Source organism: Phalacrocorax carbo, chromosome 14 (genome assembly GCF_963921805.1).
Source record: "Phalacrocorax carbo chromosome 14, bPhaCar2.1, whole genome shotgun sequence".
Classification (NCBI taxonomy): Eukaryota; Metazoa; Chordata; class Aves; order Suliformes; family Phalacrocoracidae; genus Phalacrocorax; species Phalacrocorax carbo.
In genome coordinates, this window is record NC_087526.1 from 15929359 (window position 1) to 16001447 (window position 72089).

Here is a 72089-nt window from a genome sequence, read left to right on the forward strand (position 1 = left end):
CTTTATTGAGCATATCCTGCCGTTCCTTGCTGCCCTTAGGGTGACACTACAATGCCAGGATGCCTTAATGCTACAGCAGTTTTTACAGTTACCTCCTTTTCTTTGGTGGTTTAAGAAAAATAAATCTATAGAAAGGCCATAAACCCTGAGTTATCCAGGAAGCTCTAGATAAATCAAGGGATTTACCAGGGTTAGCTCCACTCAGCTTGCAGTGAAATTCGTTGCAATGAGAAAAGCCAGAACTGCCAGCCAATGCACAGCACTTCAGCAGCGGCTTTCAAACCAGGCTGAAGTGGAGAATGGTCTCGCCAGCTACATGCCTGAAGTGAGTAAAGTATTAAGTAAATTATTATTTAAGTGGATGTTTTGGTTTTGTTCATAATTATTTTTACTGTTTTTCTAAATTAAAACAAAATATTTTAGGAAGATGCAGCTCCAGCGAGAACTGCAGGTGTGATATTGATTTGTTTAGCAAGCTAAAATGAAAATACAGGGGCCTGAGAAATCTATGGCTTAAACACTCTGCTTATATGTTTGCATAAATAGATAAACATCATCTACTTTAAAAATAATAGCACTGGTCAGCTGAAACATGAAGGGTAATGACTACTCACCAGTTTCCGTGAAATAAAAAATTAATATATTAAGATAGGTGAATGAATATATTAAGAAAGGAGACAACAAGTTTTAATTAAACGAAAATATTAATTTCTGCAACTCTGCTTTATGGGCAAGATAGTGTTTTCTTTGTGCTTTTCAAACTACTAGTTTGCCTTTAGGAACTGGACAGTTAAGACTTATAAATATCTTTTCATATGAAACACACTTTTAGTGCTTTCAGAGTTTTGTCTCGTACTGGCCTCAAATTCTTTATATTATAGGGGAAAACGACATAATTTCTTTGCTGTGGAGAGTGAAATCTTGTTTTCAGTTTCAGGAGTGACTTCATTGAATATTAGATCATTTTTTCAAGTGGTTTCCAAAATTTTTTTCTGCCCTCTTCCAGTATCAGCAACTCCTATTTATAAACATTATGCATCATATATGTTCAGATTTATACAGGATGTTCTTATTATGTGCTTAAACTTCTGAAATATGTAAACACTCTGATGGTATTAACAAGGATCAGATGTCTGTTGCCTTTCTCATACAGAAAATAAGAAGGTGGGAGTTCTGAATATTTGAAGACTTTAATGAATAGGTCATTAAATGTGATGCTTGATTTCCTGTGCACCCAGTTTTGTGGCTCTCACACAAGTGCTAAAGAAGTTTTACACTTTAAGATTAATTCTAGCAAGTTTCCAAGAACGCTCACTCTATTTGTTGAAGGCGGATGGCAAGCTCAGATAACTTTTCGTAGGGCAATTAGATCAACAATCTTCACTTCCAGTAGCTATAAGCATTAAATGGTAGAGAAGAAAAAAGAAAAAAAAAGAAGGAAAATTTACTGTAAGGCCGGTTTTGTGAGGGATTTTTGTTCCTCCCTCTCAAGCTCCCTTGCAACAAGAAATGTACTGATTTATCTGAAAACATACAGTAGCGCTACTGAGAACTGTCTGATACAAAATGTTGTTGCAACAGACAGAAATGTAGGAACACTAATTGAATATTATGGGGTATTTAAACTCCTTTTCTGTGTTTAGTTAGCAAATAGATGTAGTAGAACAATTACAATTCACTTAGGAGGTTGCAAGATACCAACAGCAGAGTCTGTTTTAATGCTTAGATGGGTCCCTCAAAGCACAGTAAATCACTAAGGTGTGAAAAATATTATGACTGTAACATGAATAAACAAAGCTGTGAAAGTAGAATGTAAATTAGATATTTAATCTAAATACTATTTTTCCTTTCATGGATTGGTCCTGACTATCATTACAGCTTGTACTTTAAAATACAAAGAATATAAGAATTCAATGTAAAATATTGAAGCATTTCTCAAACCTCACTTTAGATATATAGAATATATATATTAGTGCATATATTTGACATTTTGTGGCATAGCAATGCACCAAGTATTACTTTTGCAGCGATCAGAAATACAGCAGGTACTTCACAGAGTAATGAAAATCCCTTCCCTAAAAACATTTATAATGTAAAGGTTTAAAAACCTATCACAGACGTGATCAGAGCTGAAACAGATGCGACAGGGAGCGTAGCTAAAAAATATTACTGTCAGTAATTAACGTACATCTGCCACCTTTAAGTTTATGTCACTATTGCCTCTTTCTTCCCTGCATTATTCCTAACGCTCCTCTCTACCTGTTTTGCTCTTGCTGTCTTTATTCTTCAGGCAAGTGAAGAAACTTTTACCTAAGGACACATCCTCTAAAGTTTTATCACATATTTTTAGGAAAGCAGGAGCAAGCCAGGAAAGTTTATAACACAAATTTGAAATATTTAGCCTTCGGTTAAACCCCTTTCTGATTAAGTATGAAAGAAAAAAAGGTTAGGATTAACTGTTCATGGGTGTTGTCATTATTAAAGAAACATCACAAAAGGTGGTATGGATTAATTTTTTAAGTTTTCGAGTCAATACTTTGCCTAGTGTTGCTTCAGTCCAAAAGTTTTGACATTTTCAATATTCCTATGGTCAATATAGTCTCTATATTTCTGTTCTCCGAGAAATAGAGCATTTAAATTGCAAAGCAAAATCGTATTTCATATTCGCCACAATGTTTTGAAAATTAGGGCAACAGGTAAAGAAATAAGGTCAAATCTGGCTGAAAGACTTTAGATCATCATAAGAATGAAAGACAAGACAAGCTATAAATTTCCTAGCAATGAAGGAATGAGATAAGCTGTAGTAATATTAACAAGAGCATATCAACAGGGTGGGGTGGGGTCGGTGGGTTTTTATGTTGCATAAACACAGCAGTACTAACCTGTAGCCGTGTGTGGATTTTACTCCTTCTGACTGCTTCCAGTGAAATAGCATTCTTTGATTTCTCAGATTTGACAGTAAACTGTTAAAAACGAGACCTCTCAAACCTAAAGATCAGATATTCTTCTGAACTGATGTAGTATTATTTTACCAAAATGTAGTGCAACAGTTCACAGTATTTTACTCAAAAACATAAATCAGATCAATTTCACTTGCATCATTCACATCACTTCTCCAAACACAAAGGTTTCTCTGAATGTTGTCCAAATGTGCCCGTCTTCATTACTTACTGCAGAAAAATCTCTGCTTTTATAGCAGTGCAACTCCACAGAGCCGGCAGCAAGAGATGCACCACTGAAATAACAGTCTTAAACCGCCTTCCACTGATTTTTGCACAGCCAGGTGTGCATGAAGCGGTACTTCAGATTTCTGTTACCTCTATTCCCATACAAAAGCAAGAACTAGATCATGTATAAACTGTTTAACTAAGTGATCTGCTTTCTGGAGGGGTCAGGACCTCATATTTAAGAGAACGAGAAACCTCACTGAGAGGTGATAGCCCTTCTGTAAAGGAACTCTTTCATGGCAGATTGTATTGTTCAAACCTCATCATATCATGATGTTTCAGACACTTCATTGCTCTATTTTAAATTATTTTTATCCATTTTGTCATGTATGGATAAGAATTTATTTGTCTGTAATAACCTGTTCGCTTTTTAAAATATTAGGTATATAAGCTGCAAATTTCCACTCCGATGTTCTTTCTATTAAAATATTTTTGTTAGTTGCCAGTTATTTCATAGTTGCATTCCCAGATCTCACCATATCTGAAAAATAGAAAGGTTTCTAATCTGCAAATGTCTGATTAGACGTATAATTGACTTAATTCAGGAAGCTCATAAGAGTCTCAAAGTATGGTAATGTGGAAATTTGATTTTGCTCAGAGATTTCCCATCCTTACACTGTATTGCTGCCCAAAGACACGTGTTATTTCTCCTCTTAGAAGTGAGCAGCATGTTCCTGTGAATTCTGTAACTGTCCCTTCGGATTGTCCTTCCAGCAAAGATCACCTGCTGGCATTAACACGTCACAGAAGGAGAGAACCTTCTTCTAAAACCAGTGACAGTCTTGTAAATAACAACTTCTATTTAAGCCGGGCTTCTAACTTTCTTGTTCATGTATTAGGAAAAACATCTTAAGCCAACTTGCAAAGGTGCTCAGAATAGCAAGGGTTTCCCAAAAAAAGCATTTGCAACTGAGGAAAAAAAATAAATTAGCGTTACTTTCTTGTGACGTATAAATGCGGCAAAACAAGGATGGATCAGGCTGCTTTCTCTCATACAAAGAGCACTCCAAAATCAGAGACGCTGCTGAGAGGAGTCTGGTCTCGTATACCCATGAAAGACATCAAATCCTACTATAAAGTAGCATAATGCGGTTAAAAAGTATGATCTGTAACTACCCACAGACTATTCAATGGACTTTGCAGGCAATGGATGCGCACTGATCCTTGTCTGAATGGCCAACAGACCACATGCGTAGCCAGATCCTTATGGGAACAGGAGAAAAACTCCTTCTGTTGTCTCATCCCACTCCTAACGCAACTAATAACACCTGCAGAAAGATGTGCACGTGAGGAGGGTCCCAGGTACAGGTAGGAGGTAGGCATGAAAAAGTCAGGGTGTCACACACCGGTATGTGTTGGGAATAACAAATAGTGATGAAGGGTACGGTGAGGAAGCTAGAAGAAATTATGAGGAGATGGAGAGGATGACAAAATGAGGGGAACTGACAGAGCAAAAAATAAGGTGGATAAAGGAAAGACAGAAAATAGAGCCTCAAAACATGTTGAAGAGAAGAAAGGGAAACAGTGGGATAGAAAAAGAAGTGTGGAAAATCAAATGTCATAGAAGAATATGTTCATGAGACACTACAAAAGAATAGGAAGAAAAGCCAAGATGTGCCAACTATGGAAAGAAGGAAGGAAGGAATACGGGGGAAAAAGGAAAGGCAAAATAAATATGTTTATTGTTTTGTAAACTTACAATAGAAAATATAATGAGCCAAGCAGGGAGAAAATTGACTGAGATCAAACAGGGAAGAGAAAGACACATGAATGCACACACACCCCCAAATTTTACACAAGGCTACAATGGCTGGTACTGTGAATGCAAACCAGCCTGCATCATGTCTGACAACCTAAATAATTCTCCAGAGTTACAGCGGAGTTTCATTTCAAAGCAGCACAGAACAAATCCCTGGGATTTCTTTCTTTTTTAAATAAGAAAATTAATTATATCCCATAAATGTCTATGATACAACAAGATATAAATTTGGTGCCTCGGGCCTGGAACAGAAGCTAAGAGCAGAATTTGGCCCTAATTCAGATAACCGCAGTGTCTGAAACATAGATTTTCCTTTATGGGAAATTTTGACTAAGTAATTTTTATTTCGAATGGAAAAAAAAAAGAAAAAATCAGAATATTCTGAACTTGAACTTTTGAAATTGAATAAAAACAGCATTTCCAAAGAAAAGAAGTTGCTGATGCTGTAAATTCCCCTGCAGGTTTCAGCACATAAAGTTTTGTAATTGAAATTCTTTCAATTGGAAATTTGGTTGCTGTTAAAGTTTCTCATGTAATAAATGACAATTTTCATGACTGAGAACATTCCGACCCTCTAAAACTCAACCAGTTCTACCCATAAGTGTGCCGCTTATATTCATCACCCAACAAAAGTGAAGCAACACCAGCAGAGAACAATGAGGAAAAAACATCTGTCCTTTCAAAAGCCTCAGAAATATTTTTATGTTCATGTAAGCCTGCCTTCCTCCTGCTGTTCTAGGTTTCTTCTCAGAGCTACCCTGAGACGTACTCAGAGCACCACACGTTTTTTCTCATCGTGTTTGTCTCCATCTGGTCCCTCAAACGTGCTTCTCAAGCACATTCAGGTAATTCAGAGAAGACACATGTGGTTTTGCCCACATTTCTGGTTGCTGGACACATCTTTCCTTCATGTGGAATTCTGTTGGTGGGTAATCCCTGAGCGCTCCGGGATCCACGCTAACGCTCTGGGCACGTTTTGGAACAGCAGAGGCTAAGCACTGTCCATTTCCTTTAGCAGGAACAGAAATTCCCAGGTGTTCTGCGATATAATTTGGCTTGTGCCTTAACACCAAACACCAGAGTTTCTGAAAACCTTTTGGTCTTTGCTATATTTGTCTGTAACAACAGCTGAGCAATGTTCAAACGGGCTCTAGTTATCTAAATTGTCACAAAATTTAGGTAAGGTTATCTAAAGACATTTCAAATCAAACGGGGAGACTAACTTTCAGTTAGATATTCAAAGGATTACAAGCAAAGTAGCCTATGTCCCAATCTTCCACGGTACAAGTCATGTCATTAGATGGATCCTTAACAAAGAGCTAATTATCTGCATAACATCTGGCTGAGTCCATGTCCGTCTCTGCTGGCTTGCAAAGCACAGAGGTTTGGCCACAAAAGGCTGGTTTCACATTAAAAACGTAGTTCCCGATAACATCTTTTCACTATTACTGCCATACTACAGCAGCACATATCTTAGTAAAGAATACTGAAAGTGTGTTACAGATGTGTGGCTTAGTTACCTCTTTTATTGTGCAATGATTTAAATATTAAATTCTTAATTACTACTTCTTTGAAGGCACTTCAAAATTTTCATTTGACAGTATCAGGGCAGAGAATGGAAAACCACATTTCTTCAGATTTTGTTGCAAAAAGAGACATCTTGGATGCAGAAACTCTTCTTTGATTTATAAAGTTATTCAGTTTGAAGCAAAAAGATGTTAACAGCCCTTTTTCACCCTGGTGAGGTTTAATTTGAATGCTGAAAGTCTACATTAGTTCTATCAGTTTACTGCAGTAGTTATCCCCCTTAGCACTGTATTTGCATAGCGATATTATATTGTTATACGTGTCTTCCGTGAAAAGCTGATTTTTGGTCAAATTTATTATCCAACTCCAATCACCTCCATGTAAATCTGGAATCGTTGCATTATGACTTAAGTTAAACTACTTTAGACTTCTGTCTTTGCAAAAATATGACCCTGAATCAGGAAAGCATACAAGCCCACGGATGAATACCTTCACTCACCGTAACAGATTACCTACGCACTCAACGCACAGAGTTGTGTCCTTTTTGTCCCCTCGGAGTCTCACTGTTCAAACTTATCTCAAATCATAGTTTCAGTCACACAGCCATGGTCTATCCATTGTTCTGTTTCACTAGGGAAGAGGAGAACTGAAGCTGGTACAAAAATACAGAAATGGAGGAAATAATTTTTGATGGGGGAAAGAAAAAAATAAAAATGTCCTACTTACAGAATATGCATACAACAGTGCTGGCAACAGGAGTTTCCTAGGAAATCAGTCATGACAGGTACTCAAGACAATCACAAGAGCACGGTATTTTAAACCAACCAAATAAATGGCTGCAGTCAGTGAGGAGCTGGGATAATTTACTAGAAAGAAACAATCTGTAGTGTCTTAATTCCCTCTCAAAAGAAATCTGTGATTAAATAAATGGAAAATGAAAGACCTTACATGCTAGGCAGCACTCCAAAAAAATGCAACTTCACAATCTGTTAGTGCCTTAAATCAGAAGTAATAAAAAAGTTTTTAAACTTTTAATATTTACATTTTTTTCCAATACATGGGTTGTGAGGAGTAGTTTCAACTCCAAAGCAGCAATTCCCATTTTGCAAATGTTTCAAGTCCTGTAAAGTCAGCTCAGATTACTTTAGTATCATCTTTCTCACCTAAACTACCACATTTTGGGAGGCCTACCGAGGAAAAAAATAAAAAGACATCCGAAAAGAGGGAGGGTTTTCTTCCAACCCAGGAGCAGTCCTGACGAGATCCTGAAGGAACACTGAAAAACTGTCATAAAAATAGACTTGTTAATCACACAGAGGAATGCAAAGGGGCTACAGTTTTATTTCATATCAGGGCCTTTTTTCATACAAACACTCTTGAGGCTGTATAATCAAATTTGATAAATGCCAAAAAACCCATTGAGGCTTTGTCATTTTTTGCAATCTGAAAATGTTGATGCCCTTGGCTGCAAACACGAACTGTCTTGTCAGCGGCGAAACAGCTCAACAGTTACCTATTTCTGTCCATCCCCTCGCTCTGAACGTAACCAAGTAAGCATTAAAAAAACCCCTCATGGCAGGCATGGCAGGCACATAGATGTAGAACAGCCAACAAAAAGTATTAATAAACCATTGAAATGTATAATTAAACCCTTAAAGTTATAAAGGGACATTTGATATATTTTGAATAATTGTGCCCACATTCTGGTAAACCTGTCTGGTTTTTGTACACGCAGTTATCAAGCGTAAGAACAAAGCCTTTCTTCCTCTATGTTCTTAATTTTAGCGACTCCACAAAACTCTCTTATTGTAGTGGAGTTAATCAATGAAAAACTCCTCTATTCTCCTGCTCAGGGAAACGCTGAGGAGCTGCTTGTGCACAGGCCCAGCATTTATAATGACCTTTCTAAGAAGCGAGACTGCCAGATACGGAAACTTGCAGTAATGAGCCCTAAACAAGTACTGAAGATCACAACAGATTTTTTTAATCAGATTTTTTTTATCGCTGGCTCCCCTATTGTGTACCTTCTTCTACCTGAAAGACAGAAAAAACTAGCAGGCTCCGCTTGAAGACTGCTGGAGCAGGACTGCCCCTGTGGTTTTCAAATGGGGAGAAAAAGGAGGGGCTGAGGGTCACCTTTCCACCAGATTTTTTTCAGGGCAACAGTAGAAGAGAGAAGGGGGAAAAAAATCACTGAGAAAAAGCAGAAATTCAAGTAGAAAAGAGTAGACTGGCCATCCTTGTTATAATTTTGTCAGCTAAAATTCAGTAAATGCTTCTGCGTTGCTTTCAGGAGGAGGCGATATTTAAAAGCAGGCTGCTCAGCAGTCAAAGGGGAATACAAACAACTCCAAAAGCTTTGCCTATATTCTCTGCAGATCATCAGAACAAGGGAGACTGGCTGCACTGATTTTCATTAGAGCCTGATGAATAGGACAACAGCTCGCTGTTTCGGTAGGACCAAAACATTTAACGTCTTCTACAGGGCATTTAACTTCCACTGTGTTGCTTGGAGTTAAAAGATTGTGTTTTACTGCCACATGGCACTGGAGATATTTATCTTCCTTTATGCTCGAATCGGTCCTGCAAATCTATCTAACCAGTCTGGGAAGCAGTAAAGTTTTAAAACTTTACTTTGACATTTTACCTTTTTGCTCTTCTGCATTTACTGGCTCCAGTTTTCTGTCCCACTTCAAATACTTCTTTTTCAGTATTGCCCACGATTTAGATTGTTTCGATTCTGTTTGATGTAGCTGGCTCTTCAATTTTTGTTGAAAATTTTGCTTTTTAGTTTAGTCTACTTGCATCTTTTTTCTGCAATTACTTTAAATATTATATTATCTCTCTACACTCTTTTATTGTGTGATTCTAACGCTAACAAAGTACATTTCCTGAGCTGTGTTTTCACACTGCTTCAGTTGGTTAGCTAAATTATTCTTTTTCTCCATCCAAGCAAGGTAAGTAAAATCCTTATATAATATTGAAAAAAAATCTTCATTGTCCTAAAGCTTTTATAACTCCTGAAAGATTTTAAGGGATTAGATTTTATTTGTTTTGGGAGCGGTAACATTTCTCTTCAAACTTCAGAGTGTAATTCTTTTTCTAATTTGCCCTCTAAGTTCTCCCTATAGCACGTCACAAAAAAGTAATTCTATGCTACACATATCTAAGTGTCTAATCCACCATTAATATTACATAATTTTGTGCAAGTTTAGCAAGCAACAGTTGCTTTACATAGTTAACAAGATACAAAATTGAAAGGTAATTTATATAATACTAACATTTTTCTTTCAGTCTAAATTTCTATAGCATTTCTATCGATTTTCTAGTGACTGCAGTAGTCATTACATTTGTTATTTTCCTAAATGGATGTGTTTCACCATTTTCCGTATTTTTGTCTACTTTTGTTCCTACTTTATTTCTCCTTGTATACTAATGTGGTGCATTGACCTTGGCTGGATGCCAAGTGCCACCAAGCTGCTTTATCACTCCCTTCCTCCGCAGGACAGGATGGGCAGAAAGTAAGGTAGAAAAAACACTTGTGGGTCAAGATAAAGGCAGTTTAAAAAAGCAAAAGCAAAGGCCGTGTGTGGAAGCAAAAGGAAAACAAAAGATTTCTTCTCTACTTCCCATCAGCAGGCGATGTCCAGACACTTCTCAGGAGGCAGGGCTTCAGTACGCGTAGTGGTTGCTCCAGAAAACAAATGTCGTAAATAATGAATGCCCCCTTTCTCTTAGCTTTGGTCAGTTGGGGTCAGCTGTCCTGGCTGTGTCCCCTCCCAGGACCTGGCGCATCCCCAGCCTACAGGTGACGTGGGAATGTTGGAGATAGCCTCGATGCTGTGCGGGCACTGCTCAGCACTAGGCAAACCACTGGTGTTTAACACCTTTCTAAGGCAACACCTTTCTAGCTGCCAATATAAAGCACAGCAGTATGTGGGCTGCTGTGGGGAAAACGAACGCCATCTCAGCCAGACCCAATACAGCTCTCTTCTTCAGACTTTCAACCATATGAATAAAGAAAAGGATAGCTCATCGTGGTCAGAAGTGCCTTTGTTGCTTTGCTGGCAATTTCATAGCCATGGGTCATCTTCTTAGTATCAGAAACACTTCTGATTGAGACAGGAAGGTCCTTTATAGGCATTGTTTGACTGTAGAGCCTGTCAGCATTCCCCTCCTCCTCCCCCCCACCTTAGGAGTTAAGTGCATTTTATTTAGATAGTTTTAAGTCTCTCCAGTCTCCATTTTGGGCAGTTTTAGCCACAGCCTCTCTCCAAAAGGTCTTTTGAAGCTATTAGGGGTTGCGGGGGGGATTTCTGTGGTTTGGTTGTGGTGGTTGTTTTGGGCTTTTTTTGTTGGTTGGTTTGGTTGGTTTTTTTAAAAGAACATGTCTCTTGTTTGACTTTCCAAACATCAAAGTTGCACTTCCCTACGCATCTCCCACTTTTTCCCCAGAAAAAAAAAATTATTTTTTCTCCATTGAAGCAGGCTCAGAAATCGTTCACGAGCATTCTAGCGCAAATGCAAAACTACATGAATGATCACAGATAGGGAAGATAACTAGGGGAAAAAAAATGTTATTTTTCTTGTACATAGAAAAAAAACAGTTCACTGAAAACTGAAGAAGAATTTTGCAAGCTTCAGTATAGGTTTTTATCTTTAGCATTCCCTTTATTCTGTTATGCACAAACAGACTTATAAGTAGAGCTACATGCATGAATTAGCCCCCAGTATTTTGCAGAGTAAAGACCTACTAAAACTCTTGACTAGATAGTTAACACCTTGTTAATTAAGTGTGCATGCTCATGTGGCATACATATTTGCATAAAAGAAATAATGCGTAACGTTTTTAAGTTTTAAGAACACTTCTTATAACTAGCAAATTTAACAGAAAAACCCACTGACTTCTTGAACAGCATTTGCTTATGAAATTTGTTTTTCAAATCACACTATTTCTCTTCAATCTCCTTTGACTTGGGTGGTTAAATTACCATTTAATTTGAAATAAGCATATTGAATTTGAGTTATAAGGAAGTAGAAGGCAGCACTGACCAGTGCTCTGCTCAGGAAGTGCTCGCTACACCCTTTTCCTTTGCTTCTCTCTGCATTTTTAAATGCTCATGCCATGAAAAAATCTGAGATGCATTCTTACCTACAAATACTTAGGACTATTGCATTAAATTAAAAATAGTGTTTAATTAAGCATTTCAAATTGATTCAACATGATAATTTTAACTGTTTAGCAAAATATTAACTATGTTTTCATCCTGTTGATAGAAATATCCCAGTCAAAAGTGTCCAAATTGAGTGTACACGTATAAGCTTGTTTCTATTCATCCTGCAGAGTACACTTTTTAGTGGATCTTGCCATCTACTTTTCAAAGGTGTCTATAACTGAGGTATTTTCTGTACCAGTGTAAAGCAACCCTGAAATACAGACCTCTGCTCAGAGCAGCTGCAAGTCTGATATCCAGCTGCTGATGGCAGCAGGTATGTTCTTTTAGGGGATACCCACTGGGAAGGCTGCAGCTGGTAACAACACCCATGTTTCTTGGTGGTGGTAATATGTTTGCTTAAAAGAAGAACCATAAAGGTGACCAATCTCACTCTGGGGAACCATCTGCAATGACCCTCAATGAATCATCGGTTGTAATATTGGATAAAATAAAAATCTATGGACATACTATTTAGGGATTAACCTTAAGATTTTTGTCATTTGCATATTGAATTTCAAACCTTGTTGTTTCAGTGTATGCTTTCTAAGATTTTGATACAGGCTGCTTCAGTAGGCCACTCGGGAGTTAAATATGATTTATTTTCCTAGAGCTAATGAGCTTTCAGAGATCTTAGGATTTAAAAAAGAAGAAACAACACACTTTGAAATAAGTAAGTGGAGAGGTAAGTCAAGTTGGTAGGAAAACTGTAGAGCCATAACTGTAAAAGAAACATCTTTGTCTCCAGGATTATCTGTGAGAAGTGTGTCCCCAGCATGCCCTAGCTGAACTGAACATCCACACTCCTGGCACAGAGTGTGCACAGAAACTTATAAGATCATAAATAAAACTGAAGGTCTAATTGTTAATAAGCACATAACTCAGACAATGATGTAGTTTCCAGCAATTTTGCTTAGAATTTGTGTTTCTTCGTGTATATAAATAAACATTTAAAGCTTCTATAGTAGAAAACCCCTATCAGCCTTTGGACAGATATTCTAAAGTGTAATTGTTAGTGAGCCAGAATAGTCCAGATCTTGGAAAACTTTTAGACCTGGCTTCTACTTCTGGTGATTTCATCTCATCATACCTTTGTCGTCTTGCTTGAAAACCCTTCTGTCACCCATCCTCCCTCCAACCCTGCCAAGTATGTTCAGGAACCGAGGCGGTTTTTCTTTGGTATGGAAGAGATTGAACTTTGAGAGCTCTTTTTAGTCATACTTTTCCATTCCTTTGATCTTTTTTAGTTTATCCAAACTCTTTCCACTCAATTAGTGATGTTCTTGGAGTGTATTCCAGAATAGCCATAAAAAATAAATATTCTCTTCTATTGAAATTGGTCCTATTTTCTCATTCAATAACTACATTAGCACTTTTGACAACAGTGTTACACTGTGAGCCCATTTTCAACCACCACTCCCAAACCCGTTTGAGTCACTGCTTTCCAGAACAGTATTTCCCATCCTGAATGTACAATATTCATTTTGCTCTTAGATGTTTGTCCATAATTTTTTTTTTCATTCTTAGAATTCATGTTGTTTTTATATGGATAGTTTATAAATTAACAGATATCTTCCGGACATTTGTCTTCATCCTTATTTCCCACTTGTGAGCCACACATGGATTTCCCTTCTTCCATGAAGAAAGCTGTACTTTGTAGAGATAGACCTCATCTCTCATTGATCTTGCATAGATACCCAAGAATGCTGTGACATCTTTCTTCCATATGGTACATGATGTGCACATAAGTCTAACAAATTAATTTGCATTGGGTAGCTGTAAACTTTAATGGCTCCAACCGTTATTATTTGTCCATGCCACATGTCAGGATAACATGACCTTGCCTGCATGTGGAAGGAATGTCCAGAAACCTCTGTTTCTCCCCATAGCCATCAGTGACCATGCCAGAAAGATCTTCTCTTCTCACCATTCAGCATTTTCTTGGCTGTGGCAGGTCAACATGTCACCAATACACAAGTGGTACCTTCAAGCAGAAATTATGCTTATTACCAAAGACTAACAGGAGTCAGAACCCTCTAGTTTAGGATGTCACGGATATGAGCAAGCAGAAGAGTAGGATATTTAGAAGTTCTGTTACACACTGAAAACAAATAAAATACATTTATCATTCTTTTTTAAATTTAGCCCTTTAGTCATACCCCCTTCAAGTTTCCCTTTTGCAGGTCCTTCTGCCATCAGCTAAGGAGGAACTCCTGCCTTCTCCATGGCATCCAAGGAAAGCAGGGAGCCCCTGAAGAGGCATCTCCCAGCTCTTCCCCAGCAGCCTGACCCCAGGTTACAGCTGCACCATATCAGAGGCAGCCTCGAACACAGGTAGCCAAATTGCCAGCAGCAGGGAAGAGGTTGCAGACCCTGTTGGTGCACTTGGGGCCCCAACAGTCTCTCAGATCTAACATTCTGGACTGATCACCAAGTCTGATCACCACAGCTGGACCCCATCTTCTATGCACTTACTACATAGCAGGTACCTCTACCAATACTACATCTCCTATTACTTTGCTTTCCATCCACTGCAAATAGGTATCATATGGCACTCAACACTACTTCTCGTCCATTACCTTCACTGTGAAGACTCTCTGTCCTCTGACTTTTCAAGAAAGTCACTTAAAATTAATCAGCAGGGAAAGCCAGAGAGTGATTTTATTTTGGTTTTACTGTCAGATATAAACTGATCATTGTTCTTATTTATCACATTGCCATAATCGCCAGAAGGATAATTGTAGCCCAAAGGATTAGCTGAAGCTAATCATCAGCCTCCACCAGTCACAGATCAAATATCTCGTAACTGATATCCTATTTAAAAAAAAACCACCCTTCATCTCTTAGATGTCTTGATCATAGCATGAAAGCCAGTTTGTTCCTGAATGTACAAATAGAACAAAACCTAAGACAATAGAGGGCTTATAGTGAATACAAATAGGAAATCTCACACATCCATGTCTGTAAAGCCTGTCTCTAGTCATGGATAGGAAGAGAGTAGGACATGTCAGAAAAGTAGCATCTCTTAATCAAAACAATATGTACGCTCTTACAAGATAGTAAGGGGATAAATATTTCATACAGTGGTTTCGCTGGAAAGTGAACATGGAGCAACAGTAATTTCACAGCTTCGTCTTTCCTACAGTCTTCAAACATAGACACTTCGCCAGTTTCCCATCTTTGGAGAACATGCTTATCCTCCTAGAAGCAGTTCCATAGAGCTGGAAAGAATTATACAGAAGACACCCTCTTGGAGATGGAGGTCCCTATCTGCAAAACTCCAAAGATTTGTTGTTTTCTGGGGCTGAGATTTGGGAAGTTGCAGAGAGACTGACAAGGATCCTTGTGCTATTACCCATTGCTGCCCAACCACACAGCCACCAACACCACAGCCAAGGGAGGCTTTGAGCATATCCAGAGTGACTCAAGCAGTCAGTGGAGCAGGAATATATAAAAGATGACATACTTGATGTCTTCCCCAGGCTGGTCAAGTCTGCTTTTGGCCTGGGAACATGTCATTACCCACTGCAGAGGGCACACAAACCAGCTGGATATAGAAAAATCCATGGGACCAAGCAGGGTGAATCCCAGGATGCTGAAGATGCTGGCTGATATTACTGCCAGGCTGCTCACTTTGAAAGGTCATGACAACTGGGGGAGGCTCCTCATGCCTGAAAAATAAAAGGAAATATCACATCCATCTTCAAAAAGGACAGGAGGAAATTCCACGGAACTACAGGTTAGCCAGACTGACCTCAGTCCCTGGGAAGGTGGTAGAGCACATATTCCTTGAAGCCATTTCCAGCCACAGGAAGGACAAAAAGGAATTGCAAACAGCAAGCATTAACATACCAAAGGCAAATCATATCTGACCAACCTGATTGCCTTTTGTGCCGAGGTGACTGGAGGTGAGAATAACTGGATGCGTGCATAAATGAAAAGGAGAGCGTATTGCTCAACGCATACCCTGAATCCAACAAGGCCTTTGACAAAATGTCCCAAAGTCTCCTTATAGCCAAACTGGAGAGATAAGGACTGGATTAGTGGACCATAAGGGAGGTGGAAAACTGGCTAGTGCACAGACTTAAAGGCTGGTGATCACTGGTATGAAGTCCAGCTGTTGGCCAGTTACTAATGGAGTCCAACAAGGGTCAAAACCAGGACCAGTAGCACTTAGCATCTTTATTAATAATCATCTAGTTGATGGAATAGGATTCACTTTCAGCAAGTTTCCTTGTCAAGTTGGTAGGAGTGGCTGATAGGCTAGAGGAGCTGATCAAATGAGAGGTTTTGTAAACTCTGTTTATGGAGATATTTGGGTCTTGACTGAATGAGATCCCAAGTCAACCTGATCTAATTTGGCACTGGCTTGAGCAGGAGGTAGGACTACAGACCACCCTATGTCCCTTACTGCCTAAACTACACTACAGCTTAATGGCAAATGACGTGTCAAAGTTAATTTAAGGAATGCAGTTCCACAGCATCACAGAGATTACAAAAGTATCTCATGTAATAAAATAAAAACAGAGGGGTGCATGGATTTTTCTCTCCAATAGCTGAGCAAGAAAGGAAGAGGAGAGAATTCAGTACTGCAAGATAACAGTGCCACAAGACTCATAAATATATAATGGCAATGAATACATTTAGGCTGAAAATTAAAAGAAAATTTAATTTCTATATGGAAATTAAGCCAGAAGACATGGAAGGGCTTTACCATTGGAATAACAGAGGTCTACCTAGTCTTTCACCTACAAAGAGATGAGCGTGCGCTGATTGTGGGGGATAACAGTGTATTGGACTCAGCAATTTAAGAAGTTCCACTCAATTTTCCTTCCTCCAGCCTCAAGCCCTAGAGGGTTAACAATCACACCAAATGATTACAACATCAAAAATTTGAAAATGCAAAAAATCAAAATGAAAACAAATGCAATCCCCTTCTTTCATAGCTAACAAGAAGGACAAACTTGTGTCATTTGTTCTAAGCATTTTTTTTTTCTGTAACAGACCATCACATATTTGCTCTTAATCATTTGATTGAGTTTCATTCTGGCTTCCTAACCACAAACTCGATGGTAACAAAGCCCGTGCAAAATGGGGACCTAAGATTTTCAGGCCATTACCCCCCAACACCGAATGAAACAACCCAAATGCACTGAGATTCAGGTTAGACTTCAAATAGGGCCTCCCGGTTTATTCTGTGGGGAGAGTTTTGCTTGCACTGATTTTATTTTAAATTATTTTGTTGTTTTGAGGATGAGTAACAGCTATTTCTTTGTATTTACTCATGTTTTTACATTTTGACAATGCCCTTTAAAGCCCTGAAAAAGCACATTGCTTCGCATTCTGTGCAGTCAATCCTAACCCACTCTTAGGAAACGAATACTGCAGAGGAACTGGGGTCAGTGGAGCCCTGCCTGGAGCACTAGTGATTCTCGTTCATCTCAGGTGGATTCATTCCTTTCCCTCCAAATGCCCCTTAACACACCGTTTCCCTTTTTATTGCAATTCCTTTGCTGAAACCTGATGTCTGAGATGGGATTGCTCTGGAGACTGAACAGCAAAGTCCTAGGTGACCATTAAATAATCATTCAGAACCTCCCCAGTCATCCTATTAACCTCCACACCTAATTGCATAACTTTTTCAGTCTCTCTCCATCTTAAAAATCTCCATCTTCCAAGGCATCCACTAATTCTTGCTTTTTTCCTTGCATTCCCTCTTTTTCTGTCCTATCCTTTTCGAAATAGGAACACAGCAGCAGAGTATAGGTGAAGATTTGTCAGCAAGTTACTGAGCAATGTAACAGTTTTCAGTACTTTCTTTATGTACTTTAACATTTTATGTTTCTAAGCAGCTCTTTTCAGCTATTTTTAGTGATGCCAGTTTATACATGAGTTGGTCCAAATTTGTCAGACCTCCTAAGAAAATTTCAGTTTGTCCCTTCCAGTGTTTATGGCAGACTTTATGTATGAATGCGTTGAACTGTTCGTTCTATTGTCATATGAGGATAAATCTCCAAATAGAGTGAAATCAGCTGTGACAGGAAATGAGTTCCCCTCAAAAGTGTTGAATGTACAGGGTGTTTTGGGGGAACTCAAATTTCTTCCTGAAAACTTTCAATATGACATCACAAAAAATAGATTAAAAAGAGAAAAAAGCTGTTTCATATCATCTGTTGTTTTCCAAATTTACATTCAGGAAAAATGCTTTTGAGAGCTAACAATTGGGGTGAGTATTAAAAAACCTTATTCACACATAATAAGCCAAAGCACAGAGCAAATGCCAAAAGCAAAGGGTACTGCAGTCTTTGATGACAGCCAAGAAACTTTTAAATGCTTGCTTTTGTTTTGTCTTTAAATGTACTTCTGTCATTCCCTTGACAATAAGGGGCACTGCCATATGTTAACTATTTATTTACATAATTTGCTGAACTGTGGCTGAAGTTCAGGGGTTAGATTTCAGTGCTGTGCAAGACTAAGTCCCCATAAACAGTGATTAAAAAAAGTTGAAGTTCTCCTAGTACATTTTAACTTCATTACAGCAACAAATAGTAACCCTCTGAAGGTACTACTATTAAAGCAATTTACTTCTCCAATGTTAGGAGGCTCAATAGGAAAATACACTCTTTTAAAAGTAAGTATTCATAGAAAAGCAGATGCGAAGCTTGCTGGAACCAAGGAGGCCTTATACAGCCTCTGATGAGTCCCAGCAGGAAAGTTAGGAAAATAATTAGCAAAACTGAAAAGTAAGACTCTCTTTAATGCCACAAAAAATTTAAAAAAGGGCAAGTTTGGGCAAGGGTTTTGTGAGATGATGCAAGACATGAAACCCAAGATTACAAGCACCTTTTTTCTCATCTTCTCTTCTGATTCCACTTTCCACCTCTTTCACCTTTTCATGAACTCTGCTGCATACATCTAGAAGACTATGCCGCTCTAAAGAGCATTACCTTTCTAGCCAGTTGGTATAGTTTTCAGATCAAACGCATATTCACTAATAGATGCATATTCCATGTTCAGACAGTCTTGAACGCTGTAAAACTCCTGCCACCTAAGTGCTATTGGCAAAAAAAGAAAAAACCCAACCCATGTGCACAAGAATTCAAATCAACACATGCAGCTAGGTTTGTATTTTAACACTAGAGCATGTCCAGATCTCACTTGGAAGCGGACAGATGCAAGCTGTAAAATTTTACTATTTTATTACATTTGTGCAGGCACAATTGCATTTATTGGCAGTTTTGCTGAGATAAAGACAAGGAAGTACAACAGAAACAACATTTTGGGACAGAAGTTTATTTAAAAAGTACATTGGGGGCATGTTGACATTGTCTCCAGCAGACAGTTACATGCCAGCTATGCCAGTACTCCAGATGGGCAACACACACTGACATGAAAATCATAGGTATGTTATAGAGCATATCCTGCAACTAGGCCAAAAAGTTGCTAAAAAAAATAATCAAAATCTACAGCATGAACACCACTATGTGCAAATCTAAACAGCTTCCAGCTCACAGCTAGCTCTCTTCACTCTAGCTCAGAGCATGGAAAGAATTAGAGCCCAAATGTCTACATGTACTTGTCATAGGCATGCCCTGTATCATAGAATGGTTTGGGTTGGAAGGGGTCTTTTAAACGTCATCCAGCCCAACCCCCTGCAGTGAGCAGGGACATCTTCAACTAGATCACGCTGCTCAGAGCCCCGTCCAACCTGACCTTGAATGTCTCTAGGGATGGGGCATCGAACACCTCTCTGGGCAACCTGGGCCAGGGTTTCACCACCCTCAGTGTAAAAAACTTTTTCCACCCCTGGATGCCTAGGTGCTGCAAAAAAAATCTTAGCTTGCCTAACACTGTAAGATTTTAAGTAATGTATTTCATTTGACCAGCTGCGTATTTGGAAAACGTAGACAAGCTTTTGGGAACAGAAGCCATTATTCAGCTCTTTTTTGAATCCTAAGCATATATTTGGAATATGAACATCACCAGAGATACTCAGGTTGGTAAAATCAGTTACTTAAAAAGAAGTTCTAATTTTGACCTGAATGGTTATGGTTATAACCTAAATGGTTTTCTACATAAATAACTACATGTTAGAACAGTTTTTAGAAAGCATCAAGAAATGTCAGGCGAGTTTGGGCATGTTCTATGAAAGGAAATGGGAAAAAAAAAAACAACAATAAAAGGGTATCTCTTTTGTATAGAAAAAAAATTTCAGGCTAGGTTCCTGACATAGCAAATATTTTTACATAATTCTTGTTATTCATAGGCAATTACCACAGGCAAAGGCTGAACTTCTGTATAAGAGTTTGCAAGACAAGAGGATATAAAAAATGTGAAGAGATATGCCATCTGGATTCTTTACTAAATTGCAATAGCTGAATATTCAAGCCCACAATTTTACCATCACAACAAATTTTCATGGCAGAACTTTTTCCTTTTGTTAATTCAAGTTTTTTTCTTTTAAAGAAGATATACTTTCTCCTCTAGTAGATAATTTGTGATCAAATTAAAGACTCCAGCCGTCTCCTTTTACAAGATTTTAATTAACCCATTCAAAGGATATGTCTATCCACAGTCATGACTGTGACACAACTTGGGTCTCAACTTTCATACCAACTTTGAACTACACCAGCTGCACGTCATTTGAAACAGACATAGCAGCACTCAGTTCCCCATAGGTTAATCATCACTACTGCAAAACTCCAAGCTCAGAAATATCTATTTGGTTGCAGCCCATGCAGATGCCTAAATCATGAAGGATCCAGCACGTGTGCCCCTGCAAATCCCAGTAGAGTCCTAATAGATCTGGGTGCATACCCTCATGGCAGAGCTATAGCCAGCAATGAAAGCAGCACTGATGTGCCCAGCGCTGATCTGTCATGTGAGCGTGGCCTGTAGAACAGTTTTAGAAATGAGCCCAAGCACTTGGAATTAAATGCATAATATTAGACAACTCACAAGGAAGAGTGGGTCAGTGGAGGCTATAAAAGCAAGCGTAATACGGACTCAGTTTAGCAGCAGTGATTAGATTGAAGCTCTTACAATGCAGAAACTCTTCATCTTGTAATTAAGTCATTACAACCAGATTAGTTGCTCAAAACATTTGGTTTCCCTCCCTCTTTTTACTGCTTCTCACTGACAAGAAAGCTACCCATAAATCTGGAGGCTGGCAGTGCCTCTGGGGGAAGGCACCCATAACTCTGATGCAGCATAAAACTAATGCACATGGAAATAAAAATCAACTTTGAACTTAAACAGTGTTAAGAATCTACAAGGAAAGGCGACCAGGATGCTGATACACTCTGTCTATCCTGTATAGCTGCACTACATCATGCAGAGGTTGGCCAGGGCCAGAGGCTTTCTTCCAAGGTGTACGGCCACGTTCTGCAAAGCTGGGGTTTCTCCATAAGTATGCTCAAATCCCAGAGATTTTGTTACATCTTAGAAGTTAAGTACATACTAAACCCTCAGGCTCATAAACACTTTTCAGCACTAGGCCTTTTATAACTTGCATGAGTTACAGCTATGATTCACTATGGGATCAGAGCAGCCACATCAGGGCACAATAAAACAAGATATTTCTTCATGAGTTTTAAATGGAGGAAACTAATAGGAAACATAATTTGTGGGTTTTTTAAATTGTCATTATTTTTCTAGGTTTTCTAGCACAAATTCATAAACAAGATTTTCTGGGAAAAAACGGACAATGCGATTGAGCTGGTCAAAAGTGACAGCAGAATTTCTTCTCCCCTTGCCCATACAATAAACAACAATGTAAAACTCAGTGGGAAGAACTCACAGCTTTTGTGGTTTTTTTTTTGGGGGGGGGGGGGAACCTTTTGAGAAAAGAATCAGGAAAAAAGAATAAAAGACCATCTGAGAGAGTTGTATCTGAGAGAGCATTTTTCCACTCAAACAACTGCAATCTTAGGTATTCCAGTATCAGAGACAAAGTGCTGGAAACTAAAGAATTGTCAAAGGTATGGTGCTAAAGCCGTACGACACAACAAAAAGCCATTGCTGAGATTCATATCCTTGTGTCTCTCTTACATGCAGGTTTTGACTGACTTTGTTTTCTTGACAATGCAATTTTTCCTCCCCAGGATGGAAAGCAAGACCCTCTTCCTAAGCCTATTGCTCTGCTACAGTTTGCTCAGAGCTGCTGGTTCTTATATGGTAATTGAGGAGAAGACAGAATGCAACCTGTCAAGGAGCAACAAAATGAATCTCCAAGATCTCCCAGCCATCTCCATAGTAGGTTAGTAAAATCTGCCATTTGGTGCCAAATTAACAAGAAAATACAATTCTCAATTCACATGGATTATTTTGACAGCTTATTGCAACACCGCGATTTCGTACAAGTGCCTTAGTAGCATGCAGAAGTGCAGCGGCAATGCAGCCACAGCATCCGAGAATGGCAATGCGGCAAACCACAGTTTAAAGAACCAAAACCACAAAACAGACAACTTATTTTAATTGTACAGATATCACTTCAGCTCCTATCATACTGTAAGTCTTTTAATATTGAAAAGGCTTTTTCCATTAATATGGCCATTAATCTTCCTTTGAAAGCCTAGTGCAAATAGAAGCAGCAAACATAACTTTTTTTTTTTTTAGGATCTGCTCTTGTGGCAGAGAAATCAACTGTTCTCTAAGGTATTAGCATAACCTCGATTTATCTGTGTGCCAAGCGATCTTTAACCAGGGGAAAAAAAAGAGCACTGCAAGGGAGAGCCAGAAGTCATCTATTTATCCAGGGCAGGAGCAGCCATGTCCCTACCAGTACTGGCAGGTGACCGTCTGTTCTGTTAGAGAATAACCTTGTCAGGGCAACGCTTAACTCTTTCTTCACTGAATTTTTTCCCTAGTGTTTACCCTAACGCCTTCAATGTAATCTAAGCCAACTTTTTTCTCTCAAAAAGCTTACAGGCATTTGGGGATAATCAGCTGCAGAATGTCATTCATCACTTTATCAAAGTTTTAATGGTTAAAAAAAAAACAAACTTATTTTGTTTAGCTCCTTTCTACAGACATTCAGGACTTTTGCTTAAAGCAGGTTGGTTTCTTACCTTGGTTCCTGTATCTTCTCTGCACTCTTGCTCAGGCAGTCTTTCTTTAAGGAGAAAACAGTTGCCGCACGCATGCATTTCCAGTGAAATCTGAACTCCTGAATCCTGAGTTAAGGTTGTTTAACTGCAAGTTTATTAAAGCTTGTGCTGTTCTGCAGCCTCCCAAACCATAATATTTCATGGTCCTTGTGATCTTATATGCCTTCAGTCTCACACTTCAATTTTTTATTACAACTAAAATCAGAGATATAAAACGCATTCCCTTCAGCTGATCTATCTTCTTGCAAAAATGTGCCCAAGCCTTAAACATGGCAGATAGGCTATGTCACGCCACATTGCTCTGCCGACAGACATCCAAGATAGCAAAAATCCCGTAATGCTGTCAGGTCCTTTTGCTTTGGATAGTTCTACCACGGCTCACAAAAACCCTTCCCTCCCTCTCTGCCCCGTTTGGTTGTCTGCAGGAGACACCTCCTCCCACAGGGGCAGAGCACCCACGTACCCTCACACCACTTACCTACATGAATACATGCATACAAACAGAATGAACATTTGACATTAAAAATGCAAGACTAATTCAAAAAAGCAGATCTTAGCATAACTGACTATTCCCAGAAAGGAAAATACAGATGCAAAACCCACTGTAACGGCGCTGGCCAGGGCTGCACTCACTTTCTTGGGGCATGAGGCATTTCCAAAGGTATCCCAAGGCCTTTCTGCAGCCCACTTGTTCAAAGGCAAGAGAACAGTCTGATCCTCTGCTACCCCACACATAAAGAAAACTGAAAAAAATACAAAGCAAGTAATAAAACTGAGATAAATCGTTCCTCTTTTTCTCATTCAACAGAATCTGACCTAAGTTTTGAAATAGTTTACTTTGGGGCTGAAATGGCACATGCTCAAACCTTCCTGGGTTTTATTTCAGACTACCAGTAGCCACATCACCTCTATCACTTATTAACTAAAATTATTGAATTATAACTTGATAACCTAAATATAAATCAATCAAAAGCATGCATTAATGTATGGTGTATGAAAAGCATTTAAAGTTCCTACCCATGACCTTTCACATTGGTGGAGAAAGAAGGTGCAGGAGAAAGGACACACGCTGACATTGTTCTGGGGTTCAGGTTACCATCCCAAGGGTCCTTCCAGCCCTGCTGATACCTCCTGCTGAGAGCAGAAGGGAGACAGCATATATTTTCACTGAAGTGAGCTGGCAACAACATCCCCTGCCTCACTCCAGCATATTGTAAGACACAACTGGAGGCCCATCCTTTTCCCCTGATTTTTGCCAGACTCTGTGTGTTACACAGCAGCTCTATGAAGGGATAGAGCCGTGCCGTTCATGGTGCTGGTGCTGAAACGAGTGGGAACAGTTGCTAGAGGGACAGAGACTCCCCTGGAGACAGTCCCGCAGAGGATGAAACCAGGTCAAAATGGGAGAAACTAATGCAGCTGGAAAAAGCAGCCAGACAGAAGCACGAGGGGCAGGTGCAGGGGTGGCTCCTCCAGTGCTGTCACTGCTCCCTCTGCCTGCTGCCCCAGCAAAACCCCTGCAACACTCCACGTGGAAGATGAATCTGCACGTGGTAACACAGCAGTGCCATGGAAAAAGGCTGACAGGCTGGTTTTTCCCATCACCACCACAGAAACAGTTTAAAGCAAATATTAAAAGAGTGTTTAAATAGCCACAGCCTCCTCTCCCCCCTGGTACTGTCAATTTCTTTACAATTTATCAGTTATAATTTGTCATACTGATATATGTAATCTCTTTTTGTATAAGCTAACAGAAACATTTCCTGTCACCTTGATTTAAACATTTTGGACAGAGCTTCCTATCTCAGTGACATTTTCTTACACCATGTCCTGTTCCTGCTGGTTGGCTACACAGAAGAGAGATGAAGGCACTCATGTTGCAGCCTAGGTTTAAATCTTGCTGTGGCCATATTTGAGTAATAAAACTCATTTGCAATCAGCTGTTTACACACTTGTCAATCACAGTGCTCACAGTATCAAAAGATGATATGTCTGGCTCAAATTCAATAAAACCCAAGGCTGGAGTTGAACCACATCTTAAAAGGTAAGCAGAGGATTTTCTAGCATAAACTAGACTGCATGTTTTACTAATTTATACATGCTTTTTATAGGACTTCAAACCACAGTTGTATCAACAGGGGTTAGAAGTGTTTCGGTATTTCCACAAGCCTGTATTACATTTTCCCATATTGTCACAGATGAGATTTGTAAGGAGCTGGTCAGTTGGGCAGCTGTTGAAAACACCGTGGGTAGAGCATAAGGAATATGAGATTAGAGGCCAGTTGGGAAAAGCAGGTGCTTTACCTAACCCAGAAGAACTATAGAAGAAACAATTACAATTACCTGTCAAAACAAGCATCTCCCCATTTCCCTCTCATCTGCCCACTAGCCATCATTTTCCTCTTTACCAAATTCCCTGGAATAATTAAAGTGCATTTATATCATGCCAATGTTTAAATCTGCTTAATGACACCATCTAACTTTAAACTGAATGTTATCGAAACAATTTCGTAAACAAAGCAATCCAGACAATCCCATACAACTGTACTACAGAAAGTTAAATTCATGTAGAATTAAATGGCTTACAAGCATCCTGGTAACTGTCAGAAAGTTTCGAAGGGCAGCATAACAAAGCCAACATAACCTGCCAGCTGGAACTGGATCTAAACAACTAATCCTAGTTAGTGCAATCCCTTTAAGACATTCTTTTATTAAGTGACAATAACTTTATATGCCTGAAGTATAATTTTTTTATCCCACTGTTTCTTAGAGATTTATAACCCTAAATATAATGATGGAAGAAAATAAATGAAACCCCCCCAAACTGCCCAAAATCTGTATTCTTCAGTCTGCAATTCTGTAAATCCTGGCAATTATTAAATATCCAAAAAGATATGGATAGCAAACACTGGAATAGACAAGGAAGCACCATTCATCGGTGGGTGTACGCAGATTTTTTTATTCCAATCATTCCTCACATACAGGTAATGCTTATTACAAACCTCACACATAGAATAAAGGTATCAAAAATACCATAACAGATCAGTGAGCTGTAAAGTGGCTCGCACTTTAACAGTCTTCTTGTATTAGATCCCAAGGGAAGTCTTAGTCATGGCGTTAATATATACTAATAAATAGCATTAGAGCTGACATAATAACTGCAGTAAATGCTATTAGCCCTCAAAGAATAACACGAGGATGTTCACAAATACTAGTGAATTGATCTAAAGAAAAAAAGATTAGTCTGAACATCCCCCCTAAATTTACCAGATCAAAGATTCAACTCTACAAATATTCACAAACCTTTCTAAGCTACAGAAAATTATTTTCCTTGTTCGCATCTGACGAAACAATGTATTTAAAATACAAACATCAGCGCTCTTCTTTGCGCAAGCAACAGTGACAGTACTAGTTCAGACACACTGTATAAGTGAGGACAGCTCCTAGAAATGAATATCTTCACTGCAAAACATGCAGTGACGTGGTGGCAACGCAGGTTTTCTGCCTTCTCTTGCACTAAAATAGCATTAAGCATCTCAATTTAATTACACATGCTGTAAAAATGGATTTAACATTATGCTGTTCTATTTTCTTTGAAGATTTAACTAAAAAATCCCAGAAAGTCAGCAGGAAAGAGGCAGAGAACAAGAAATCTTCCAAGGTATGTGGCTCTTCAGAAAATATTGTTGAATCAGAAGGGTTTATTACTTCTATAGTTTTCCTCAGTGCATTCATTTGCAAGGCTTTTGCAGCCATTCCCCAAGATAAATAATTTACATACAGTTTGAATCTCTAAATACTGTAAAAACAGATGCAAAACATTAATAGTGGAAAGAGAATGTGATCTCAGATAAGAGGTTACGTTAGATGATGATGTTTGGATTTGGGGGGTCTTGTTGGTTTTGGATTTTTTTTTTTTTTTTTTTTTTACAGTCCTCTTACACAAAAGGTACTTTAATCCTGAGCTGGTTTAGGTCTTTTGTAAAATTATTTAGGTATCCACCATAAAGAGGCATCATTCCCGGTCACAACGTGTGGGTTAACCATACAGGCTCTGCAGGGACACAAGCTCACTATCTGCTGATTTTTAACTGCAGGTGCCAAAAAATTAAAGGCATACAAAGAAGTTGGTATTTGGTTGAAAATCTTAACTAGTAATTTTACCAGATCAGTAGATTCAGACTGATAGATTTCCTTAATGTAATGTTTCCCATAGGTCCCGAATGTGGGGCGTCACATGGGCTGGACTCCTGTATTTTAAAGATTGTCTAGAAGAACAGAAAATAGCATTTTTACTTTATTTTTAATATGCCAGGATAGCCATTTATAGGCAAATCAATCACTGCTGAACCAGAAACATTTAGAGCTCCTTCTTTTTTCCTTTCTAATTGATGTCTTATGTGGTTAACCTTCCTTGAAACTCTTCCTAAATTCGCAGGATGACCCAGGCTGAAAGGGACCTCAGGACATCATTCAGTTCCACTTTCAGCTCAAAGCAGGATATTCTTGCGATCAAACTTTGTCAAAGTACTTTGGCTTAAAAGCTCCTAAGTCACTTAGAGACAACAGAACATTCTACCTTAAGATTGAAACTACTGAGAAACCATCAAGTTAAAAAAGTGCATAGGGTGCCTGTAGCTGGAGGGCTCCAGAGATCTGTCCCAGGTCCCAGGCACATGCTGATCAACCCAAAATCTTCCACCTTCCCAAATCAGAGAAGCATCACTCCTTGGGTACTCTGAGAGATCTTTTTTCTGCTCACTTAGCTGAGTCTGCAGTTAAGGATTTCCATGCACAAATCTGATGCACAAAGGATTACTGTGCCTCAAAGGCCGCTTGACAAACTATGTGAGATAGAGCATGGCCAAGTCACCTCCCCTCTCTCTCAGCCTGGCAGCTCCAGAAACAAATTGGGTACCAGCCCCACAGATTGACAGGGAGGTTTTACTCTTTCATTTGAAAAGTTTGAGGATCCAAGAGTAATTCCTTACTTTGTTTTACTGATAACTTTGTTGTCTTTGCAGATTCTTGCGTCCCTTTCTTCCCTGCTGCCATTCTTCCCTACAAGGCACTCTCCAGTGCTCTATCCAGTCACGTTTCTAACTGCTCAAAATATGGGGTTCATGAGGTTTACCATTTTGCTTGGTACATTGATGTGAAGCCAGCATTTCCCATGATCCAGTCCCACCACATCTCTATATTGCTACTAATAGAGGTCTCATTGCCAGAAACCGCCTACTCATCTTAAGCCAGAAGCTCCCACAGTTCACTTTCTTTGCACCTATGCTTTATTATGACATTATTATGAAATATTATGTTAATATTACTCATTTTACATTTATATGTATGTTGATGTTTTTTCTTCTAGAAAAAGGCTGAACCGAAGACATCTCCAAAACCAAGGCCCACGCCAGCTGCTGACTGTGTGCCAAACTTCAAAACCTGCAAACCACACTTGAATTCATGTTGTAACTACTGTGCTTTGTGCAAATGCCGAATTTTTCAGACCATCTGCCGATGCCTAATGTTAAGCCCAAAGTGCTAACCCAAACCAGGAACACGATAAGGCTTCCGTCTTCCATTAGCTTCAAGTGTGTATTTCAAACTACCCATGTGTATGGCAATCAAAGTAGATAGCTTTGCAGCTGGCAGTTTGGATTTGCCCCTATTAAATGGACAATAGCTTTTCTTTCATGGGGTTAATGCTGGCATAAACAGGATCTTCTTTCAGGGAGCAGACAACCAGCAACAGTGACATTGAACAAGCATTTTTAGCAAAACTGACCTGGGTTTTAAGAATTCTGGGTTTTTGTTTCTTTGGGGCTTGGAGGTTGTTGTTTTTTGGTTTTTTTTTTGAAGTGTCATATTAACCACAGACTGCAGTATTGTCTAACCAGCACTGCAAAACCTGCACCAAAGGCACACAAAGGGCCACACTAAAACAGGACTGGTTAATCCAGTGAGGGACCAGAGCTTGGGTTTGCCTACGACAGCACAGCACCAGCTTCCAGCACAGCCAAAATATCACGCTGAAAATGCATGTTTCAGGGTTAACTCCCTTTCCAAACATTCAGCAAAATTCAGGAGAAGAATTTATAGAAGTTATTCTACCTGAAAAGACAGACCCAAAACAATAGGGCAATTTTTTAATCACCCCTAGCTGAGCATCAGTACATCCACCTCCAGGGTTTTAGTCATTCTACCAGTAACCAGTATCTCCAAGGTGTGTAATATACATAATATCCCAAATGTACATCTTGAAGAAGATCATTACAAGCGATCAGTCCCTCTTCCTCTGCCCATTATTACTATGGTCAACTCCCAGCAACTACCCCAAGTGTGAATTTAGATGGAAAACTCCATGTGCTTCATGCAACCACAGGAAAAAAAAAAATTATCAAATGCTGTCTCAACCCTTAAAAGCTCAGAATCAGCTCTGAAAGTATGGATGAAGCTCCAGGCATCAGCAAACAGTTGTCTAGAAGACATCTTTTTCTTGTTTTTAAAGCTCTTTGCCTTAACCTTGAGTTATGCAAGATGGGACAGGAAGAAACCCCTTCTTGGTTAAACTACCAGGAGAGGTGTGGTAGGTCACAGGAGAGCAAGGAGGGAGCAGACCCAGAAGCTGGCCCCAGCATTGAATAATCCTCATCTGCCAGTCTCCAGCTCTTGCTTTTTATCTCTGTTCTGTATCTACAACATTCCTCTCCTCCACTCCTGCACACTCCATTTGCTTCTGTGGGCCTTTCTTGATTTTAGTATTTTCCATTCATCCCACTGCTATTGCCAGTCACCACATGAGCCACGTGCACTCCCCCAGGGCTAAAGCTACATCTTCTGTGTTCACTGCATCTGCCTGCCAGATGACTGCACCAGCCTTCCTACCAATGCTCTCTAGCTTTCAGTCAGATATTTTCTAAATATAAATTTGTAATCCCAATCCTGAATTTTCTAATGCTCTGTGCAGGTCTAATTGAGAGGAAATTTCTTTACTTTACTTTATTTCTAAGCACAGCTGAGGGCTACAAAAGTCATCAGGGCAGGCAAAGATGGTACAGATGACACTCTAAAGGGGCTCAAGCCATATGAACTTTTTTCCATTCTAATAATGAATCCAAAGCCCAGAGCTCAAAACATAGATGAGATGTTGACAGAATTGTTTGTTCGTATTCGAGAGATGTACAGATGACAGATTAATTTAAGAAAGAGCCCAAAAGATGACAGGATGTCATTACGTTCCTTATATTTTATAAAATACATCATCTGTCATTATGACACAAGCTTGAATTCTTTTAAATGTAAATAAGTATGTCCTTTAATCAGATATTCTGGCTCAGGAATCTGTAAGCCATTCAGTTATGATAAAAAGAAGATGAGAAGGAAGAATGCTACATTACAGTGGGCTTAGGAAACAGAATTTGGCCCCTTCTTTTACCAGGTAAAGATGTAGGTTCCATCAAGTTATTTCAAATACAAAAATATCAATAATCTCAGAACAACTTCTTGTGTGGAAACAGTATCATTTTCTTACCAGAATACTGGTCAGAAAAATTATATTTTACCAGGGTGCAGGGGAGCAGGAGGAGAGTAAAGGGAAGGAAGAGGAGACAGAAATCAAACAAATAGCTGTTCTCTAGAGAGCAGGTCCCACTCCAGCTTTGCAGAATCACAGAATGGCTGAGATTGGCAGGGACCTCTGGAAGTCATCTGGTCCAACCTCCTGCTCAAGTAGGGCTACCTAGAGCTGGTTGCCCAGGACCGTGTCCAGTCAGCTTTTGACTGTCTCCCAGGAGGGAGACTTCACAGCCGCCCCGGGCAACCTGTGCCAGTGCTCAGTCACTCTCACCACAGAAAACCAAAAGCATATTTGACTCTCTCCAGTATGTCCATGTCTCATACTGGGGAGCCCCGAACTGGACACATTACTCCAGGTGTGGACTTACCAGTGCTGAGCAGAGGGAAAGGATCACCTCCTTGACCTGCTGGCAACAGTCTTCCCACCACAGCCCAGGACACCATTTGCCTTCTTTGCCACAAGGGCACATTGCCAGCTCACGTTCGATTTGGCATTCACCAGGACCCCCCGGTCCTCTTCTACAAAGCTGCTTTCCAGCTGGGTGGGCCCCAGCGTATATTCGTGCATGAGGTTGTTCCTCCCCAGGTGTAGGACTTTGCACTTCTTGTTGAACTGCATGAGGTTCCTGTCTGACTGTTTCTCCAGACTAAGTCCCTCTGGATGGCAGCACAATCCTCTGGTGTATCCGTGATTCCTCCCGGTTGTGTGTCACACGCAGATTTGCTGAGGGTAGACTCCGTCCCACTATCCACCTCATTAACAAAGATCTTAGCCACAAGCTGTGGCTGTCAGCTAAGGAACGGGAGCATGCCGAGACCCACAATGAGAAGCATGGAAGCTGAACCAGTGAAGTACAGGATGGTGCACATATGCAATGAAAAGAAAGGGAAAATCCTTTCATAAAATAATGAGATTTGTTTTTCAACGCCTATGCGTAGACTTTTTAACATAGCATTTATATGTAGTGCATTTTGACAAATTTGATTTATTAATAAGCCTTTTTTGTAACTGGAATTTATTAGAAAGAAGTTATGCTTTCTTTGCCATTCATCTATCACACCAAAGGATTATATATAATCAAGTACTCTGAAATTGTTATTAGCCTTAGTGACGTTACTTTTCTAAGTAAAGATCACATTGCATGAGGTATTGATAGAATAGAGAAACCAGTAAAACATGTACACCTAATATTTGCTTCCTGTATTTCGTTTGAACAGATATTTATACTGAGGAGTAGTTTGTAAGTGTAGGAGTTCCTTAAGGGACCTGTCTAAAATGTCATCAGCATACAGATGATAAAACATATGCATGACAAAGATGAAGTGTTTAATTTTCAGTTGTCACATACCAAAATGTCACCACTGAAAACTTTTTGGAATTCAAGCTTAGAGACAGATCCTGTAATGCTTCATAACAGAGTTATTTTGCTTCTAGAGACTAATGGAAATTTTACCCTAATTACAGCTTAGTAGGATTAAGCACAAATAAATCACTATTACCTTTTCCAAATATTACCTACCTTGTACGAAATTAAAACAGATACTGTGTTTTTCCATCCAAAGTCCTGACTTGATTGCTTACTGTCACACTCAAAGACCATAAAATCTGAGTTTATCCTAAGGATAAAACAAGTGGTAGACGTAACATCTTAATAACTATACTAAACTAGCTCTAAACACCTCATAGTTTTCCAGGCCAATTACTGAAACTGTATGGGAGACCCCAGAGAAAAAAAAATCAAACAACTCCCCATGTCAGTCATTAGGATCTTCTCATAGAAGGAAAGATTTGATGGAAGGCAGAACAACTTTTTCCAAGTTCTGTAGATAAGTCAACAGTATCTGTGATGCTGCTTTGGCTGAGGGTGATGAAAGATTCAATAAAGTCCCTTTGAAATGCAGAGGTAGTGCTAACCTCATGATGAAATGAATTATAGGAGAACCAGATGGAAAATTGTATAACCAAAGTGAGGAGCCAAGAACTTGTATGTGCCATGCCCAAAGCCGACTCTGTGGGAGGTCTATTCTACAGTGCAAAAATTAGAATAGAATGTCTTAGGTTGGAAGGGACCTTTAGAGTTCATCTAGTCTAGCCCCCCTGCAGTGAGCAGGGATGTCTTCAACTAGATCACATTACTCAGAGCCGCATCCAACCTGACCTTGAATGTTGCCAGGGATGGGGCATCGACCACCTCTCTGGGCAACCTGGGCCAGTGTTTCACCACCCTCAATGTAGAAAAGCTTGTTCCTTATATCTAGTCTAAATCTACCCTCTTTTAGTTTGAAACCACTACCCCTCGCCCTGTCACAATAAGCCTCGCTAAAAAGACTGCCCTCATCCTTCCTATAGTCCCCCTTTAAGTACTGGAAGGCCGCAATAAGGTCTCCCCACAGCCTTCCCTTCTCCAGGCTGAACAGCCCCAACTCCCTCAGCCTGGCCTCACAGGAGAGGGGCTCCAGCCCTCGGGTCATTTTTGTGCCCCCCTCCGGACCCGCTCCAACAGGTCCATGTCCCTCCTGTGCTGGGGGCTCCAGAGCTGGCGTGGCGCTGCAGGGGGGTCTCACCAGAGCGGCGCAGAGGGGCAGAATCCCCTCCCTTGCCCCGCTGGCCACGCTGCTTCTGATGCAGCCCAGGATTACACCATCTTAGTCCTATGGCAGACATGTTTCTCTGAGTACTGTGACACACTATTCTTGAGATACTGCAGTCCTGAGGACACATTAACGAGGTCACAGACATTAAATGACATCCAAGGCCAATGTAAAAAAAAAAACACATTAAATCATAACAGTTTTCAAAGCATTCCAAGTTGATTAGACAATTCTATGGCCAGAAGTGACGTTAGAAACGGACTAAATAGACCAATTCAGCATTTGTTCACATCCAGCACCCCATTTAGCTCAGAGAGACGTGACCCTGAGTTGCAGAATAGGGTTGAAAAATAAAATAATTAGAAACAGACTCCCCTAACACACACGAGCACTTCACATTTTTTTCTGCCTACTTCTGAGCTCTGAACCGTTGCCCTTCTGGACAGCCTTCTCCACACAGCTATCTCCAATGTACAGAAAGAAACGTGTGGGATGGCCTGCTATGGTTACTGCTTTGCAAAATCCTAATTGTTACTGTAATACCTGGGACAGAGTGGTAACAGACACTACACTTAATTGCCAAAACAGAAAGCGCACAGCAGCTACTCATTTCCAAACAGATAATCTTAGATTTTTGTAGAACATTTAATATTTGAAAATAAATAATTGCTTCCTGTGTCAAATGCAAATGACCTCGACCACCGCATGCTTTTCTAACTGTGGGGATGAGACAAAGTCCCATGTCACTTTTGATGGGCACCCAACCAAAAGCAATGAGTGAGGCCCCGCAGTCTGCTAAAGGCTACAGTTAGCAAGCCACAGTGTAGTCATAATAATGCAACTGAAGGCATCACAAGTAGGCCCACATATGGGCAGTGCTGCATCTTGGCCTTCTGTAAGCAGTTCTTTGATCTGTTTGTACAATCTCCAGTCTGAGCTGTTTCAGGCTTCACTTTGCTAGTATCCAGACTCCACTAGGTATTTTTCAATGGCATCATCAGCTCCTGTCAATGCAGGTATAGCACAAAGCACAGGAATGCACACAACAGACCTGTAACGCATTTCCTCACTCTTAGTAGCTCCTTAAGCCTGTAAAATGGAAGTGAAATCTTGTGGGTCCTCACCCAAGTTAGTCACGTAGCCAGCTACAGGACATGTTGTAATATCCCAGTACTCATAATATGCTTAATGCCGTTCCTGAACACAACAAAAAGACAACAGCTGCTCCAGAAAGCTCCAGATTAGAGATCCTGAGATGTTCTACTGATAACTTAGCTAACATGCTTTAAAAATGCTCCCCATTTATTTGGATCCAACAATATACTGAGGATCCTGAAGTCAGCAGGAGCTTGCAGCTCTGTTCTTGATTAGCTATTTCTAGTACACTGAACAACAGTGAGAGAAGTTTTATATCTAGAGAGGATTTGGTCGAATTTTCTTCCCCTTCCTCAGCAAACTACCCTGATCTAGGGGCCAAAACACCCAAATGTTAATCTGGCATGCCAGGCTAGTTTAGGTTTTTCTGGTCCTCCAGAATCACATGTATTTTCTGCTTCTTGCACAGTTATATTTGAAGGAACTAAGAAGAGGGATATGAAAATCTGACCCCCTTTTTTTAACTCTAGTAACTGATTTTCACAAAAGGACCAGTTCACCAGCATCAGCCTTAAGTGCCCAGTGCCATCTTAGACACATCAGGAATACCCATGCAAGGCTGGCAGATGTGACATGGGACCTACAGGAGACCATCCCCACCTGGAGCAGCAGCACAAGGCCAGAGACACTAGGCTGCCTGAAAGAGCAATCAGTCACTTTAAAAGTGCCCTTAAATTTGTGGTGCCTGCAGATTACTTCCTGAGGTAATACAAAAATTTTTATTGGCAAGCTTCTCAGATGGCCAACACATGGCTAAGTCCCTCTCCCACCTCTCCCACAAGAAAAATGAGGCTTTAGTCACTTCTGCAAGATTTTTCCGTGAAATTAAAAAAAAAATACTATAATTGCTGCATGGCATATGCACAGGTATTTCTACCCAGGAAATCCTTTGAGATTAAATCCTGGCCTTAAATATAGGAGCCCTAAAACAGCTGTAATAATGTCGTAACACAATTCACACGTGGCATTCATTTAACACATAAAAAGGAAGGAAAAGACAAAAAAATACCCTCCCTAGGGATCCAGTTCAGGCCCCTTTGAACCAGTGGAAATCTTCTGTTGACTTTAATATACTTTAATGAACAACATCACTCACTACCATCAGGTGGATTTAGCTAACAGTGTTCCTGTGGGACACTGGCTATTTTTGGCAGTTTCCTCAGCTAAAATGTCATTCCTGATCTCATACGGGCTTCCCTTCACTCTGTGCAGCTGCCTCCAATAGGTAAACACTACTGTTACACAACTTACAACAGCAATAGCCAGAAATCAAGCATGAGAACATACAAGGAAGAATCTCACTCTCCCTTCTGTTCCATAAACGAGTGTGGCATTTAAAAACAAAAAAAAAACCCAGATAAAAGTCATTAAAGGCTAATGGTCTTTCACCAATAGGTGAAAGACAGCAATTCTTTAAGTCTTCCAGAATGGAAATGGGAACAGATGCATTTAAAGTAATTCAGCAGTCAGGGGTCCCCTCACTCTGAAAGGCCTCAAATATCTGGTAGAGCCAGGCCACTTTAAGCTAGAATGTTTTAGTATTTAAAAGATCTCCTTACTACAAAGCTGTGATTCAATTTATCATAATTGCTCCATTCAGGTAGCAAATATTTGGAGCGCTAAAGTATACTAGATGGCTTACTTCCCTTTACTCTCTTCAACTTGTTCAACATCCCTCCATCACTACTGCTTTCTTCTAAGCACAAGGGTTTGGTCAGAGATGTGGTTCTTTACCTACAAAATGTTATCTCAGTGGCAGGTCAGACAATAGCACATGCAAAGGCCTTCACTGCCAAAAGGGTCAAAAGGGGTTTGTATTCAGTTGTTAATAAAAGACACATAGGAAGCAAGTTTTGGAGGGGAGGAAAAACAGGACCACCAAATGTTTGTTCTGAGTGGAAATCAAGTTAATAATGCAAGGCAGATACCTACAATAAGCACTGGCTCAAAACAAAATCTGGGTGTCAGCCTGATTACTAGACATTTAAAGATGCTTCCAATATCTGCAATATTGCAACTAAAACGCTGTTCAGTTGCCTTCTAAATGCTGCTGTTCCATCAGGGAAAAGGAGCAGATGCCTATGAATGTGGCCCATTTCATATTCTGTCTTGGAAATTATTTCCCAGTTGATGAAACCAAAACCAGAGTGCTACAGGAAAGTTAGAGGTTTGCTGAAAAGTGTCTCTGGACTTTACAGATAGAACAAGAAGTAAAAACTTTGCTATAGACTTTCTAGATATCCTAAAGAGTTTAATCTCTGCTACAGATTCCAGGGAACTGGACAAGCAGAAGGTATGTCAGTCCCCATCCAATTCAAAAGGATGCTGCAGAACCTCAACCCCTTTTATTTTTACCATAATAACTTTTGGAAGTATTCTTCCACAGGACTTTTTTTCTTCTTTCAGTATTTTGTCTGGTTTTGCTTTTTGTAAGTTGGCATACAAACCACAAGCACTCATGAAAGGTTAGTGATTTTAAAAAAGGAAAAAATACTTAGCAGTGATTGATGCTTTTATAGGTGCAAAGTTGCCCAGTGGCAATCAGTGCTCCTGCAAAAAATACTGAGGCTTTACAGTGTACATTTACTACATTTAATTTGTCTTAACAAAAAAGACTCAAAGGCTAAAAGCCACAATTGGCTTCTGAGAAATTCTGGATCACAGCAGAACCACTGCTATGAAAACAAGCTCAGTCATGAATCAGTCACAGTGGAACATTAATTTACCCATCTTTTGTTCTCAACTTGCAATCATCCATATTTCCTAAGGCTGTCTGTGCACCTCCATCAATCTCCATTTCACAGAACATCCAACCGTGGAAAAAAATAGAGTAGCAACAGCAAGACTGTATTGCACATCAGCTGCTTTTTAAAAAATCATGAACACTACTGTATCTTGTTGAGATAAATGGAGAAAAACATACAGCCTGCACTCTTATCACTTCTGACTCATCAGTGGAGGGAAAACAGGGACAAGAGTTGCCATATTTAAGAGGATAGTATTTTCACTGGTAACAATAACTAAAGCATTAAAAGACATTTGAGGAATTATGTGATTACCCTCCTTGGCCAGATCAGAGACCTGTCTAAAGACCAGGATTACAATCCTTCATCATTAACTTTATTTTACCACCAGGTTCAATCATTTTGCAGGGGCAGACTGCCCAAGGAGATGGTGCTCACTACATTCCTGGGACAGCCTAACCACACTAAAGGCAATGGGCCAGTGGAAACTACTGAAGATGTTAAAAAACAAACTGAAATTGGGCACAGCATTAAACAAGAACTTTTCCCAGTGAGGTAACCAGGTCTGTTTTAAGCACTGCTTTACTACTGTGGTCTTTTTTACTGATCTGCTTAAATATCCCTGTTAATACCTAGGAATGGCTAACTTTGAGGAACAGCTGTTAACTATAGTGGACTTATGCATTTCCCAGTTCTCAGCCAGTGGTTGCCAGTATATGGGGGAAGGGGGCGGAAGGGAAGATGTAAATCTGAGTCAATTCCTGGTTTATGTAGAAGAGCACACACCACCACTCCACATTCCTCTGACATACTGTACACACTTTCCCAAACAGGACCTCGTTTATGCACAGCTGGAAATATCACTCCTTTTATTTCTGCCTTTCAAAATGAGCCTGCAAACAAGAGTGGAGGAGGAAGCTGATGAACTGGAAGGCAGGGCTGCTCAGCCCAGTTGAGGACGAGCCTGACAAAACACCACCATCGCGCAGCACCCCATCGAGCTGCGGCAGGACAGCCTCCTCACGGTGCCTGTCGCAGCGAGCACATGCAAGCGTGCAGTTACATGCATCACCCTGCTTGCCCGTGCACCGGACCTGCTAAGTTTCACAAATTTGTGTATGAAACTTGCATTTGTTCCCACTTCACACTCTCACCCCTGCCCGTGCAAAGGCATAAATTTGCAATACGGTGCAACGACCCATCTCCCCTCTCTGGGACCCTGCACATCAGATCCCGAGAGCCTGCGGCCCACATCTCACCCCATCTGTGACATCTGCTGTGCTGAGTCACACAAGCGAAAAAAGCTAGTCTGTCACTGCCATATGACTCACTATGCCAGATGTGGGATGCCATATGAGCTGATGCATGGGCTTTCAGTGCTGAGGAGGGGACACTCAGGAGCATCAACACCTATAGATGCTGGGCTCTCTTTGGTGTTACTACTCTTCAGTCATTAGCTCTTGCTAAAACCGTTGTAAGGGAATCACAGTGGGACTGATAACCCATATTAAAGGAATCAAGATGCTCAACCTTAGGATAGACTGAATACTGAATTAATTGCACGTAGGTTAAAAACAAACTAAAAAAACAGCTAAAATTTGTTGTAAATGATTTAGTCAAACTCCCAGTGACAGCAGATGTGCTCTTGCCAATAAATAGCATGCAAGCAGTAAGGCTGAGTGATTTCATAGAATCATTTTGTTTGGAAAGGACCCTTAAGATCATCAAGTCCAACCGTTAACACTGCCAAGACCACCTCTAAGCCACGGCCCTAAGCCCCACATCTACGCATCTTTCAAATATGTCCAGGGATGGTGACTCAACCACTTCCCTGGGCAGCCTGTGCCAGTGCTCGACAAGCCTTTCAGTGAAAAAATATTTCCTAATATCCAAACTAAACCTCCCCTGGTGCAACTTGAGGCCATTTCCTCTCATCCTGTCACTAGTAACTTGGGAGAAGAGACCAACCCCCCCCCACTCCAGCCCCTCTCAGGCAGCTGCAGAGAGCGAGAAGGGCTCCCCTCAGCCCCCTCTTCTCCAGGCTAAACCCCCCCAGCCCCCTCAGCCGCCCCCCAGCACACTTGTGCTCCAGACCCTGCCCCAGCCCCGCTGCCCTTCTCTGGACACGCTCCAGCCCCTCAAGGCCCTTCTTGTCCCAAGGGGCCCAAACCTGAGCCCAGCATTCGAGGTGGGGCCTCCCCAGGGCCGAGCACAGGGGCCCCATCTCTGCCCGGCTCCTGCTGGCCACACTAGTGCTGACACAAGCCCAGGGGCTGTTGGCCTCCTTGGCCACCCCAGCACACTTTTCCTTTAATACAGATCAGACACCTATCAAGAAGTTAGCAGGGAGTCAGGACATGAGACAACAATATACTTTTTTTTAAAAGGAAATCAGCTGATACACAAAAGTCATGTTTCAAAGTCTTCCATCCATTCTGGAAAGCTTCTGAAATGGAAATGAAGTCTGTATACTTTACCCTAAAGGTTATTAAAAATTGCCCTTGAGGAAGAGTTCAAACTGAAGCAACACATTAGTTTGGCCAAAGTATACCTCATACCATAGCAAGAGTTAAGATGACCCATTTAGGAAGAGAGGCTGCTAAGCTGTACCTAAACAATGGCTACCACAGTGCACCATAACAGCTGAACAAAAATATCAAACACCCTCTTGCATTAACACTGCCAATTTGCAAACTATTCTGTTGATAGGTAATGGGCATAGCATTTCTTCTGCAGGCAGCGCTAAACTATAGCTGCTCTGCAGGGAGTGGGGAGGCAGGCACAGAAATTCTGCCAATGGTTTTACTAGGGTCTGTGTTTGATCTAGTCCTCTTCAACCAATACAATAGATCTAGCAGAATATATTCCACATATGAATTTTATATTTTATCGACTCAAACCATGTTTCAAGTCAAATTCCCACATTGCTAACTTGTTCAAACTACTATATTTTCAGCAGCAAATCAGGTTTTCATAAGTTTGATCAATGAAAATCCTGTACTAGGAAGTCACTAGACAGTTCTCCTCCTTCTCACAGTGATGGTCTAGTATCCTGGCCCAGGGCCTTCAAAGCAGGCGAGACATTTCAGACCTAGTCAAGCTGAAAGGCGTCTGGACACTCCCCTGACTCACCTATGGAATCACAATTTCATGTGCTTAAAGCCTCTGGAGTTTGAACAGAGGCTAAACAACACAAATTTGCATTAGGCTCTCCAGGCGTAGTTTCGCACATAAAATTTCTCACCAGAAGTATGTTCAGAAATGTAGAAGCTGCTGCCCCTGAGCTTTATGTTTACCAGACTTCCTACGAGCTCTGACAACCAGGAAACACAAGACCTCAAGTCTTCCAAGGAAAACCAAACATATATATGCATATACACACACAAATAGATTTCTCTACATATTAAACACATGAATTCTGCAAGTAATCTGTAATGAATGTAAACAGAAGAGTATGGGGGGAGAAAGGCCCTAACCCACTACCCAACATACAAAATTATAACAGAGCATCGTTAACACAGAACCAGTTGGTTGCTAGGCCCCACTTAAGAACACTTGACAAATCTTCCCAAAACATTTCAAACAAAAACGCACACTGCCATCATAACACATTATGTTGATCACCCAATGGAATATGCATTTAGTTAAATTCAGGGTGTCAGCTAGCCCTTTCATCTTTACATTTCTGTGAGACTGGAGTTCTTTGAGAACTGAGTCAAAAGTTCCTGGGTTGAGTATCAGAGGACAGACCAACTCAGGTGGCACTGTGGTGGGCAGCTGCCAAACACCACCTGACTAGAATAGGAAGTGGCTGAAATTTTCTTTAGATAGCTGGAAAAACCCTCTCGATAGCAAACCCTGGCAGACTTCATCTCAGCACTCTGGCATCTGCTGGAAGAGCAGTAGGTTTGTGCACAAGCAATTCAGATTCATGGAGATTATCGAGGCCAATTTCTTGACACAGGTGATCAATGAACCAACTAAGGGAGATGCTCCACTGGATCTGTTACTGTAAAAAAACCAAACAAAAAACCCCCAACAAAAAAAATCACACCAAACAAAACTGATCAAAGATAGAAAGGTGAGCACAGCCTTTCCTCCAGAGACTGTGAAGCATAAGGTCCTTGACTGCCCATGTAGAAAAGCAGCCAAACTTTATCCAGAACTGTACCAATAAAAGCAGAGACAGCAGGTCAAGAGAAGAGATCCTTCTCCTGTTTGGCTCTTTAAAGACACCTGCATTAAGTTGTGGCTCCCCAGTATAATGACAACATTGATATACCTGAGGGCACCCATCTGAGTAGAGGGCCACCAAGATGACCAGGGGACTGAAGCATAGGATGCACAAAGAGACTAAGACCTGGGTTTATTCAACCTGGAGAAGGTGAAGGGGGATTTATTGCTGCCTATGACCACCTAATGCAAGCAGGTACTGAAGATGGAGCTAGATCCTTCTCAGAGGTCCAGAGGGATAAAATGAGAAACAATAAGCATAGGCTGCAACACAGGAAATTCCAGTTAAGTGTACAGAAAAAGATTTTAATTTAGAGCGTGATATTCCCAAATACTGGGAAACAAGCCTAAGGAGGTTATGTGATCTCTGTCCCCAGAGACAACCAAAACTCACCTGGGCAAGTTGACCTCCAAGCTGACCTAACTGGCCCTGGTATGAGGGCAGGGATGAACCAGACTTCCAGGTGGCCCTTCCTAAATAAATTATTCTGATCCAAGTCCAGCAACAGAATTACAACCCTGTACTCCAGGATAGCAGATGTTCAGCTGAGAAATGGGTTTATAGAAGCCAAAGCCCAGCTAAAGGAAACTAATGAAGAATAAGAAGGACAACACTCAGTCCTTGTTTTTCTATTGCATTTGTTCTACAGTGGCATTTTCTATTATTATTCTCTGCCACATGCAGCTATGCATGACACAAAGTGACCATCACCTACATTTAGATGTGTACTGCAACTGTGTGTCTCTGTGGAGCTCTGTGTGTGTATGTAAGTTTAAAGGATAATCCCCTTTGGGATTTGTGGGACCCAAACTGAGTTAAAATCAGTGCTTTTTAGTGGTCAATGCAAAACAAAGCAATGCAAAGAGTGGTATACTGAGCCACACCTTGTTTACTCATCCTCTTTTCCTCCTCCAACAGTTCATACTCTATACCATCTGTTTTAATTGATCACTGACATCACACCTGGTGCTCGAACATGAATCTCAGAGCACTTCAAGCATGTTTTAACATCATACCAAACCTTTCATCTTCTCACATCCAGAAACAGAGGTGGCCTGCTGCATCATGTTGACTGAAGAGGACAGTGGCAAGAGAGGACTTCCATGACATATACAGAGATAAATCTGTGTGGGCAGAAGCGAAGAGCATTTTTCCTGTAAGAGCCAGCCCTTCAAATACTCAACCTGAGGAGCAGCTTTTCCCAGCTCAAGTATTTGATGCAGGCTAGCCACAGCACTGGCTTTTGTCTTGAGGAAGCCCCCTGTGGACACATTAAATATTTTCAGTAGCTTAAGGACCACACAAAAGTAAACAAATCCATGGCAAAACCCAGAGCATCCCACCATACAAAACAAGTCAGGCCACAGTCAGATCTTTAATAAAAGCACTTTGAGTCAGTGACAAACAAGATACAGTGGACATGACAACTCAGAAAAATCAGGTTGGGGGTAGAAGTGTGCTGCTGGTGTATTCAGAGGATCAGACAAGGTCCCTAAACCTAACCATTCCCTCAGTAGCTTCTCAGACATTCATGACACTCTAAAAGGCTGCTAAAAATATCTTGCCTCACCCCTCCCTCAAGTTGGTATGGAAGAAGCATAGAAGGGTCTTTGTTCTGACCAAAACTAACGCAGTAAAGTCACCCAGAAAAAACTCCAGCTCAATCTCCGAGTAGGACACTAAGTTGATTTTATAGGAAGGAGACCAAGCAACCTATACTCCTCCCTACTTCCTCCAGTTTCACAACATGCACTCCAGATAGGGCACCTTTGTAGAGAGAAGCCTGACACTGCCAGCCTCCTAATAGGATTCGTCTGATTTGAGCAGGGCATGGGAAAAAGCATCTCCCTCTAGAAACCACTCCCCATCTTATTGGTTAGTCTGTTCAAAGAGGCTGGTCAGTCACACATTTGACAAGACTATGCATTTTCATTTAGCAATCTTCTATCCTGCTCCCCTTATTGGGATATTAGGGGCCAATAAAAGGTGCACAGGATCTTTTTGCTATGGTATTAGTTAAGTAACCAATTCCAATTCCAAGAGTCAGAGTGATTCTCTTCCACTAACAAATAAGGCCCTGAAGCTCCCTTGGTAAGGAGAGGGGTTTTGCAGCACTGAGAGGAGTATGGCAAAGGGCTTGCTCTCAGAAGCCCAGCACACACAAGAGCTTTGGAAGGTTGTATCCCTGCACTTTGGTCTTTGGGTAATGCCACCTCCTCAGTATCTGTAGTGGTCTGGCTTGAATGGCCCATCTCTTGATAAGCCTAGGTATTTGGCCTGCTTGTCACTCAGCTTTGTCAGCTTCACACACAGTTTATCCAGATGAGCAGCAGCCACAGCTTCATCCAGCTGGAAAGGAAAACATTGAGACAATATTAGCAGAACAGAGTTCTATTAGTTCAGGAAGTCATGGTCAATAGTGAGAAATGAATATGTGAAAACCAACAGCAGCCCCAAGGAGGACTTAACAGGCTGACACAGACGAACAGTCAGACAGCTCTTTTCCTGCCAACATACCTCACCTGCTTAAGCACAGAGGCACCTGCTTTGAGAGAACTGCGTTCAGATGGAAAAGCCCCACACTTCCGAGGGAGTCAAGCTTAAGTGAGACAGAACTTTTATATAATCATGCCCATTTAGATCTCTCTTACGTATTCACATCCATCCAGCAAGTTAAGAACAGAGATCAAACTGTTCACAGATAAGAATACCCAGTTTGGTAGAACGGTAAAGCCCCAGTCACGTTTCCACTACAAAGACACCTGGACATACTAGACTATCATCTTACAATTTTAGATAAGTTTAATACTGGGGGAAAAAATGCATCTCCTTCCTAGGTATCCCATCTTAGGGGTACGTGTATTAAGAAATTAATTCCAGAATCACTAATTCAGCAAGAATACTAGTATCTATTGGTATTGCCTTCATGAACAATAAAGCCAAGCTAGGCTGTAGGACACAGGCTCAGAAATGTTGATATACTTTATCCCAGAGGTGTCAGGCAGACCTGCAAACTCAGGGGATTGAAAAATGTGTAAAGTTACAAGGCATTTAAGTGCTACAGAAGATAGGTAGAGAAGAGGCAGAAAACAAACAGTAAAATGGCAAACTAGCTATGTCAGAGAGGAATGTACAGCTACAAAGGATATTACAAGATAGAAAAGACAGCACTAAGGAGGGATCGGGTGCTGCTGAGTTACAACAGAAGGACACGTTTGACCACCATTTGTAATTCCTGAAAAATACAAGTAACCATTGCTAAGGAAATAGATAAGGTAAATCTAAATTCCAGCAGCACAGGAAAGACTGGCGGTATTTCCCCTGTACTAAACAGATCTGAAAGGTTTCAATATATTTGAAGGGCAATAAATCAACAAGAAAAAAATCAAGGGCCAGATCTTCAGCTTGTATGAACCAGCATGTCCTAAATGATTTAATAACTAGTCCTAGGTTTTCCACTCAAAGGGAGTGTAGTAACAAGCAACCACTCTGAAGTAATCTATTGTAATGAACCAGGTAAAAAGCTACATCTGTACAGAGTATAATTCACTGCAGCTTAACCTGCTCCTACTAGAACTGCCAAGAGCACTTGGGAACCACCACAGACAAAAATGTGCACGACAAAGTGGTTGAAGAAAGATCAAGTGGTTGAAGAACATGGAAGTGAACCATGAAACCTACTGAACACTACCTAAGAGTGAGGAAATTCATGAAAGAAAGAAAATCTAACTGGAAGGACTCTGTTTAGAAGGGAAACAAGTATTTAAGCTTAGTAAGTCCTGCCAGGAAAAAAAAAAAGAAGGTTAAAAATTGAATGCATATCTGGTTGACTAGATTGATATGTGACGATCTGATAGGTGTGTTCCCAGCAAGTTTAAGACAGATCACATCCACTTGAGAAGGAGCCGAGTCCCTGACATTTCCCAGATCAAGTTGTCAAACTACAGCAGAGATAAGTTGTTTCACAGCTGCTTCAGCCTGGGACTTCAAAATTTAGATAAAGAGGTACAAAAATGTAGATGGAAGTAAGCTGACATTCTTATCTTCAAATCAGCTAGCTAAGCATAAGGATGGACAGATTTGGTGCCAACAACATGACACAACAGTTTGCCTAGATTTCCAGGAACACACATTGCAGAAATGTGTGCATGTTTGTAATAGCTGATCATCAAAGCAATATTCTTGCAGTCAAAACACAGTGTAAGATACTTGGTAACTGTTATATTTTACACTTGGACATCAAAGCTACTACACAGAACAAGGAAAGATACTAGCTAGAAAATTACCAAAGCTCTCTGCCCATCTTTTGTTACTTCTGACAAGGCAACTGCTTTATTCTTTGGAATTCTCTATGGAGCACAGAGGGTAAAAAGAGCATTTTGCCACAGTATATGAACCTGAAAAGATCACTGCCATAGGCTCCACTAACATGCAATTCTAAGTAATTGATCTGGGCATTACTTCTCATTTCCAATTCAAGTATGCTTACTGAAAATTGTTATTCAGGAAGTGGATGAAGCCATATTTTATTAGCAGCATTGGTCTATCATTTTTGAGATAACGTCAAAACTTTTCCTTTGAAGATGACTGTCAGCCAGCTGATCAACTCCTACACTGTTTCTGGTATGCTTTGCTTGATCATTAATGGATGGTTTTGGAATCTTAGGTCCTTCAGCAAACACTTCATAAGTAAGCCCAGATATACAGATTCTACTTCCCAAATGAAAAGCATTTTTACATTTAGTCTCACACCTGGCTGAATTCCTAAGGCAGTGGGATTTAACTCCAACATCTTTTTCAATGACCACGTCAAATTCTCAGGCTTGTTTTGGAAACTTGAAACCAGGATAGTTTTATAAAAGGAATTTGCAAGTTTTGACATGATCCAGATTTTTCCAAGAACAAAGAATGCAGAAATAAGTTTAAAGGGAAACAAGGGAATATGTCCGTATGTTGAAGCTATGAGGACCAGATTGTGGTAAGCTCTGCTCAGGTGAAAATGGGACCCAGACTATCAACTACAGTCAAAGCTGTTCCTGGTTTCACTCCAGCTTCAACTCTGCCCCACTAGACAAGCATGTGAAAACTTGCTGTGAATGCTGACAGAAGGAACAAGTCAGTTGGGAGAAGCTCCCTGACTACCCCAAGGCAGCACAGGGCTTCCCAGCACCTTAGGGAAGAGCTCCAGGTCAAGCCAAAGTGACTGGATGTTCCTATTACACGTGACTGACAAGTCCCAGCTCTGCACAACAGGTCAACCACAAAAACCAGCCCACGTCAGACTCGGCATGACTAAAGCTAAGCATTCACTGAGACACAGAAGCTCCTTGCAACAACATTCAGTAGGAAAATGAACTCAAGCACAAATGAAACCTATCTACATGATCACATCTTAGGTTGGCTTCCTAACAAGTGCATCTTTTTGCTATTCTTACTCACCTTCTTTGGCAGGAAATGGACTCCAACAGCGTATTTGTCACTATTGGTCCACAGCTCCATCTGTGCCAGCACCTGGTTGGTGAAGGAGTTGCTCATAACAAAGCTAGGGTGACCCATGGCACAGCCCAAGTTGACCAGTCGGCCCTCTGCTAGCAATATAATATGACGGCCATTCCTCAGTGTATAGCGATCCACCTGGGTGGAAAAATGCAGGAGCAGTACGATGTCAGAGGAAAGACAGCATTTTAAATCATGCAAAGCTTGGTGGGCTTTCTTCCCACATCAACAATTCAGCAGTGGGCTTGCAACACAGACTTCAATTACAATCAAAACATCCCTCCCTCAAATCCCAGCCAGTCTTTGTGAAGCCTGTAGCTATTCTGGACTTCATGCAACATGAACCTTAGTATTTGCTTCATATTTAACCAGGTATCCAGTTCTGGATTTTCCACGTGCATGTTGTCTCAGATGGCTGTGGAGGGAGCATGCTGCTAGCAGTAAAATGCAGTTCATATATGCTTAATTGTAACAGCTGGTGTGGAGAAGAGGGAACACCTCTGCATGCAACAGCCAGAGCTTTTGCATCTAACAGCGGTAAGAGTGACAGCCCTCAGCCTGCTGCACCTGCTCCCCTATAACTCTTCCCACTTCTATAAGGCGTATGTTTTACAGTATAATAAACAGCCCTCCTAGCTTCTGGTGTACTCTCCTTTTCTCTCAGGGGCCAAAGACATGGTTCTCCACTTCAACTGATTTCTAAGCTATGATGGGGACAACAGGACTCTGCACATAGAATCAGGTCTCAGATGGGCTAAGGAGACAGGTCTTCAGCTATATGAGAGAGTCCCACAAAATTCAGAAGATATGTCACTTTATATGTGCATCAATTGTCTGGGCACAATTGGCCTTCTGCAATGTTAAAGTGAACTCTGCTTCTCCTTTCCACCAGTCCTAGGGCTATTCTCTCCCCTGCCTTCATCCCTGTAGGAGGTTCAACTGAAACACCAATATGGCGGGTAAGTTACAAGAACATTCAGTATTCACTGGTAGTTATTGCTCATGCCACACCAAGCACATGGGAGTAGAGCAAACCTTTAGAAAGACTTAAAAGATAATCAACAGCCAACACTGACAGAGGTTAACGCTTTAGACAAGTCCATTTATCTTAGAATCATGGAATAGAATCATTAAGGTTGGAAAAGACCTCTAGGATCATCAAGTCCAACTGTCATCCTAACACTGCCATGTCTCCTAAACCATGCCCTGAACTGCCACATCTACACATTTTATTTTTTTTAAACACCTCCAGGCATGGTGACTCCCCCACCTCTCTGGGCAGCCTGTGCCAGTGCCCGACCACTCTTTCAGTGAAGAAATTTTTCCTAATATCCAACCTAAACCTCCCCTGGCGCACTTGAGGCCGTTTCCTCTCATCCTGTCACTAGTAACTTGGGAGCAGAGACCAGCCCCCCCCTCACTCCAGCCCCTCTCAGGCAGCTGCAGAGAGCGAGAAGGGCTCCCCTCAGCCCCCTCTTCTCCAGGCTAAACCCCCCCAGCCCCCTCAGCCGCCCCCCAGCACACTTGTGCTCCAGACCCTGCCCCAGCCCCGCTGCCCTTCTCTGGACACGCTCCAGCCCCTCAAGGCCCTTCTTGTCCCGAGGGGCCCAAACCTGAGCCCAGCACTCGAGGTGGGGCCTCCCCAGGGCCGAGCACAGGGGCCCCATCCCTGCCCGGCTCCTGCTGGCCACACCAGGGCTGACACAAGCCCGGGGGCTGGTGGCCTCCTTGGCCACCCGGGCACTGCTGGCTCATGCCCAGCCGGCTGTCAGCCAGCACCCCCAGGGCCTTCTCCGCCGGGCACTTCCCAGCCCCTCTGCCCCAGGCCTGGGGCGCTGCCTGCGGTTGGTGTGACCCAAGGGCAGGACCCAGCACTTGGTCATGTTAAACCTCACACAGTCGGCCTCAGCCCATTACTCCAGGCTGTCCAGATCTCTCTGTTGAGCCTTCCTACCCTCAAGCAGATCAATATTCCTGCCCAATTTGGTGTCACCTGCAAACTTACTGAGGGTGCACTCAAGCCCCCCGTCTGGGTCAGTGATAAAGATATTAAACAAGACTGGACTCCTATACCATCATAGCACAGCAACTGTGAAAGACATAAAAGGGTCCCTCCCCACAACTGTAGTTATAGTTTTAGTCTCAAAAGTTATTTAATATGAAGCAAAACATATCACTTTCATTTTTATTCTTAAAACTTCGGCCTATAAATTAAAAGCCATGTGGGATGAAGCTTTAATTGTAACAACACCATCTTCTGAAAAAACATCTGTGCATGTCCTTAGCAGAAATGTAATAAGTAAAGCAATAGAAGCCTTTTTAATATAATAGGTATTTTGCCTTCAGAGCAGGTCTGTGCCATCTGCCCCAGCCATGCTTCAAGCACAGCATTATTTTGTACTTCTTGGGTTCATGTAACAGATTATTTTCAGCACAACATATGCAGTTACCACCTCAGAGAAAAGGCCTAAATAACATTCTTAATCTCTCCTGTCCAAGAGCAGTACAGCAAGGTAGGGTTAGTAAGAATGCTCTCCACTGAGTGGCTGCAATATTTCTTATATATGCTGATTCTTCATTGTGGGCCACCAGTGACAGTGCTCAGTCCACCCAGAAAATACTGTATGAGCTGTTGTAAGATTATGGGAGGAAGTAATGAAACAAATAAGGAAGCAGACAAAGAAGAACACTAAAAACCCTGAGAACAGCTACATTATTATTTACTTTTAAAATTACATTTACAATTTAAACTACTACAAGGTAGGAGTTAAGTAGCATTTCAGTTTTGAAGTCTGAATCAGGTTGTTTAGGTGTCAAAATATTACATCCATATAACATCCACACAACTTGCATCTGGTCAGCTGCTGGCTTGTGTGTGGAATCACACACCTTCAGCAATCTGCTGACACAAGTCATTCAATGCACAGGGTAACGCAGAAAATGCAAGTGTCTTTGCACAGAAATAAATACAAAATAGTAGCAGTACCAGCAGAGGCTTATGTCAGTGCTGTGGAAACATCTCATCTATGGGGAGATACACAGGCTGATTCATAAGCTCAAGAAATGGCTACAGAAGTAGAATTCAAGTTATCCAAGCATTAAGTTCATCTCCACACTTACAAATGCCTCCTCCCTTTCCCCATCAGCATTTAGCTTGCTCTGGACTTTCTGGCTGCTTTGAACCAACCTCCATGCTATGATACATGAATAATTTTTTTCAGAGCCCAAGTTCATTGATCCAACCTTGACCTTTCCTTCCCCTCTGGAGCTGAGGTCATGCTACAGTCTCCAATATAAAAAGGCAACTGAGCAGGGCTGCAGTGCAAATCTATACTTTAAACAACCTGCCAGCTTTTCAGTAATAAGTCTATTTCCTCCTGAAATGTACACGGAAAGCAACAGATGAGTCAGAATAGCACAATAAGATGTTTTCCTTTCCCCAGTATCAAACATCTTTTATTCCAGCTCACCACTTGTAAATGGAGACCATATGGTACTGAAAACTACCATGTTGGACACTTTCATAATTACTCTGTACCTCTAGCTGGAGTCTAGCAACCCTCAGCTCTGGCATCAATCCCCTGATCAAGAGACAGATGTCTTCACATGAGGTTAGAGATTTTTGCTCTTGTACTATACTCCCCTCCCTGCTACAGGATATAGAAAAAAACTGCCAGGTCTTGGTAAAAGCTTAAATATTTAGAGAGTTAGTACTTGGTATTATGAAACACAGGACACCTCACCCAGAACACTGACATAAAAAAACATGTTATTCTAAAGATAAGTGCAAGACCTCACACCTTTAACACAGGACTGACCTCCCCTTGAGGCCTCTAACACTGGGGACAAGACAACCAGAGAAGTCTCCTTTTGATGAATCTGAGCAACAAAACTGAGAAACCAGCGATGGCCGAAGTGGCAAACTGATAATTTCCTTCCCAGATTTCAGTGTAAGAGCAATTCTATCAGTTATTGTAATGACTCATCACTGCTGCCCTGAAAAAGGTCCCAACACATGCAGATGAATTCCCATGCAGGTGGTGATGGACAGAAGCTACAGGATACCTTCTGGGAGCTTGTTTCTAAACCTAAAGTTAATGCATGTCCTGGAAGGGTTCAGCAGTTGCAGCAAATTTCTACTCAATGCCTTTTAATTTGTTTCAGGCACGGAATTTGGGGCTCTGAAGTCACATTTTGCCTCCCAGTCCTGCCTCTCCCCCTTCTGAAACAAGTCAGCTTTTAGGATGTGCGTTAGTCCACTCCTGGTCAACTGCCCAGCCACCTTGGCAGTCAGGCACAGAGAATGAAAAAGAATAATGAAGCTTTTAGAGCAGAACTTGTTCATATAACATCTGCTCAGCAGGTACCTCCTTGCCTTGTCATGCAGGTCTGAAGTCTAGGGACAAGAAACCTGAACAGACACATAACAGAGCACAGGGGTATATGGTGTATTTAATGCTATATGTAGCTAGAGTCCAACTGGAGATTTAAACAAGTGAACATAGCTTCAAATTCACTACTAGAAGTCAACATAATCGAAGTACTAACCTGAGCCAGGGACCAGCTTTTATTAGGCCTAGCAGTGTACACATCTATAGGTCATCCTCATTTCAGTGCAGCTTCAAACATATGGAATGGCCACATAAGATCAGTTACCTCTAAGTACATCCTACCTCCAGTGGTAACCAGTAGGTGGGTAAGGAGAAGTACAAGAGCAGCCCACAGGTAAAGTGCTAGTTCCCCCAGTAAATCCTCTTGGCTCCAGCTATCTGTACATCAAGCTGAGACAGAGGTGGTTCACTCAGGGCTGCCAGAGACACCTTTTATAAACTTTAGCTAATGACTTTTAAGCAAACACACTTGTGGCACCCATAGCATGCTGGGCTGCTATTTTCACAGCTTCTGCTCTGCAAGTAGGTATCTCTCTTCCATCACTCTGAACATGCTGCTTGCAACAGCAGCAGTTTATGGACCAGACCGGAGATATTCAGGGTGTGAGGTACATCTTCAGCATTAAACCATATGGACAACCTTGACCCTAACTCCACCCTGTTTCAAAAATAATCTATTTTTAACCAGAAACTTGTTACAGTTTTTATACCTTGGACTAGACTGCATCTCATTCTACTTCATCTGTGACAGACTAGCTCCTTCAATACAGAGTACATTTAGAAAAAGGGTCTACTTCCTCTGCCAATAGTGACAAAATCTTTCATATGGGCTTGAAGAGCCACACTGAATGGCCATGTGGAGGTAGTTTGTGTGTTACCAGATTAACATCCAATTTAGCCTTCAGTGTTTACTTTCTGAGCAGTCCCATTTTTAGTTTTAAAACCCAAGCTACCAGAAAGCAAGCAGCTAGCTGCAGGCACCTCTAGGGCAAAGGCTGTTGAGCAAAGTCAGCCCCACACTAAGGTCACGGGCAAGAACAGACCTGAATGTAGTGAGAACCTGAGGGTATAACTTCATACCCAGTTGAGCCCATGTAGAGTATCCCAACAGCAAACAGGATAATGAAAAGACTCTCACAACTGCTTAGCAGGAGTTTGATGTGGGTGGCCAAAAAGCCACAGCAGAGTTATAAAAATGAGTAGATCTCAGTCTGCCCTTCCAAGACACATGCTTGGGTGTGGTGTTTTTTTTAAAAAGCAGAAAACCTGTCCCAGAATCCTCCTATCAGCAAGCACACTCCCTCTTTAAAAGCTAACTAGAAGTCCCATGCCAAGTCAGACAAAGTCTGTTTCACTTTACATGATATTCTCCCTCAGCGCTGATGTTACAAAAGAGTTTTGATTTAGTTTAGTTTCTCTGCTTTAGGACACAGCTGAGAAGCTGAATTTTTTAGATCCCTATTTTCCTGCATAGCTACAGCCATATGTTCAGGTAAATACTCGGTGGGAATGCAAGCTGAGCAAGAATAAAACATCTCACTTTGTCCACCCACACACAGACTTCTGGTCTACATAGATCTCTAAAATGAAGCCATGAAGTCTGGAAGAGAAGTCTGAGTTTGGCAGAACTCCACACAGGCTTTCTTGAGGCTTCAAAGTCAAGTAAAAAAAATGCTTTGAAGACAAAGATGCGTGAATTTTTTCAAACCTTGACAGAATCCCAGAAGATATTCCCTTGAGATTCACTCCAGTCCTGGTATCCTGCACCAGGATCAGGATTGTTCTGGTGCGGAGCAGTATGTGAGCAAGCAGTTACCTGAGAGCAAATTCAGATCAGCCACTGGGCAATCTATGGGCTCCGTTGTTAAGTGTTATACAGTCTCTAATGGTCTGTTCTGCATTCATCATCTACCTTGCTTTTTGAAACTGAGTTATGGCATTGTTTTCAGCTGGGGGCTATCAAAGGCACATTTCCATGCCTCCTCACCATCCCCAAAGCTGACTTCCTGTATGGGATGAACTAGATGCAGTTGTCTACACAACCACCACTAAGGGGTAGGTACCTTTTGTCAAGTAGGAGCACATGGAGAAAGATGCAGCCACACCAGGCACCTCCCGCCAGAGACCATGCTGTACAGAACCAATTGCTTTAATACCAACACAAGACTATGATGTGCAGCTTGTTCCAGTTTGATCAGGGAAGAGTGTAGCAGAATCTCCATTCTGATCAGTCTAGAGCAACACTGGCTTCCAAGAAAGCTAGAAGCACAAAGTACCTGGAGAGAAATGCCGCCCCCCTTTCTGGAAACAGAGAGGTTTTGCTTCTTTCTAGCAGGAGAGCTTTGTGCAAGGGCTGTCTCACCTGAGGTTTAACATTCACGGCCTCTACTGCGTTTTCATTCAGCCACTTTGCATCAACTTCCACATCAAAATGTCCAATATTACACACTATGGCATCATCCTTCATCTGCTCAAAGTGCCTGAAAAAAGTTATATCAAAAATTAATGCACAAAACCTTTTCTTCAGCACAAGACACTCTGGTCCATAGCTCTGTTCAAGCAGAAGTGAGAAGTGCCTAGCTCACTGATCACATTTGGTTCTCAAAAGATGTGTGGGTCTGGTAATCTTCCAGGCATGTGAAGTCTACTAGAAAAAACTCAAGCTTCTACGGAAGGACATTTCCCAAGGATATAAAAAGGTTATTGGAGAGAAAATATTTTCCCACTAAGGCAAAACAAAACTACTTTGTTTAATTGGTCAAGATCAAAATACCTGCAGTTATTCTTTCCTACACAGAATTGCTGGAAACTTCAGGGTCATCAAGAAAACAGTTTTACATCTCTAGAGACTAATGGCCTTATCTCCTCCCACTTAATCTGATCTTCCACTACAACATGTACAATCATAATGGCAAAGATAAGAATGAGTTTATGTAGAGTGGAGGGGCTATAAATTGATATCTAAGTGATAACAAAAAACTGCAAGGCAGTTTGAGGCTAGTTTCAAGTCTGCTAATGTGTACTCAGATGGAATCACTTTCAACCTTGACCATTCGACCTTTACCTACCTCCTTCTGTTCACATTTATCCATCCTAACACAGAATTTAGCCCTGATGCTCTCATACTCCAGAATTCTATCCCTCTACACCTTTTGTTTCTCCATGGTTACACACTGTAAGACAGGTACAGTTGCAATGTGGCAACATCCAACAGAAGTGAAATACCAAAGCCCTGATTTCTCGCTAAACTGATGCTAAATTCTGATGTCCAGAAAGGACACTGTATGCCAGCCCACACCCTACTGCTGACAAGTTATGACTATTTAAAAAAAAAAATCTCTAACTGCAGAGGTATGCTTTCACTAAAGCAAGTGGCTAGACCATACCTGCCCTGAACAATATCAGTGCAGCCAGTGGTGGTAACAAAGATGTTGCCTTCTTTGCAGGCCTCCTCCATGGTTGTAACTTCATAACCTGAAAAGAGAAAAAGCTATTCCTCTACCCAACCACCAGCACTTATCAAAAAATGGGCTACAATATTACAAGTAGAAAAGTACAGAGAAAGAATGAGTAAGAAAATTCTGTGCCAACACCTGACCCATGGAGGATGCAAGGTAGTGGGCATACTTGTCTTACTAATACCAACGTAGCAAAAAAACATCTATCCCTCACCTGTTTCCAATCTGTAGATCTATACATTCAATGTCTTATGTCCATAGGTGTAGCATCTGGCACAACACAGGGGGTCAAGTTTGCACAGGGAAGTGCACCCACGACACCTGCAGGTTCTAGCCAGGTATGAATAGAAATGGGATAAACGTACTAAGAAGCAGAGTTACATGTGGCACCCACAGAATGAGCAGCACAGCTTCCATAGCATGCTGTCAGCAGAGCTGGAAAGGCAGAGAGCATGGCATTGCTCTCCAAAAACACCTACTAAAGGCAAGGCCTGGTGTTTTACTGTGGAGGTATTCTAGTGAAGTCCTAACCCACACTGGAGGTTAGAGTTGCACAACTTAAAGATAATGAACCCATTTAAAACCAGGCTTACAGTGTTATGAAATGGGGGCCTTACCCCACTATGGTCCCTATATCCATGACTCCAAACACATCTTCAAGGCCTGTACTAATAAACTTCCCTAACTGTGAGGAAAGTATTCCTGCAGTTAAACTGGAGTCAGCTCTACCTTAATAGGGAGAGGGCTGAAACCCAGTGAAACTTTCTTGGCCAACTATCATTTATTGCTCTACACTGACATGCAGAGACCCCCATCAGATGCATGTTTCTGCATCTCCTTCAGTTCTCACCTTCCATGGCTGCCTGCAGCGCATTGATGGGATCGATTTCAGTGATGATGACCCTGGCTCCAAAGCTCCGCAGGGCCTGAGCGCAGCCTTTGCCCACATCGCCGTAACCTGCCACAACTGCTACTTTTCCAGCAATCATGACATCTGTAGCACGTTTGATGCCATCAATGAGGGACTCTCTGCAACCATAAAGGTTATCAAACTTGCTCTGAGGAAGAAAAAGAAGCAGTTTCAGAACAGAAGGAAGTCACTCAAGTAAAAATTCCTTAGAGAAACAAAATGGATTTACATGCAAGTACTATGAACCAGGAGGCTGACAGCTAAATACTTTAGCCACAGTGAGGGATGAGAAGAGGATCACCTGGTTGGATGTTTTTATTTTTCTAGTTTCAATCCATATAGTTATACCAGACACAGGCTTCAGTGCTCCCCTGGTGAGAAGCATTTCATAAATACATTCATCTACTGACTAAGGCTTGAATTTATCAAATAAAAGCAAACAATTGTGTACAGAGGTAGGTCTGAGTTCCGTAGCCAAATATTCACCAGTTTTCTGCTGCTGTTTATCAGACAATGAACCAAACCAAGTGCCACAGGTAGGCAAACACACCAGCAGAATATCTGGCCAATTGACTAACACATTCTTATCTTTGCAAGACACACGCACCCTGCAGAAGCAGCAAGTTGTTCATATCAGTAAGAAGTTGGTTCCTGCAGCCCAGGAAGATTGAAATTGCATCTTCCCCAGGAGCGGTTACACTAACACTGCCAGACCTCGCCACTGCTCAGGTATAGAGAAATCCAGCAAGTAGCCATTCACAATACTGGTCACTGCAACCAAGAACCCCTGGATTTCATCTCCTAATGCCCCATTGTGCAACATCCTCATACTGTAACATAAACATGAACTTAAAAGCCAGACCTCCAGGTCAAAATTCCCCTGCTAAGTCAGATGTCAAGTAGTACTCTGCTTGACCATATCCCTAAACTCAGAAACATACATTGCTATAATGCTCTTTCTCCTTGGGCCCTTTGTTTTGACCAGCAGGATTTGCTGTATAAACAGACTTTATCATCTGAAGAGTTACAGAAACCCATAATTTTTTAAAAATCTGGCTACCGAAGTTGGGTTATGTTTCCCAGGGCAGGGGTATACAGAACTCACCATGCATGGCACAATTCTGGTCTCAAAGCCTGCTCCATGCTTTCTACAGCCTTAGCTCACCAATTATTCTTGCTTTCACTTAACACAGGTAGCACTCTGCTCTAAGCAATCTTAAGACTGCATACCTAGCTGTGACTAGGGGCACTGACCTTTTCATAGGGGACCTACCTTGCAGCTATGGCTGGTGCCACCTAGCACATGTAAGATGCTACAGTTTGGTTTTCAGTCTACAGCTTACAGCTATAAAATTTTTATAATTAAAAAATGCAAAGTCCATGTATAAGAGCATTGCAGTTACGACTCCAATGCATTATCTGAGCAAGTTACAAGGTATAGTAGCATATCACTCCCAGCCTCAGAAGCTGGCCAAAGACTAATGTGTAATAAGTTATACTTCAGATCAAGAAGTTCCTGACTCAGTGCCTGTAAGTTTTATCACAGGCACATTTGCCATTAGTATTTCAGAAAAATTCTGTTACCAATCCTTCAAATTCCAAGGCTAGCACCAGTTGGTTACCCTCTTTTCTAGTCCACCAGCAGATTTTCCTTGCAGTATAAGCCTTCTTATGGCAGAAAACAGCATGGTCAGATTTGATTCCTCATCACCAAATCCCTCAACTGGGAAACCAACCCCAAAGCCTTCCAGGTACCTGTGCATTCCCGTGCAGGCAGGGTAGCAGGGCGCTGATACAGACATCCATCCCACCCAAAAATACATTTGAGTGGCAGGAGGGAATAACAGAACTAGATGCTGCCTGCCTCCTCTCTCCAAATAGTAGTATAGGAACCTCACACCAACTGAATATATCAAAATGGGAGAGCAGAATTTGTCAGCTCAGTTGCATGTCTTCCTGGAGATCTGCAACTGGGGTTAGTACAAATCTTTCATTATATTAATACCAAACAGTAATAGAAAATAAGCACTTGTTTGGCACTAGAATAAAGCTAACTCAATCCAAATCCACCCAAAAGGCTTTTTTACAAACATCTGAATTTCTAAGTCTGCTAAACAGTATTAATAATTATTACACAGGAGGCACAGATTTAGGTGAACAGGATGCAGAGAAACAAGCTTCCTCCAAGATCAGTTGGATTCCAGCTCACTAGCTATGAAATAAAATTGTCAGATACATTTTTGTGAGTAGAAAGGAGATACTCTTCAGAGAGCAAACTGGAGAGGAAGCAGGCCAAACAGTGAGAATTGCCATGCCCAATAGAATAATGTTAGTATGTTAACTTGAAATAGATTTAGCAACTAGATTTAAAAAACATCTAGATGCATAAACTTTAAGTATGCCTGAAATTCCCACTATAATTCATCTGCGTCCAAAAAGCACCAGCACCCTTTAAACACCATTCCCCCTCATCCCTCAGTTCATCAGGATTTGTCAGGGGAAGCAGTAATACAGCTAGGGAAGGAATATTTATTCCTCCTGCCCTATCCTTAGGAACTGTTGCTCAGAGATCCCTTGTGAGATCAGCCAACCTTTACCAGCCACAGGCTCATGTAGGTCACTTTTCCAGCTGCTATCTGCCACCAACCTGCAGGCTTTAAGCGGCTCAGAGTGAAGACATGGCCCTTGCCACAGGAACTGACTGTATCCCAGGAGCCATGATTTCCAAAAGCGATTTCACATTATTAAAATGCAGAAGAATGCATGCCCCTACATACAAAAAAGCCCTTGATATTCTGAAAACAGGGTATTTACAAATGGTATGCCCCATTAGAGACATCATGGGCTCACTTCAAGGATACGGTGAAAAGCTGTTCAGTACCAGGTCAAGAATAGCTCAGCAAGAGGAGAAATACTTGCATGGGAATTACAACATCCCAACACCAAACTAGTCAAACAGCTGAACACAGAAGAAGGGCTCTAACTGCATTACCTTTGTGACAGAGTCATTAACATTGATAGCTGGCACTTTGAGGGTCCCATTGGCCTTCATCTTGTACAGGTTGTGAACTCCAGTGGTTGTCTCTTCCGAAATACCTCTAATTCCTGTGGGGAGAGTAAAAGGATTCACCTTAGTCGGAGTTAACACTGCTGCAGACCAACACATCCAGGTGCTGGGAGCATCCTACAGAGGCCTAAGTTAAACAAACCCTCTGCAGGAAGCAGGGAAGAGATGACAACCTTCATTTGCATCCTCAAACAGTAGTTTGAAGGTTCAAACCAGTTTCTTCCCCAACAGACAATTAAAAGAGCAGGACAAAATATTATTTGGATAAATGGAAGGGACCAGCTTTAGACCAGGGAATCAGGAAAGACCCTACTCTAATCTGTTTTCTCACAAAATGATCAAAAACCTCTTCTGCAAAAAGGACAAGATTTTCACCTCAGTGATGCTTCTACAGCCTAGCTCATTCTTGCAAGGTGGCCTGAAAGGAGATGATACCTAGACAACCACTCTTAAATCTAAAGCACTTGAATCAAATGAATAAAGTAAAAAAATCAAGTACACAGTTCACCACTCCCAATCCTGCTGTTGTAATCAACTTCAGCTCTGATTAAACAGCCAACACCCCCCTAAATCTGGATACTAGCTACAGGAAGCTTCAGTTTCATGGGTATTACTAGCACAACAAACAACATTATTTCAGAAACATGCTTGTTTGAAAACTGTCCAGGAGGGCAATCAGACTAGATCTGAAACTAAACTATCCAGTCTTGCTGAATCTCCACTGTAGAGGATATGGTTATTATGTTCACTCTTTAAGGACTGGAGGCATACTGCAAGACAGTTATTTTGTTGAAGTATGAACTACTGGGGGGAAAATAGAGGAATTCTGCTAAATCATACTGAAACCACCAACATGAGCAACATCTCTGTATAGAGATTCACACGGCACTTGGAGCTAATTCAGATTCCTAAGAGAAAACAGGAAAATGATGAATACCAAGTTCTGCGTACTCCAGAGATTTAGGCAGAGAAGATATTGCCCCTCCAGGCGAGTGACCTCTCATGTTGATCTTACAGAAGAAAATGGAAAGGATGCTTATAAGCAAAATAATTTTAGTAGTTTTCATAGAAAAATTCTAAGAGATAAACAATGTTCATAAATTGTTCTGTTCAGGCCCTTTTACTGATGAAGCAGATGACAGCCCAGGTTAACCACTGCAAACGCACATGAAAAGACAGAAATATCGCTCCTTTTCATGTAATTTTTCTTAATTCTTCTGCCTCACTGTATATACATATAATCACTCCCAATTCCTACATATATTTTTTTAATCCACACCACCCATAGCCCTCCTAGCATTACAAAGAGGTGAGCACTACCCTTCCTATTTCACAAATAGCAAAAGCAGAGTGGCCAAAGAACTAGCCCAAGATCACAAGCCAGCAGCAACAGCAGGACTCAACCACAGCCCACGCACCTCCTCCATAGCCAGTATTACTTTAGGGATGGGCAACTGAGAACCAACAACAATAACGCCCAGCAAAATCCCCAAAATTATTTATTTAGCCTGCTAATTTTGGGTATCAAAGAGAAGTGACTAAGTGTCACTACCTCCCCAGCCACCAAGACCTATGATGAGTTTATAGGACAGGATGATAACTGGGGAATCACCTCTCTGATCAGCACACAGTCATCACTCTTGTTGGCTCCCTAGCAGGTACCTGCACCCTCCAGGCACCCAGGGGTGCTGAGCCTCCTGGTACAGCTCCCTAGCAGGCTACAGCAGCACAGCTCCTGGGAGAAGGCAGGCAGGTGCTTTGCCCTAACCCTTTGGGTTTCATCTGCTCAGCAGGAACAAGAGCCACAGCAACAGCCACCAGGAGCCCAGGGGCTCAGGTCGCCACCCCAGCAAGGAGGGGGGGCCAAAACAGAGGAAAAGGGAATCCCAAATTTGTACCAGAGCTCAATTAAGAAAGAATAAAGCTTGTTAAAGTCATCTTCAAAATTCACAGCTTAAACCCTTGCAAGTGCAGCCTGCATCCGTGCGACACAGGCCCCCAGCCAAAAGTTCTCTCTTCCCACCCAGGGGGACCCCCGGCAGCCCCCCCACCTCTGCAGCACAACACCGTCCCCTAGCAGGCCCCCCCAGAACCTCCACGCCCAGGACCCCCCAGTCACACTCCACGCATGGAGATGCTAATACAACCCCCCCATCTCAACTCCTCTAGTCAGGTTAGCTGCACACAGACACTGATTCTGGTTCAAACCCATCCCTACTGCTTAAAATTACACCTGCAAACTGACCTAAGCCTATCTGAGCTACACGAGAACATGGGCGTGCAGTTACTGAGGGCTCTGGGTGAGGTCTGTGGTAAGGCAGGCCTTGGTAACTACACTCCCCACACGGCTAACTGCAGAGAGAACAAGTTCAGGCTTTAGCATATTTAGGGCAAGGCTTGGAGGGAACAGGACAGTTTAAAGAACATTGTCTGGTGCACAGTGAAATACAGCATCTGTAGTAAGTCTCCCAAAAGTATCAATTTTCCAGTGCAAATGCATAGATCAAGTACAACCATCCTCTTGTGAAGGAGATCTGTGGGAGGTCATGGCAGAAACCTCCAGTTCAAACCTGCCCTCTCTCTTCTGGTCTATCTAGCAACTGAGATACACTCATCCTTCAAAACCTCTCCAGGCTGACATTTTTAAGCTTAGCAGATTGTCCTTGAAAATCACACTAAGCAAACCTCACAGCATGTAGACCAGCAGCTTCCCTTCCCTGAAGGCCACCTGCCTGCTGCCCCCAGGTGACATTTATAGCTGGTCTAAACTACTTTGCAACTCTGCTAAAAGAAGTGCTGCCTACACCACTCAATTTCAATGCCTCAGTGAATTAAGTGACTGGAGAACAGTGAAGGGCCTACAGCAAGGAAAAGTTTGAATTCAATTGAAAAAGCCTTGCTAAACAGTCAGACCTGCTCTGCTCCCATTTTTGTTACCTGAGCAATGAACAAGACTGCATCAATAGTGCACAAGTGATCCAGTCTTCTCCATCCTTTCTCAACGGTTGCCTTCTGCATAGATGCCAGAGACCTCCCTTGCATGAGTTCAGATGACTTTCTCCTTTGCTGAGTTCTAGCTTTCCCCCTCCTACCTTTATTTATCTTGGTTTTAAGGGCATTTAGTTTAGTGTAATAAGCCAATAGGACAAAGGCCATTCTGCCTTCTAACAGCAGTTGCTGTTAGTGAGATGGGAAGCTTGTTGAGCATTTCCACACAGCTACTTATCAGACCTAGTTGAAGTAGACTTGAATGAGCTCTACTTTCAACTGTTAGGTGCACAACAGGACTGAAGTAACTTCTATTTAAATTCAAAGCAGCTGAAGCATGGAAGACAGACCATTCACTTTGAAGTTAGCCCAGAAAACCTGTCCAGCCTTTAAATGGCAAATGATGCTTTCAGATGCTGCATGCCAAAATGTCTCCTGCACTCACAATCTGGTCTTTCCACACACCGTGCATGCTCTGCTAACGTTACTCTTGTCCTACCTCTTCCCCAGAGAGGTCAAGTATCACCACAAGTCCTTAGGATATATTAGCCTCTATCTTCAAGATACAAAAAAAATGGATGCTACACAGCTTCATTTAAGCAGACTTTGCAGCAAAGGGCTAAGTGCAGAGCTCAATTAAATGAGATCAAGACTTTACTGGACATTTTGCTGTTTCGAAGAAGCAATGGACTAGAAGGTAGAACAGATTTTTTCTGTCACCCTCCACAGAGATCAGCCTTACTTAGTTTACTGCAGTACTGGAAGTGGGCTTTTCAACTATGGTCAGTGCAGACAGCACACACATTTTAGCAAGGGAAATGTTGACAGGTATGGCATCCTGCCTAGACTTTTTAAAAACCCCAGTGGAAGAGCCATTCCTATGAATTTCAGAAACAACTCCAGGCAGTAGGGATTTTTTTTTTTTATCAATGGCAGACTAGATATGTCACTTCCACACCAAGAGCCCAAGACAAGTAAGAGGGAGCAAAGGGCTGGAGGGGAGAAAGCAGCAGACAGCAGGAGGCCTGGAAGTGTGAAAGGAGCTCAGCACAAGAAGCCCTGGGAACAGGGATACCCACCAAGGTGCTGCATGTGCATGGAAAGGAAACAACCCTGCAAAACAGAGTATGATCATGGAAAAATGTATTTTTTGGCCTCCGACAATGCCAGGAAAAGAGGAAGGCATGATCAATTGTGGTATTCCTTAGCATCAAATGAAATGAAAGCAAGAGGTCATGAACATCAACAGAGGTAGTAATCTGGGAAGCAAGAGACCTTTGGCAGAAAAGAGGGGTTCCCAGCATGGCTAAGCAGACACCAATGAAAGCGTCTCATTACAGTTTAAATAACAAGATGTTGACCGTTAGATTATTATTGACATGTTGAAGATGAAGGAGAAAGCGAGGCCTGTCACACAGAAGTTTCCTCTTTCTTGTCCCCCTACCCACATGAGCACATGGATGGGGAGTAGACCCAGCCTCCTCCCTTAACACAGCCCTACCCATGGCCTGTCACCCTTCAGATTTTTTCCCCATAACTTCCTCTTAAAGCAGTGCAAGAGTCAGAGAGCTGATCCAACAGGCCTCTATACCAACCTCACTTCTACTGACCAAGAATTAATTAGCATCAGCACACCCCACACACCAGTTTTGTTTCCACCCCATTATTACATTCCAATTTTCTTCACATCCCAGATCAAACATACCCTTCATACCCTGCAGCAGCACAGATTATGGACACTGGCAGAGCTAAGGAGAATCTGTCATACTTGCCAGGCACAGAACAGCCTGCTCTTGCAGTTCATGCCAAATTCCCTTCAGCTAAATCTTTTTGCATGTGCTAGCACCACCGCACTGATCTGTTACGTTTTACTAACTTACACTGGAGGTAATAAGTCAAAGCAAGAGTCCCAACCCTGACTCCATCAGCATCTTGGCTGACAAACTGGATGAGTTAATGTTTTGTGGTTTATATAAGGTAGAAAACTGTTCCCTTTCCAATAAATGCTCAGGTTGTCATGACTTCATCCGGGGATACACTAAGAGGATGTGGAAGAAAAAGCATTAGTGTTAAAAATATTAATTGCAAACAGACATTAAGCAGTTTAAAACACAGCCCATTTCCAGGAAGCTTTTGGCAAGTCAGTAGTACCACTGGTCATTCACAGGCAACGGGCACTGTGAAGGATGGCCAGAAGGACAGGTCAGTCTTGTTCATATACTACAGAGCAGAGATGGAAACAGCTCCTGCAGGTAAGATATTCTGGTGTTGGACTGTAAGCAATTTTCATAGACTCATTCATAGCCTGTTTGCACATGCCCGTCCCTCTTCCCCCCCTCCCCCTTTTAAAAAAGCAGGTAATTCCCATTGAAACAGACCGACAAACAGCCTCCCAAGCAGAACTGTGCCTGGCAAAACAAAATACAAGTCACCTTTCAAGAGCTGTGGGTATTTGGTATGAACTAGGTTGGTAAGATCTCCACCATCATCCAGAATCATGTTGAGGGGCTGCCCATCCTTGAAGTACAGGGTCTGCTCAATGCACCACAAATACTCCTCGTCGGTCTCCCCTTTCCAGGCAAACACTACACAGGAACAACACACACAATTAGCCGGTTTCTTACTCAGCATGTAGTAAAGCAGCCAAAGGAAGATTTTCAGCAGTTCTCAGCAGCAGAGCCAACAGACAGATGATTATCTGTGCCTGCAGGCCAGAAAAGTTATTTGCATTGGAAAAACGATCTCAGAATTAACAGAAGTGAAATAATTTTGCTTTTTGTTCTAGGCCATGAACTTGGTCAAAATTTTGTGACTTCACTGCTGCTCTTATTCTTCTTTCACATTAAGAGGGAGAAGGCAAACCAAAGCAGACTTACATCCACAACACCCCAGTTGCTCCCCTAATACACCTTACATTACCAGGAATTAGAAATAGGCACTGGATATGTTGATATAGACAAATGAACACACAACTACAGCATTTTCTAGCAGAGCAGAAAGGAGTGACTGACTTCAGCATGAGCTAAACACCAGAATACAAACTCTTCAGCAACTTCAAGTTTAAATTCTAGTCTCTAGCACAGCACTGAAATCCAAGCTGCTGTGCCTTGTCCGCTCTTACTAGGGCATATTTCTGTGCCAGTACATCTACCACCAGCAACCTGCTGCAACCAGTAGCATGTTGTATCCAGAAGTATTTTTGCCTTTCCAGGCATTTGTACTGGCTTCATGCTATCCTTCAGCCTCAGTGGCACTCAGCCATTTAAACATATATTAGATACACAGTTTACATGCCCCAACATTTGGCTAAATTGTCATGCTTTCACCATTTATACAGACAACTAATAACTCGAGGCACAAAGAGCCAATCGTGCAATTGCCCCTTCTGAAGAAACATGCATCAGTATCTTATACCGTATCCAAATGATCAGCATTCCTCCAAGGTCTTGTATATTCGGTACGTGAAGCACAGTTTTAACAAAAAGAGCAACTTCCACAAAACAAGGATACTAAAGGCTGAGGTCAAGAACTTAGGCACTAACGTTCCACCTATAAACTGCTCTTCAGATGACTTTTGGGTGTTGAGAACAGTTAGGAAGGCAATATCCTAACATCAGGTCTAGAGAGTCCCACCTGGTCTTTTGACATCACATGCCAGAGACAAGCAGAGGTGGTGCCTGCAGCTAGTAATGCCAAAGGAGCTGATGAAAGGACCACTGTCTTCTGTTACCTTAGAACAGATAACAGCTGGGGAAAGACTTGTGGCACTAGCTAATTACAACAGAAATGAAAAAACACCTCCCAAAGCAAGGAACCGGGCTGCCAGAAATCAGGTTTAGCCTCTGCCAATATCCGGCTCGGCCACGCAGTTCCAAGCACAAAGCCTCGAAGACTGTGTGTCCATAAGCCGAGTAACACAGCAGACAGTTTAATGTGTTCATAATGATCTGCAAGGAACTGCTTTTTATTGGAAGGCAGCAGCAACAGAACAGCAGCATCCTGATAAACCACTTCAGGGATATTAGACAGCAACACAGTTGGCCTAGCTCTAGCCTTAAAGTTTCTTGAGCATTGACCTTGTCATTCTAACAGAGCACACTGCAGTTTACATCCCTTCCCTGAGCCCTATATAGCACCAAGCTCACTGGAAAGCAAACACATCCACCTACACACACCTACACACCAATCCATTTAATTATCCAGGCCATTCAATCATCTTAACGACCAGGCTTGAAGCTGGTAACATACAGGCAGGCTCTTTCATAGCCTGACAGCAGCCATTGTCAAGAATGTTATGCAGAGTTTGATGCCGTGTAGCTTGAATCAAATGTCCTGTTTTGTAACAATCAGTGCTTTTGATGGGCTATTTCTATCCAGAAGCTTGTTCAGAAGAGCTTGATTTGCAGAGATTGATTTAGCTAAAACAGGCAGTACACCCGACTCAGAGCCAAATTACAACATGCAAAACTTACCAGGGATACCGGCTTTTGCAATAGCAGCTGCAGCATGGTCCTGAGTGGAGAAAATATTGCAGCTTGACCATTGTACCTGGAAAACAACCCAAGTTTTGTTTGCTGAGCAAAGTTCTGTGATATCAGGCACTCTGTTCCAGACACAGGAGTTAAAAAGGGAGCAAGACCAGAAAGGCATAGTAGTGCAGATTCCTGCCTTTCTCAGTAGCTCTGCAAAGTTAGGGTGAAAACTAGGCCAGGGAAAATAATGTCACTTTGGGAGAGAATGTAATGGAGCGTTAGCTGTGCCAGGTATTCAGCCATCTCCTTATTCACAAGAGCTTCTGCCAGACAGCCAGAGCATAAGTTCAGCTATAAGATCTTCAGCAAGTGCACAGTAGGGTGGGTTTAGAAAGTTTTGGTCAAAGTTCAGATTTGCAGAACAGCCACATAACGAGTGTCCACTACAGGATATGGACATGCAGCAACGCACCTGCTGGCACAGAGAAGAGTCAGAAATTCAGCTGAAACACTACTCTTGATCAACAGGCATTCTCCAAGATTATGCTCAAACTCCCACTCTGTGCTCCAGTCATGGAAGCTCTTCCAACTGAGCTAAGCTTTTTCCACACAGATTTCATAACTAGGCTCAGGCACCTAGAAAAGCAACAGCATGTTGCTGAGTTGCATTGAAAAGTATCTGCATAGCTACTTGCAGCTCCCCAGCAGGCACAGAAACCACATCCCAGAGCCACACACAAGTCCTCACTCTGCTCCCTAGAGGGCTGACTGGCAGGTATTCGCATGCTTATTTGTAACAGACCTCGAGGAGAAAGGGCAATAAGGCATAATCCTTCATGCCTGTTTTCAGAATTGTTAATAACAATTGATATTCTTGATAACGCCTGTTATCAAGAATTGACACTTCAAAGTAAGGGCTGCAGTAGGGAGCACCTCATCTGAGCCTACACAACCAACACTTGGCAGTGAAAACACACCTGGAAGGAGCACAGAAAAATAAATTAATGACCTTAAGCACTGTACCACCTCACCTGGGTTTTTTTAAGCTCCCTCCACATCAGTACAGATGACATCAGGAGATGTCACAAAATTCAAAGTATACAGAATAGCTATATATTGCTTACACTTCAAATAAGACATAGGACACTTCAGCTCTGCATCCTCAGATCTGTAACACCAGTTCATGATAATGGCATAGACCCTAGAATAACTGGCATACCTGATGGGTTCAAAGCCTAATATTTATATCACTGGTTATGAAGATGATGCATTTTTATTACATTTTAGACCTTAGACTCTGAGGCACAGACTATTTATTCTATCTTTGTTAACCTAGCCAAGGAAAGGGATACCAAGATTACTATGCTGCAGTGAGCAGCAGAGGATGTATCCTCATTATGTAGGGTATGGTTTCATCCGAGTTTCACTCCTCCACCCTGGACACCAAAGTTCTGGCAGAACAGATGAACCAGGGCTGAATCCAAACTCAAGTCAAAGTCTAAACTAACATGCAGGTATCAGGACAAGGAAGGAGCAACAAAACAGCACACATCTTAAAGGCAGAGCCATAACTTATGTTTAGAGGAACCAAATCTCTGCAGACACCTCCCTGAATGACATGGATGAATCCCATACAACACTGATTCGGGGTTGTGCTCAGACTAAAGCAGCTTGGCAACATTTAAGCAAGCACACAGCTGCTGCCAAGGCCAGCCACACTGGGATACTGCAACTAATAGTAGCAGCAAGCAGCTTCCCAAATTTCAGTGGCTACTGCTTTCTTTTAAATCCTATGGAGGGACAAGAGTTTCATACACAGAGTAGCTGGAATAAAACCAGGACTGTACCTCCACATCAAAGCTCTCCTTTGGCACTGTACCATTTGCAACCACAGAACAGCTCTGAACAGGCTGAAGAACACCACCACAACAGCATGTACCTTGCCCAGGCTGACCTAGCACACTGTCTAGACCTACCCCTTCCACTTCTTGAGAAAATGCCTTAGCTGCTACAGAGCAAGCTTCCCCCCACCCCAGTGCCTTTTCATCAGCATGACACTGCTCAACTCTTTTAACCATTCCCAGGGAGGAATCCCATATAGGGCATCTCTGGGTAGCCTGAGTTCAAGGCAGCTAAACTTCAGGAAGAAGGCATTTCAGATTACATGTGTACTTATCATAATCCATCATCAAGTTCCAGTCAGCTCCCAGCTCAGCACACAAGCTATGTGGATTGTGCTCACATGCCTGGCTCTCCTCATGCCCTGGAGAGTGAACACTCAGCCATGATGTTTAGAGTTCATTCAGCAAGCCAGCCAGAGGACACAATGCAGTAAATGGCTTTTAAGTATCTCAGTCTCTAATATGAACCAAGGTAACTGGTCCATCATCAACACAACAAATTCAAAATTACTGAAATCGCCAGCCTTGATCCTTGAACAACACTGCCTCCCTGTTGTCTTCCTGCACAGCTCAGGGACCAGCATGAGAAAGCTTCACTAGTTTTTGCTGACTTTATCAGGGCAGTGTGGTTCTTAACACAGGTTAATCTGTGCTGGAGGCAGCCACTAGAGCTTCAGCATTACCAGCAACAGCACTGCATGCCCAAGCACAACATAATTGCGTGGGAGCAGCTTACAGCACCACTGCTCAAGGTGCTGCACACACAGCTGGCGGAGCTGCTGAAGTCAGCAACCCAGCCCAAAATGGGCATTCAGGAAGATGCAGCTTGTCCAGAGGGAAGACATACCACATCCGAGGTGCATGCAGTACAGGTGACAAGCTTTTTGCTTAAGGAGAGAAGACATAATCCATCCACCTGGAGTTTGCAGCACACTCTCTTCCAAGGACAGACATTTGCCAGGATCCCCTAAGGTAGTTATATAAGCAGCAGCAGCGCCCCAGGCAGAGCATTACCTAAGAGCACACTGAAAGAGAAGCGCAGAGACACTTTACCTCAGCTCCCAGCTCTATAAGGGTCTCTATGAGAACTGCTGTTTGCACAGTCATATGAAGGCAACCAGCAATACGGGCACCCTTCAGCGGCTTTGATGCAGCATACATCTCCCGCATCTTCATCAGACCTGGCATCTCATTTTCCGCAATCTCAATGGCCTTGCGACCCCAGTCTGCAAGGCTGATGTCAGCTGCAAGAGAAGGAGGGCAGGTGTCAGAGTTTAAATAGCTGAGACCTTGGTGTCTGCTCACACACTTGTGGATAGGCATTGGCTGCAACAGCTGAACTGAAGACCCAGCAACAGCTGGGAGAGAGTTGGGGGAAAACCAGACCCTATTCCAGTTACACCCTGCTTTTTTGCTATGGTACACAGGCTTTCAAACAAGTTTAAACCAAACCTAACAGCCCCTCTGAAAAAAGTATGCTCCTGTACAAGCATATTAACTATGATCTAGTGTGCAGACATCCTGATGCCCACTAATTCAGTAAGGCTCAGCCTCAAGCAGTCCTCCTTACAGATACTGCCCAAGGGTATGACACTTTCTACAGAGATTTATTTCCACAGTATTAAGACTTGCATGTGGGGGAGGATGTCTGTATGGCAATAGCTTCCCCACATGAGAGCACACATAGCATGCTCCCCGCCAAGTGCCCCAGGAGCTGAGCCCAGCCTGGATCCCCCCGAAGAGCTAAGCTGCAAGGGTTGCTACCCACTTGGATTCACAAAGATTATTTTCAAGGCACTGTAACTACCTTCATTACAAGTCTACTTCTGCCTTTGTAAAAAGGATCTATAGTACAAAAGCTCAGCAAAAAAAATGAACAAAAGAGACTTCTGACAGGCCAGCTTGGGGTAGAAAATACTGCACTCACCATGTATGTCTGACTCCAGCCTTAAAAAGGGTCTAACAGCTAATGCCTAGGTGCACCACTTTGCAGCATCAGCCAACACGAAGAGTCCTTCTTAGTTAGTTCTTACAGAGGAGATTTCAGAAGCTTACTATTTCACCTAAGAACATGGTCAGATACTTTTTGTTCACCCACCCAGTGAATACAGGCAGTTTAAAGCATGCAGCAACACGGGGCCCTGAGTCAGACTGCAGCATTTAATACAGACAAGCTAATTGCATTTTTCTCCCAAATGAAGCCTAGGGGCCGCAGAAGTTATTGCCTGGGCTTTATCTGGCTGGTGCGCAGCCTTTGCACCAAGGGGGAGTGAAGAGAGCCCAGGCCATAGAAGGACCATTGAAACAACTATATAGGCAAGGGGGCCTTGAATCTTACCCCTCGTAAGGGCTCAGCAGTTTTACCAGGGCTGCTTAAAAATATATACTGTAGTATTTTAGGTTCATAGGCTCCAAGGCAAATTATTTATGAATCTGAGCTTTATAGACCAGTACTCTTCTTTTTGAACTTAGCCTTCAAAGAACACATAACTCTTTATAAAAATTAAGAGGTGTTTTGTGGAATTTCAGGTTTATAAAAATACCCGCCAAAATCTTTAGGGAAACGAGTAACACAGGTCCCAGGTTTAAAGATACTCCCACATTCGGGGGGAAAGCCTGCCCGGGCGGTGCGGGCGGGGGGACGTCTGGGCCAGCCGGCCCCGGCCGCGCCATGGGCCGCGGGGCGGGAAAGCGGCAAAACCGTGGGTGGAAGCCCCACTCGTGCCGCGCTGCGGCAAGCGAGAGCGGCCTCAGAGAGCTGGTGCAGCCCCCCGAAAGGCCTCTTCGTCCCTCCCCGCGGGTACTGCAGCAGCGCGGGTGCAAAGGCGCCCAGCCCCACGGCGCGGTGGGGGGGGTTGCGGGGTTGGCCTCCCCGCCTGCCCCGCTGCCCGCCCCCGCGGCGGCACGGCGAACAGGCAGCTGCCATCTTCCCGCCGCACCGGGGCCGCGGGGCTCCCCGGCACGGGCCCGCACCGCGCCGGGCCCGCTGCACCGCGCTCCCCCCCCCCAGCCGCTGGGGAGCCGCCAGAGCCCCGCGGGGCCGGGCCAGGCCGGGCCCGGGGCTCGCACTCACCCACTTTGTACGGCAGCCTGTCCGACATGCTGGCGAGGCGGGAGCCGCGGGAGGAGGAGGAGGCCGCGGTAGCGGCCCCGAGCGCGCTTTAAGTAGAGGCGGGGCCGCCGCCGGCGTGGGGCGGGGCGGGGCGGGGCGGGGCGGGGCCGGGCCGGGCCGGGCCGGGCCGGGCCGGGCCTTTACGGGCGCGCGGTGGGGTCCAGCTACCCACCTGTTCCCCCCACCGGGCTGTGGGGCTGGGCCGGCGGCGGACCCGCCTCTCCCGTGGGGCCAGAGATGGTCCCGGAGTGCCTCCGGTACCTGGGCGGTCCCCATGGACTGCGCCCCCGTCCCTCCCAAGGCCTCCCCTGCCCTGGGACCAGAGGCAGCCCCAGACCCGCGCCAGGGCAGGCTCTGGGCCCGCTGGTACTGGGAGCGGCCCTGCCGGCGCCGGGACAGGCCTGGTGCCCAGTACCGGGTCTCGCCGCGGAGCCACTGTGGGCGCTGGGCAGGCAGCAGGGCCCGGGCCGCTCTCCCGGGAGCTTCCCCAAACCACCCCCTGCGTTTGTTCGTGTAAGCAGCTACCCTGGGGCGTAGGGACCGTTCGCTGCAGCCGGGCCGAAGGCAGGGCGCAACTTGGCCAGTCAGGCCTGCGAGGCAGAGCTGCGCGCTGGTGAGGAGGCACGCAGGCAGAGCCGAGGCGAGTTGCTCTGCATGCCCGGACCTTGGCCTTGGCCGTGGCCTGTTTCCAGCCTCCAGCCGGTTTGCCAGGTGCAGGGCAGGAACGGTGCGGGAAGGCCTGCCAGACCCTGCCCCCGGCCACAGCCAATGCCTGTTGCAGGCGCCAGAGGCAGAGCCCTGCTTCAGCCTTGTCTGGGGGTCACGCACATGCTCACTCCTGTTCTAACACCTGAAATACGTTTTCCATAAGCCTCATGCATGACCTGGGGTGTACTTTGCAACCCGGGTGTTATACACCTTTTATCTGTGAAATATTTAAAAGTGAAGATTTCCTCACACTTACCCATAAATTCTCACTGAATTATTTTGCAAAGTTTGAAATAACTCTCAGTGCAAAGTTAACTCTGACACCCCAACTCACAATGCTCCCGCATTTAGGGGAATATGAGCATAAACCTGTAAATACCCTGGGGTTCAGTATTTGTTATCTGAGCAGTAGCTGATGGTCCTACAATGAACAGTCCGCACAGAAAGACAGA

General features: G+C 42.5%; 2 protein-coding genes across 3 annotated transcripts; one reads left to right on the forward strand and one right to left on the reverse strand.

The window, feature by feature from the left end:
- The first annotated feature begins 224 nt into the window (after positions 1 to 224).
- On the forward strand, positions 225 to 30299 carry ASIP (agouti signaling protein). 2 transcript variants are annotated; one of them, XM_064465016.1, is made up of 6 exons: positions 240 to 325; positions 5726 to 5831; positions 8892 to 8967; positions 21830 to 21984; positions 26434 to 26495; positions 28203 to 30299. In XM_064465016.1, the coding sequence occupies exons 4-6, from the start codon at positions 21831 to 21833 to the stop codon at positions 28377 to 28379; spliced, it is 393 nt and encodes a 130-aa protein (XP_064321086.1). In that variant the 5' UTR covers positions 240 to 325; positions 5726 to 5831; positions 8892 to 8967; position 21830; the 3' UTR covers positions 28380 to 30299. The 2 variants fall into 2 exon arrangements, with proteins under 2 accessions (XP_064321085.1, XP_064321086.1); XM_064465015.1 differs by lacking the exons at positions 5726 to 5831; positions 8892 to 8967 and having other exon boundaries at positions 225 to 325.
- A 12191-nt stretch (positions 30300 to 42490) lies between these two features.
- AHCY (adenosylhomocysteinase) lies at positions 42491 to 71011 on the reverse strand. Its single transcript, XM_064465017.1, has 10 exons — positions 70891 to 71011; positions 68871 to 69061; positions 65917 to 65992; positions 63877 to 64029; positions 58382 to 58494; positions 55330 to 55537; positions 54408 to 54495; positions 53384 to 53501; positions 46574 to 46768; positions 42491 to 43483 (listed from the first exon to the last, which is right to left on the reverse strand). The coding sequence occupies exons 1-10, from the start codon at positions 70916 to 70918 to the stop codon at positions 43352 to 43354; spliced, it is 1302 nt and encodes a 433-aa protein (XP_064321087.1). The 5' UTR covers positions 70919 to 71011; the 3' UTR covers positions 42491 to 43351.
- Between the last annotated feature and the right edge of the window lie 1078 nt (positions 71012 to 72089).

What these genes read in the sequence shown, in the direction of transcription:
- ASIP (XM_064465015.1), top strand. Translation starts at nt 300, where the DNA reads ATGGTCTCGCCAGCTACATGCCTGAA. An exon ending in TCGCCAGCTACATGCCTGAA is followed by an intron (nt 326 to 21,829) that starts GTGAGTAAAGTA and finishes TTTCCTCCCCAG; the next exon opens with GATGGAAAGCAAGACCCTCT. An exon ending in AGAACAAGAAATCTTCCAAG is followed by an intron (nt 26,496 to 28,202) that starts GTATGTGGCTCT and finishes TTTTTCTTCTAG; the next exon opens with AAAAAGGCTGAACCGAAGAC.
- AHCY (XM_064465017.1), bottom strand. Translation starts at nt 70,918, where the DNA reads ATGTCGGACAGGCTGCCGTACAAAGTGG. An exon ending in ATACCCACAGCTCTTGAAAG is followed by an intron (nt 58,495 to 63,876) that starts GTGACTTGTATT and finishes CTCTCCCCACAG; the next exon opens with GAATTAGAGGTATTTCGGAA. An exon ending in TCCATTTCCTGCCAAAGAAG is followed by an intron (nt 43,484 to 46,573) that starts GTGAGTAAGAAT and finishes TTTCCTTTCCAG; the next exon opens with CTGGATGAAGCTGTGGCTGC.